This window comes from Castor canadensis, chromosome 13 (assembly GCF_047511655.1).
Source record: "Castor canadensis chromosome 13, mCasCan1.hap1v2, whole genome shotgun sequence".
Lineage (NCBI taxonomy): Eukaryota > Metazoa > Chordata > Mammalia > Rodentia > Castoridae > Castor > Castor canadensis.
The window spans coordinates 115561462-115633550 of NC_133398.1; the positions used below are offsets into that span (position 1 = coordinate 115561462).

The 72089-nt window shown below is 39.0% G+C and overlaps 1 protein-coding gene across 1 annotated transcript; it reads right to left on the reverse strand.

Annotated features, from left to right (window-relative positions):
• Positions 1-11952: 11952 nt before the first annotated feature.
• On the reverse strand, positions 11953-43266 carry LOC141415504 (uncharacterized). Its single transcript, XM_074052212.1, has 4 exons — positions 43228-43266; positions 29974-30519; positions 27995-28154; positions 11953-20707 (listed from the first exon to the last, which is right to left on the reverse strand). The coding sequence occupies exons 1-4, from the start codon at positions 43264-43266 to the stop codon at positions 20700-20702; spliced, it is 753 nt and encodes a 250-aa protein (XP_073908313.1). The 3' UTR covers positions 11953-20699.
• Between the last annotated feature and the right edge of the window lie 28823 nt (positions 43267-72089).

A 72089-nucleotide genomic window follows, 5' to 3' on the forward strand; every position in this document is an offset into this window, starting at 1 on the left:
TGCCCAGGATGGTGATGCTAAGAACAGCAGCAGCCCTAGCAATAGGTAAGGAAACTGGGGAGGTATTCTATCAAAATTACAAACATTTGTTCATCAAAAGGCATTGATAAAGCCAGGCATGGTAGAACAGACCTGCAAGCTCAGCACTCAGGAGACTGAAGTAGGAAGATCCCAAGTTCAAGGTGAGACTGAACTACAAAGGCTACATAGTTAGACCCTGTCTCAAAAGAAAAGAGGCACTGGTAAGATAATAAATAGGCAAGCCACAGAAAATACTTGCAAAGCATGTATTTTGACAAAGGACTTGCATCTAGAATATATAAAGATTTCTTTTGCCTAAGGCAAGCAGTCTTAAGAAAGAAAAACACAGTTAAAAAACTGTCTTAAAAAAGGTTTTTGTTTTAGCAAGGTAACTGTCAGGAAGTTTTGGTGCTATAGGCTAATCCAAAAATTTATCAGACAAGAGTTTATTAAAACACAGAGGGGCAAGAGGCAGCTGAGCACCGGGTGCTACTGCACAGATATGAGGGTTGAAACAGATTTACTTTCGTAAAACTTCAAAAAGGAGCACTACACTGGAGGTCAAGACCTCCAGTTTCTATTGGACTCAACAGAGTGGAGGTGTTAGTCCTACTCCTTCCACATGTCAGGTGGGGGGATTTTTGGCCTGGGGTGGCCAGATTGGGCCTGTTATTTTAGGGGGGCTCCATTGAGTACAGGTTGGTGGGATCCTGCTGTATGTCATGAGCCATAAGCTAATGTCAACAGTCTGGGATGTGATCTCTTATCAACATCTGAGCCATCATTCTTGGCCACTATGTTTCCTAACTCCACACTTAGTCCCCGTAAATATTTACCTGTGTTCTCTGGTGATTTTTGTCAGGGTTTTGACTACTGAGGTAACTGAGTCATAACTGAATAAAAGTTCATTTAAAAGCTGGTTTATGTAAAATTTTCTAGATGACCTCGCAATAATGGCTAAACAACTATTGTCTTGGGTGATTCTAATGCAGTCACTACCTTATATGTGTCTGTGACTGGGCTATTTGGGGTCACTGACACTGTTTTCCTCACTCCCAACTGATGAGAAAATCAAAGGTTTTACTTCAAGAGCAACAACTAAACTAGTATGTATCTATAACCTTTATAGAGCTGTGATGCTGTTGCTGGTTCCTGTATATTAAATATTTTTATTTTCAAGTATATCAAGCCTTCTAAAATACAAAATTTAGATAAACTCTGTAACAAAAAAGTTAGTGGTACTGATATACTATTCTGTTAGTTGCTAAATTGCCCATCAGAATTTTAACCGTGGCTCTTTTAAGTTTTCATCATTATAGTTCTGATCCTTCTGGGGCATTTATAATCAAGTCCATGGAAAATGACCCTAATAAGTACTTATGTGTCAACCATGTTAGCTTTATGGATGTGTTTTTGTTAGATTTTGTTCTGTATTATCCTTGTCTAGAAGCCCACTGCCTAAGAGCCACTCCTTCTAAGCCTCTTTGTTGCTTAAATTTGGACAAAAGGGTCTCGTTGGCACTGACTTCCACCTTATCTGCTTGTTACTTCTCCCCTGACGTGGGCCAAAAGCAAACAAACAAAATCCAGGAAAGAACAAATCCTCATGATGAAAAAAATAACCAATCAAGAAAGATCTTCATACCACCCTGAATGCACCCAATCTCATTCAGTCTCAGAAGCAAAGCAGGGTTGGGTCTGGTTAGTACTTGGCTAGGAGAAAGATCTTCAGAGATGCTCAGAGACAAGCAGTTTGGAGACAAAGGGGGGAAATGCCATCAAAGTTCAAATGGAGTCACTGGTGCCAGACCTCTCCAAAGTAACCAAGGCTGAGAGGTTTTAAAAAATGGTTCTTAGGCATATGTGGCTGTCTGGCATTAAAGCCTTCCAGGCACAAACTCATTTTTTTTTTTAAGACAGGGTCTTTTACTTAGAGACAAAATGATTATTTTTACTGGCTCTAGACATGTCCTTTGATACTTAAAGATGGTGTTTTTTATTTTAAGCAGTGCATTTTCTTGGATATGTATGCTGATAATATACTGTTGCCATGGTAATTCTACTCAGAAAAAAACCCCACAAAAACCCAAAAGATACTGTCTGGGTAAAAGAATAAAATGTTCAACCATTAAAACTTCATTGGAGGGGCCCTTTTGTTGTTATTTTGTCTACCCCCACTACAGTTAAAGTAGCAAAAATTGCTAGCTGGATCCACCACAGCCAAGTACAGCCAGCCTCTCCTGAGTAGGAATGCATCCCTGCCCCAGCCTCACTGTGCAAGATCACCCTCCAAAACGCCTGTGCCCTTCCTTGGCAGGACACCACTTCCCAGGAAACAACAGGGGACCACGAACAATGGGACAACAGCCCTGCTCTAGTCACTTGGAATCTGACTAGTCTACACATGGTGGAAGCTCAAACATGGGATGCACCCCTGCTCTCCTCTACACATTTGGACTCATACCTTTTAGTTCACACTTGCAAGGTTTCCCCCACGTCTGGACCTCCATACAGCTATACTTTGTATCACACACCCACCAATGGGTCAGGTGTTACATCGGCTCATACACTCCCCAGCTTTGCCAGGTTGCTGGTAAGCGATACTGGATGCTCCAGAGTAAAGAAAACAATGCAGGCCATGTTTGTCATGGAAAGTGGGGTGATGGGTCTTGTCTTGGGAGCATGTCTGATGTTACCCTGCCTGGTTCCCTTGGTACTGTCGTCCATGGGGACCATTATAGAGGCCACTACAGAGAAAAAACAGCCGCCCCTGTAATGATGCTATGAAAATACAAACCCCTGAATCAGGATGATGCTCTTTGACCCTAGGTGGGACTCAGCATCAAAGTGGGGAACGATGTAGCAGGGAGGAGGGCCAGAAAAGAAGCAAGCAAGGCTGTGTTCTGATAATGTAGCAGGGGGAGGGGATGGCATAGCAGGGAGAGAAAACTTAAAGAATCTGAACGTGAAGAAGGTCACACGGCACTGGGGGTGAAGTAGCCAATGGACTCACATGCAACCATAGATGGGTTAAACCTTGCTTCTTGCTTCTGTAACCTGCTTGCAAGGGTGTGTAAGGTGAGAGCCCCTTTGTTCTTGGGGCTCAGCCTTTGGATGTGAATCTTCTAAGCCACCAGCACACTAATAAATACTGCTTCCTGAAAAGCCTTGGTGTCCTGTTTCCCTGCACGAATATCCTATAAAAACAGAAAATGACTTCAAAACAATTCTTTAAACACTGTCCTACACAAGGACCAGCAAACCAGAAAAACCTATCCACAAAAAGAAAAAAACTAACCTTTTTTCTAATTAATATAAGGGTACTGCTTTAATGGGGCAATGGTGAAAAACCAATGCCCTAATGCCTCTGTCTCCCTCTCTCTGCCCACCACCCACACCCACACTCCTCTACTCTGGATTTTCTGGAGTGTTAATTTATAAACCTATAGACTCAACATTTGAGACATTTCCAACTTCCTTCCACATTTCCAGCACCTACTCTACTGCCTTGGTGAAAATATTCATTAAACATTTAAGTAAATGGAGCCAGGCACTGGTGCTCATGCCTATAATCCCAGCTACTCAGGAGGCAGAGATCAGGAGGATCGTGGTTCCAAGCCAGCATGAGCAAGTAGTTCTGCAAGACCCTATCTTGAAAAAAACCTTCACAATAAAGGGCTGGTGGAGTGGCTCAAGGTGTAGGCCCTGAGTTCAAGCCATGGTATTTCACACACACACACACACAAAGTTTAAGTAAATGATTTCAAGTAAACAAATACACATATTAAGTATACTGTATCACTTAACTTCCTATTTAACATACAAATGGTACAAAATGTGAAATAGTTCAAATTTTAACACTGCAACTTATTTGTAGCGAGAGAAAGAAACATCTGAAAGACATGTTTGTGTCCATGCTGGGTGGGAAGAGCAGAAGGGAGGAACAGAGTCTGTCTTGTTTTCTACAACCCCAGCACCCAACAGACTCCCAAGCAGGTACTCAGTAAGACACTTGCTCAATAAAATAAAATCAACAAAAACATGAGAAGGGGTATACCATATATACCACCCTCTGGTTTGGTCAATGCCTTCGGCAATGAAGTCTGCAGGAAAAGCATCCTCAAGCTCCCTCATTTCCAAATGGATAAAGAACCTGAGCACAGGGCATGCTGCCACTCTCGAACCAGCAGTCAAACACCTCGGAGATTCTCATCCCCAGTGTGATGGAATGGTCAGGTGGTCAATGCCATCAAACAGAAAGATGGCCACTTCTATTAATTTAAGCACAGGAGAACTCGCAGTTTAACTGCCAAGACAAAACACAAAGCCCTAATGAGATATTGCAGTCAGGTGTCCTACTGATTTGGTCAACAAGGAAGTTCTATGCAAAGTGGCTCCACAGACTTACAGTGTAGCTGGAAAAGTTCATCACTGGCGACTTTATACTGACCACGAGGGTAAAGCACAAAATTGTGTGCCTGTGGCGATGGTGATGCAAACAAACGCACTGTGCTACGAGATGTGTAAGGTGTGGCATAGAACTGATGATGGCCATACCACTGGTTTACATGTTTACTATACTCCTCATTCTTTCCTACTCCAACTTCAAAACAGCTTGCTGCTACACGGCCAGCATGCCATCTGAGTGCAGATCTGAACCTTGCTACAGATTGTGTTCTAACAAGATGTTAGGAGTGAAGTGAATCAAACATTCACAAACTGAGCTCTCTCTTTGGAGATCTGAGACCTTTGCTCCTGGTAGTTCTTCAAGCTCTGCCACTGACCCAATGCAAACTAACAAAGTTAAACAAAGTTAAAAGCAGCACTTTAGAGCCAAAGAGGTCATGCTGAGTTAATGTAAGTGCAGGCATGTTTCATTTTAGAAATCTCTGATATCTTTTAAAAGCTCATTAATGTGCCAATCTGGGCTGAAGGACAGTTATCACCAATATGGATGGCTTACTTCATAAAAGGCCACAAGTTGGTCTCTGAAAAAAAGTGCTACTTGTCTACTTTCAGACATCCTACTATCCTTACTATCAGAGAGTCCCTACATGGAGAGGATTCTAAACATTCATAGCCATCATCTCAACAGCTATCTTCTGGAGGATATGCACAAGTCTTTGCCAAAAACAACCAGCATAAGTGATATACCATAGACTGTGGTTTTAAGGCATCTTAGTTCCTTCCTGGCACCTAAATCTGGCTCTTTAACTAGAATTTTCCCAAGAAGAAATTAGAACTAAATTACTGTGCTTGAACCATACCAAAATAATCAGCCTAAATGACAAGATGTTGGGCTTCTGTCTGGGTAAGGAGTTGAGAAGAGGAGCCAGCTGGGACACCTAGACTGGGATGATCTTCTCACAGGGGTACACCACTAACAGTGACTATGAGTCATCATTCAGGGAACAGGCTTCTGCTACCTACTGGCACCCATGGCCTCTCTCTGCACTTTGTGTTCAGAACTGAAAGGCTCTGACTCAACCTACTTCACGTTGCCTTATACGTCCCTACAGGAAATGTAATTCCCACCGCTCATTAGTGCTGCAAAGTTCTCAGCACTGGACAGAAGGTCCTACAGTGGAAATGTCTGTCTGTCTACCTAAATCTTTACACACACAATTTTAGGTAAATGCTCTACCACTGAGCCACATCTCCAGCCCTCACACACAATTTTAGAAAGTCTGCAATGCTTGGTTGGGTTAACTTTTTTTTTTTTAAGTTTTCCCTATTATCTACAAGGTCAGTTTAACCTTAAGTTAATGCTAAAACTAGATGTGAGGGTGTTGGAAGGAGAGCAGAGCAACACAAGAAGGAAATAATGTGTAGATGTTCCCGAGAAAAATACAAACTATATTCTTCACTTAACAGAGGAAAATTTTAAAGCTACGTTTAAACAAAAATTCATGCCATATTCACACGGCATAAACAAAGTCAACACAGGGATAAATGATCACACCTCACCTCCTCAGGAGGGGGCACTGTTTTCTTGCTCCTGGTTATTACTGAACCGAACAGGGCTTAACAGGGGACAACCATAGACTCATCAAAGACAGGATAGAAGACAGACAGAAAGTGGGGTCAGGTGTGTTGGATGCTCGGGTAGAAATGCCCAACCCTAATGCTTCTTTTCTCTTTCATTCTTTAAGGCCTTACTCCCTGCAGTTCTTTAAAACCTTGCTTAAAACCTCTTTCCTGAGACTCGTACTGTCCCATGTTTTCTCTTAGCTTATCTTCAGCCTAATCGCTCTTAAAGTCTTTTGCCCCAGGCTTGCAGCTTTTCTTTAGCATTCTCTCTTTAGCTTTCTTAAAGCCTCAGTGCTCAGATTCCAAAGTCTCCATTCTCTATCTTGCATGGTCCCATGTTCTCTTTGGCTTTTCTTTAGCTTCTAAAGCCTACATTAAAGTTTTTTCTTTCGCTTAGCTTTCTCAGGCCTATGTTAAAGTTCTCGGTGCAGACTTTCTATCAACCCCCCTTTAGCCATTCTTTTCCCTTCAGAAATTTCTCTTTAGCAATTCTTTCTCCTTCAGTAATTCTTTTCCCTCCAAAAAGCCCCCCACACCCAAAGTCCCAAAGTAAAACCCAAAAAGCCAAAGCCCCTCTTCCTCCTTCAGGGGCCTTTCATGAACAGCAGCAAACAGGGTGGAGCAGAGGCTCTCGGGGAGGGATGTGACATTGTAACAGGAGAAACCTGCATTCCTGCTTCTCTGAACACAAGCTTAGGAGACGTAGCTGTTCTGCTTTTTCTGTTTGTGGCCAGGGACTGGGCCTATCTTGGCCTACAGATGCTGAAAGCAATTAAGCTACTTCTTGCCTTGCTTATGTCCAATTCTCACAGGCCTTCATAATCCGTTCTCCACATTCCTCAGTCTTCACTGACCACAGTGGGATGGGGGTGCCCCAGGATCTGTTTCTGGACATTGCCCAGTCAGGTGCATCCTTCAGCCAATTTCCAAACTGCTTTTCTTGTACAAACTCTGGGACCCTGCCACAAACAGATCACCAATCATGTAAGAACATTAGAAAGACATATTATAACCACATAACTTTTGTGTAATGCTTTGTGAAGTGAATGCTATGGAAACACTGAGCTTACTGCCAGGACATTATCTTCTGATATGAAGCAAGTTACTCAGCATGTAGTTCCTCACTAAACTGCCTCTGCTACGAGGCAGGCCTTCTTCCCTCTGCCATCCCTCCCACTGGTCCTTATCCCTGAAGGTTCAGCTCCACAGAAATCCTTCCCAAGTGCCAGGCTAAATCAGGGTACTCTTCTACCCCCAGGCTCCCAGTTATCCACTTCTTTTGGCACCACACCTACCACCCTTCCTTATGCAGCCAGTTCTGATGTGCACAGCCTCTCCAGGCTATCTTCCTAACATTCTATTCTATGTGGTACCTTAAACTTGTGGGGAACTAAGGAGCTTGATAGCTTTAAAAATGCAAAAACTGCCAGGCCAGTGGCTCATGCCTGTGATCCCAGCTGCTCAGGAGGCAGAGATTAGGAAGATCAAAGTTAGAAGCTAGCATAAGCAAATAGTTTGAGAGCCCCTGTCTCAAAACTAGGGCTGGTGGAGTGGCTCAAGGTGTAGGCCCTGAGCTCAAACCCCAGTACTGCACAAAAGAAAAAAAAAAGCAAAAGGAAATATTAGAAAGTTAGAGTTTATAAGCATAACCTTTACTGCCCTGAGGGTTTCCTGATTCTCTCAACATTGAATGCTGCGTCCTTGAGAGAAGCACAGAGCAAACTCTAAACTCTCAGTGAAAAACATTCTTCTGAAACACATATATTTGAGCCTTGCTTCATTTTGCACACACATTGAAAGAACCCTGCTTGGGCTATCCTAAGTCTGTGCTTTGGCTTCTCTATTAAGCCAAGGGCAGGAGGCATAAACTACTCCAGGAACTGAAGCACCCAAAGTGCTTCAGTATAAATGGATGGACAGATACAGCCCAAAATGATGTTTATCTTGAAGATTATTATTTAAGGTTACTAGATTTGGAGCATAACCAGATTTTTTCCCAAACTCAATCAATCCTTTCACTTAGTTCTTTAACCTTCAGGCATTAATTTTTATGAGTAATATGCTGTAGAATCTAATCTGTATTTTTCCAATTAAAAAATTAAGTTGTATATTAAAAGTCATTCTATCCTGTAAATCATCTAAGTGGCAGCTGCTTATTTCCATTAGGTTTTAAATAAGACAAATGCTTCCTTACATGCTATGTCATAAGAAGATTATTACTAGCCAAGTTGCAGTGGCTCACGCCTGTAATCCCAGCTACTCAGGAGACAGAGATCAGGAGGATTGCAATTTGAAGCCAGCCCAGGCAAATAGTTCATAAGACCCTATCTTGAAAAAAACCACGACAAAACAGGGGTGGTGGAGTGGCTCAAGTGGTAAGAGTGCCTGCCTACCAAGAGTGAAGCCCTGAGTTCAAATCCGAATACCACACAAAAAAAAAGGCAATTACTTCTGTTGGGTAAGATTAAATGCTAGGGTGTATTCCTTAACATACAGAAGAGACAGCTATTACAATAAACGTAAGAGATGGCTATTACTTTGGAGAGAGTATAAATTCCACTTACTAACTACCTGCAAAGGACAGTGTGAAGAAACACAGCTCATGCTCACCAGAAACAAAGGTCGCTGTTGTTCAGAACCTGGTCCACCACATGCTCCACATGCACAAACCAGCTGGGTACTGCTTTGTAAATGAGGGGTGATCTGACATGGGGAGGCAGAAAGGCAGATACAGCTGCTCAGAAGGACACAAGCAGGTGCCCATGCAAGACTGGCTTTTATCAGCTAAACATCGATCTACCATTTGATCCAGCAATACCACCCCTGGGGATATACCCAAAAGACTCTGACACAGGTTACTCCAGGGGCACATGAACACCCATGTTTGCTGCAGTGCTATTCACAATAGCCAAGTTATGGAAACAGCCAAGATGCCCCACCACTGACCAATGGATTAAGAAAATGTGGTGTCTATACACAATGGAATTTTATGCAGCCATGAAGAAGAACGAAATGTTATCATTCGCTGGTAAATGGATGGAACTGGAGAACATCATTCTGAGTGAGGTTAGCCTGGCCCAAAAGACCAAAAATCATATGTTCTCCCTCATATGTGGACATTAGATCAAGGGTAAACACAACAATGGGATTAGACTATGAGCACATGATAAAAGCGAGAGCACACAAGGGAGGGGTGAGGATAGGTAAGACACCTAAAAAAATTAGCTAACATTTGCTGCCCTTAACGCAGAGAAACTAAAGCAGATACCTTAAAGCAACTGAGGCCAATAGGAAAAGGGGAACAGGTACTAGAGAAAAGGGTAGATGAAAAAGAATTAACCTAGAAGGTAACACCCACGCACAGGAAATCAATGTGAGTCAATGCCCTGTATAGCTATCCTTATCTCAACCAGCAAAAACCCTTGTTCCTTCCTATTATTGCTTATACTCTCTCTACAACAAAATTAGCAATAAGGGCAAAATAGTTTCTGCTGAGTATTGTGGGGGTGGGGGGAGAGGGAGGGGGTAGAGTGAGTGGTAAGGGAGGGGGTGGGGGCAGGGGGGAGAAATGACCCAAGCCTTGTATGCACATATGAATAATAAAAAAAAAAAGACTGGCTTTTATCCTCTTAATAACATTACCACCATTACTACTCAGCCTACAAACATCTAAGTCTACAAAATTGTCCATATCTCTTCATGGTATCGAGAAAGTGGTAAAAGCCAATAAAGAACAAGGCTACAAAGAAAAACACAGCTTGGTGGATGACAGTTTCCTCAGGAATAATGTGAACATCAGCACAGAGGAGGAAATGGGGGGACTGAACTTCAGGGTGCTGAATGTTATATTTCCATCTGGGTATTTACACTCGATATACTAACTTCTCAATAAATTCCACTGTAAAATTTCAGAGATGATGCTCATCCTAAAAAAACTTGGCCACGGAACAAAACAGATTTCTGTATGTCTTTTTGTCACACAACTCCTGAGGAAAGAGACAGCTTTACGCATTCATAAAACTCAAAATGTGATAAGAGAGCAATTTCTGACACTAACTGTACAGGACAGCCAAGCGATGGACACCACAAATATGAAGGCATGGCACACACAAGTATATCCACAAACTTGAAGCTCCAGCTACAAAAGTCTCATCTCCTCTCTCCTCCAGCAGGAAGGGCAGCTGTGAGTGAAGGTACTGGCAAGAAGAAGTCGGCCCTGTTCCTCCAAGATCCTGATGAAATTTTTGTCAGCGTCCTGTTAAAAAAATGAAAAATTTAGTCATTAAAACATCCTGCGATACTTAGTAACAATGTAATTTCATTATTAAAATCTGACATTTTGTTTCGGATAGAAGACACAAATAACACATGTCATTTAAAAGTAATGTGTTGAGGCTGCTAGGGCCGTGACCCAGGGGGAGAGGACTGCCCAGCACGCCCAAGGCCCAGGGATCGATCCCCAGCTGCAGGTAAAAATATTGCTGCCCAAGGAAACCCAGAGTAAAAGCACAAAGATCCGTATTATAAAATGGTCACAGCAACTTTATCATAAAAAAACGGACAACTCTATAACGTGTAGCAAAAGATCTGCCTTGTAATCCTAGCTACTCAGGAAGCAGAGATAGGGAGGATTAGTTCAGTTAGCATGACCCTATCTCAAAAACACCCAACACAAAACAGACCTGTCTGAGTGCCTCAAGTGTTAGACTGCCTGCTTGCAAGGGTGAGGCCCTGAGTTCAAACCCCAGAACCACCAAAACATAAAAATAACATTAAGAAAGAATGCAGAAATTGTAGACCATTTGCTGTTTTATAAAAACACTGTATGGAAGGTGGTAAACAAACTCAAGGTTACCCACATCACATGGAGAATCTTTAAGACATGTTCAACACACAAGGTAAGGTACAGAGGAGCAGTGATTTTAAAAACATGCAGAATGTAAATTCTGAGATACTTATGTAGATAATGACAGTATACAAGTAGATGTGGGAATGAACACCAAATTCAACATGGGGATAACTTTCAGGATGTGACACAGGCCACAAATAAGCACATGAACATAGGTAAAACACAGAGGGCAGAGACCACAAGTGATACGGCTCAAGGGCTAACTCTACCAAACTCTGAGCATGGCTCTTCCTTCTACACAACTACTTCTGCTCACCATCCCTAAAGGATCCCAGCTGTCCCCCTCAACAGAGACTCCTGACCTAGGCCTATGCCACATACCAGCATGAAATAGCCAAAGATTCCCCATTTCAAAAAGATTTCAGGGCCTCTAGTCCTTTAAGGGACGTTAGCAGCAGATAACGTGCAGTTAAGTGCTAGTGGTGGGCATATGCACAGAGAACCTAAAATGCATGATTCTTCAGAGTCACCTAGAGAAAAACACTTAAAAGGCCTCTGTTACGATCAAAGTAGCCCTCCGAGCTCATGGGATAATGCAAGATATTTTTGAGTAGAGAAAATACCACAAGACAAAGCCAGTTAAACCAGGCAGTAAGTACTAAGATATAAAAAGTGAGCTGGGCACCGGTGGCTTATGCCTAGCTACTCATGAGGTAGAGATCAGGAGGATCGCAGTTTGAAGCCAGCCCAGGCAAACAGTTCTCAAGACCGTACCTTGAAAAAAACCCAATACAATCAGGGCTGGCATAGTGGCTCAAGTGGTAGAACACCTGTTTAATAAACATGAGTCTCTGAGTTCAAACCCTAGTCCCACCAAAAATAACCAAAAATCATACTGCAAAAGGCACATCAGAAATTCATTGGGGAGAAGCCTACAAGAATAATCTAAAAGAAGAAATGTCCCGTCCTGCAGGACACATCAGCGTGGGTAGCGAACCTAGAAGGGGAAGAATGAAGGGACAAGAGACACGAAGGAGACAGCAAGACAGGAGTTCTGATCAAGCTGCAAAATTTTATTGTTCATACAGGGGTATTTATGTGCTGAGGGAGTGAGGGGTATGAGGAGGTGCAGGCTGGTTGGCTGGTTCTGCTATAGGGTGCCCGTTCGTGCCGGCGGCAAGGTAAACTCCCGGAAGAGAAGCAGGGACGGCGCCATCTTGTGCTGGAGATGGAGAAGTTGGGACAAACAACCGCAAAATGTTCCAGGGCAAGGTCAAGACAGAATGGCTCACAAAGGGAGCCTTGTCTCCGACATTTCCCCCTTATTCTTATACAAACATGACCAGAATATGTCGGCTTATTGAGAGGGGATGACAGAGGCCCAGTTCCTCAGGGTGGAGATCATTTTTGCTTTGTAAGCAAGCGTCCTTGCTAAGTTCTCAAGAGAATCTCCTCGGCATGTTTTTTGAGGAGGCGGATTTTTTAGGAGCATGCCAACCGCCATGCACCAGGGCATGTCATACAGAGGTCTTGGGTCTGGGGATCCTAGGATCCACCCTCCTGCAGTCTTACCTGCACCCTCATTTAGAAAAGCCTTTATGATCACTCTCCCTGGGTGCTGCCTCCCCCAAGCAGAGGGGCCCAGTGGAGGAGGGCCCAATGGGCGATGAGTGGTCAAGAATGTTATATAAGAAGAGGGGGTGGCAGAGAGAAAATTTGGAAACCCAGATGGAGCATTTAGCGAGTTTCTATTGAAAGGAAGGTCTCAGGAGCACGGTCTTCCATATCCAGGCGATGATAATGGACCTGTATAGGCTTAGAGGCTAAAGTGTTAATTTGTTCTTTAATGAATTGTATCAGCCTGTTTATAATGCAGGGCCCTATGATCACAATTAAAAGTAGACCTAGCAAGGGGCCTAATAGTGGAAGAAGGTAGGGTAGAATTCCATTAAGCCCAGTCCAGAGGGGGTTTTCAAATAGCTCCCTTCGTCTCTTTTCTAAATCTTCTTGAAGCTGTTTAATTTTGGTGCGTACTATGCCTGATTTATTGGCATAAAAGCAGCATCTTTCCCCTAAGGCCAAGCAGATACCTCCCTGGTTGGCTGTTAGCAGATCTAAGCCTCGCCTGTTCTGAAGGACCACTTCTGCCAGGGAGTCTATTTGGTCCTGTAAATCCTTAATGGTTCCAGATAGAGTTTGTACATCATTTATAAGTTGTTGAGATAGGCGACGGTAAGAGTGTATAGCCATGCCTAAGCCAGCTGTACCTGTGCCTATAGCTGCTGTTATTCCAAGGCTGGCAAGGAGCGGTAAGGCTTGTATTGCCCGTTTATGTCTTTTAATTAAGGTGTCTAAGCTAGGAATGGGCAGAGGTTCATCTCCTGAGACAACAGTAATATCTGGGAGTAATAAGGCAACAACACAGCCACCAGTCCAATTTGCTGGAAGCCTGGGGAAGGCTGAGTTTCCTCCACACAAAAAAACTGTACCGTTGGGGGGACAAAGAGCTGGGGTGGGTGAGGAATAATTTAGAACTGATGAGCAATTTCTAAAAGAACTAACCCCAACGTCAATATCATAAGAATTATTTTGCATCCTGCCTTGAAGGCATACTGTAGGTGCATCCATAGGCTGTACTTTAAAGGGAAGTCCAGATTGGCAGGTATCCTGATTATTTACGGTGGAGTTAACAGGTATTGCCATGGGCATTATTGCTCCTGTGGTCATGCAAAGCCAGCAATCCTTAGCAAGGGTGGGGTTGGAAGTGTTAAGCAAGGAGAAGGTACTTCCCAAAATATCTAATGTATTGGGATCTAAATCTGGAATCTGAGATTTAGGCAACATTAAGGGGTGATATGTGAGTTCAGGGATTTGGGGTTTTAAAAGCTCGATTATTTGAAGATGTTTGACAGCATCCGTGGGTCCTCCACCGTCAGAGACCCCTGTAGGAGGGCGGGAAGCCGTCTGCATAGCATTTTGCCCAATTTTAACAAGTTTTAAAGTACCATTATCAAAGGGTGCACTTTTGAGAATGTCATTAATCAAGTTCCAATAAGAAAAGGCAGTCACAGGGACCTTTTCGGGGCCAAGAGATTCATAATAGTCTTTTAAACAGTCTCCGACCCGGAGCCATCTTTTACCATCAATGGTTCCTTCGAGAGGAAACCAAGGACATAAATCTCCTATGTAACAAAATAATGACCTCAAGTCTTTTTTCTTAACACGCGCCCCTCGTGTCTTGAGGGCCTCCTTGAGGCCTGAAAGAAACAAATCATGTGACGACACTGCTTGTCCCAGGGTGGGTCACTCACCGTTCGCCGTCCTCACTCTCCTCCTGGATCTGTCTCTCGGTTGCGTTTGCCGAGGCGATCGCGAACTCTGCTTGGGCCCAAGCCTTCCCAGAGGACGGTGTTCTCCCCGCAATCAAAGGAATAGCTACAGCCACATTGGGCGCCAGATGTCCCGTCCTGCAGGACACATCAGCGTGGGTAGCGAACCTAGAAGGGGAAGAATGAAGGGACAAGAGACACAAAGGAGACAGCAAGACAGGAGTTCTGATCAAGCTGCAAAATTTTATTGTTCATACAGGGGTATTTATGTGCTGAGGGAGTGAGGGGTATGAGGAGGTGCAGGCTGGTTGGCTGGTTCTGCTATAGGGTGCCCGTTCGCGCCGGCGGCAAGGTAAACTCCCGGAAGAGAAGCAGGGACGGCGCCATCTTGTGCTGGAGATGGAGAAGTTGGGACAAACAACCGCAAAATGTTCCAGGGCAAGGTCAAGACAGAATGGCTCACAAAGGGAGCCTTGTCTCCGACAAAGAAATACTACAGGTAGTCAATGAGAATTTTATAGAGATGATACTGGATATGGTCAACCAAAATGTACAGGAGACACTCAAGAAATTCCAAGACAACAAAAATAGAAAATTTGAAAAAGCACAAGAAGAAATAAAAGAAACCATAAAAGCACTGTATAAACACCAAAGTGAAACAAAGAACACGATTAATAAAGAGATAAACGAACTCAGGACAAAAATAGAGAACATTAAAGAGGAAACGACCCAGGATATGGAAAACCTCAGAAAAAAGAATGAAACAGAACTGCAAAACAAAATGGAAGGCCAATCGAGCAGAATACAACAAACAGAAGACAGAATGTCAGAACTCGAGATGAAATGGTAATTAAAGGAAAAAAACCGAAGAACTATTAATTAAACAACCCAAGACCTGTGAAAAGAAAATGCAAGAACTCACTGACTCCATCAAAAGACCAAACTTGAGAATCATGGGCATCGAAAAAGGAGAAGAGGTGCACGCAAAGGGAATGCGCAATATATTCAACAAAATAGTAACAGAAAACTTCCCAAATCTAGAGAAATCTATTCCCATGCAGATGCAAGAGGCCACCAGAACACCAAACAGACCAGACCAAAATAGATCTACCCCACGGCATATTATCATTAAAACAACAGATACAAAGAACCGAGAAAGAATACTGAAGGCTGTAAGAGAGAAAAAACAAATAACATGCAAAGGTAAACCCATCAAAATCACAGCACACTTCTCAACAGAAACATTAAAAGCAAGAAGAGCTTGGGGTGAGATATTCCGGGCACTGAATGAAAATAACTGCAACCTCAGGATACTCTACCCAGCAAAACTATCATTCAAAATAGATGGAGCTATAAAAGTCTTCCATGATAAGCAGAAACTAAAACAATATGTGACCACAAAGCCACCACTACAAAAGATTCTTCAAGGGCTTCTGCACACAGAAGGTGAAACCCAACATAACCATGAAAAGACAGGCAGCACCAAACTACAGGAAAAGAAAAAGCAAGAAAGTAGAGAGTAACCTCAACTTAGGTACACACAATCAAACCTTCAAATAACTAAATGACAGGAATCACCACATACCTATCAGTACTAACACTTAATGTTAACAGACTTAATTCACCCATCAAAAGGCACCATTTGAAGAACTGGATTAAAAAGGAAGGAAGATCCAACAATTTGCTGCTTACAGGAGACCCATCTCACCGACAGAAATAAGCATAGCCTCAGGATGAAAGGCTGGCCCCCCAAAACAGGCAGGAGTGGCAATACTTATCTCTGACAAAGTAGCCTTCAAACCTACATTGATCAAACGAGAAAAAGAAGGACATTCCATACTAATAAAAGGGGAAATAGACCAAAACGAAATAACAATTATCAACCTATATGCACCCACTGTCAATGCACCCAATGTCATCAAACATACCCTGAAGGACCTAAAAGCATACGTTAACTCCAACACAGTGGTTGTGGGAGACTTTAACACCACATTATCATCAACAGATAGGTCATCCAAACAAAAAAATCAATAAAGAAATCCTAGATGTAAAATATACCATAGATCACATGGACCTAGTTGATGTCTACAGAACATTTCATCCAACCTCTACACAACATAGATTCTTCTCAGCAGCCCAAAGAACCTTCTCCAAAATAGATCATATCCTAGGGCACAAAGCAGCCTCAGCAAATATAAGAAAATAGAAATTATACCATGCATTCTATCTCATCACAATGCAATAAAACTAGAACTCAACAACAAAAGTAAAGACAAAAAACATGCAAACAGCTGGAAACAGAATAACTCCCTGCTTAATGAACAATGGGTCATTGAGGAAATAAAGAGAGGAAATTTAAAAGTTCCTGGAAGTCAACGAAAATGAAAACACAACCTACTGGAACCTATGGGACACAGAAAAGGCAGTCCTGAGAGGAAAGTTTATAGCCCAAATCAAAGACCTAATGATACATCTCAAACTCCTAGAAAAACAAGAACAAGCAAATCCCAAAACAAATAGAAGGAGAGAAATAATAAAAATAAGAGCTGAAATCAATGAAATAGAAACCAAAAAAACCATGCAAAGAATTAATGAAACAAAAAGTTGGTTCTTTGAAAAATAAACAACATCGACAGACCCCTGGCAAACCTGACTAAAATGAGGAGAAAAAACCCAAATTAGTAGAATCAGGAATGCAAAAGGGGAGATGACAACAAACACCATCAAAGTCCAGGAAATCATCAGAGACTACTTCGAGAACCTATATTCAAGTAAATTCGAAAATCTTAAAGAAATGGACAGATTTCTAGATACTTACGATCATCCAAAACTGAACCAAGAGGATATTAATCACCTGAATAGATATATAACACAAAATGAAATTGAAGCAGCAATGAAGCGTCTCCCCAGAAAGAAAAGTCCAGGACCTGATGGATTCTCTGCTGAATTCTATCAGACCTTTAAAGAAGAACTGACACCAACCCTCCTTAAACTGTTCAACGAAATAGAAAGGGAAGGAAAACCGTCAAACACATTTTATGAAGCCAGTATTACACTTATCCCAAAACCAGGCAAAGACCTCCAAAAAGGAGAACTACAGGCCAATCTCCTTAATGAACATGATGCAAAAATCCTCAACAAAATAATGGCAAACCGAATTCAACAACACATCAAAAAGATCATTCACCAGGACCAAGTAGGTGTCATCCCAGGAATGCAAGGGTAGTTCAACATACGAAAATCAATAAATGTAATACAGCACATCAACAGAAGCAAAGACAAAAACCACTTGATCATCTCAATAGATGCAGAAAAAGCCTTTGATAAGATCCAACACCATTTCATGATAAAAGCTCTAAGAAAACTAGGACTAGTAGGAAAGTACTTCAACATTATAAAAGCTATATATGACAAATCTACAGCCAGCATTACTTAACGGAGAACAACTGAAACCATTCCCTCTAAAATCAGGAACCAGACAAGGATGCCCACTATCTCCACTCCTATTCAACATAGTACTGGAATTCCTAGCCAGAGCAATTAGGCAAGAAGAAGGAATAAAAGGAATACAAATAGGTAAAGAAACTGTCAAAATATCCCTATTTGCAGATGACATGATCCTATACCTTAAAGACCCAAAAAACTCTACTCAGAAGCTTCAAGACACCATCAATACATAGAGCAAGGTAGCAGGATATAAAATCAACATAGAAAAATCATTAGCATTTCTATACACTAATAATGAAAAAACTGAGCAAGAATATATGAAAACAATTCCATTTACAATAGCCTCAAAAAATCAAATAGCTAGGTGTAAACCTAACAAAACATGTGAACAACCTCTACAAGGAAAACTATAAACTTCTGAAGAAAGAGATTGAAGAAAAATACAGAAAGTGGAGAGATCTCCCATGCTCATGGATTGGTAGAATCAACATAGTAAAAATGTCTATACTCCCCAAAGTAATCTACACGTTTAATGCAATTCCCATCAAAACTCCAATGACATTCATAAAAGAGATTGAAAAAATCTACCATTAAATCTATATGGAAACACAAGAGGCCACGAATAGCCAAGGCAATACTCAGTCAAAAGAACAATGCTGGAGGTATCACAATACCTGACTTCAAACTATATTACAAAGCAATAACAATAAAAACTGCATGGTGTTGGCACAAAAACAGACATGAAGACCAGTGGAACAGAATAGAGGACCCAGATATGAAGCCACACAACTATAACCAACTTATCTTTGACAAAGGCGCTAAAAATATACGATGGAGAAAAGACAGCCTCTTCAACAAAAACTGCTGGGAAACTGGTTAGCAGTCTGCAAAAAACTGAAACTAGATCCATGTATATCACCCTATACCAATATTAATTCAAAATGGATCAAGGATCTTAATATCAGACCACAAACTCTAAAGCTGATACAGGAAAGAGTAGGAAATACTCTGAAATTAGTAGGTATAGGTGAGAACTTTCTCAATGGAACCCCAGCAGCACAGCAATTAAGAGACAGCAAAGATAAATGCGACTTCATAAAAAAAAAAAAACAAAAAAAAAAAGCTTCTGCTCAACAAAAGAAATGGTCTCTAAACTGAAAAGAACACCCACAGAGTGGGAGAAAATATTTGCCAGCTACACATCAGACAAAGGACTGATAACCAGAATATATAGAGAACTTAAAAAACTAAATTCTCCCAAAATTAATGAACCAATAAAGAAATGGGCAAGTGAACTAAACAGAACTTTCTCAAAAGAAGAAATTCAAATGGCCGAAAACACATGAAAAAATGCTCACCGTCTCTAGCAATAAAGGAAATGCAAATTAAAACCACACTAAGATTTCACACCTCACCCCTGTTAGAATAGCCATCATCAGCAACACCACCAACAACAGGTGTTGGCGAGGATGCGGGGAAAAAGGAACCCTCTTACACCGTTGGTGGGGATGTAGACTAGTACAACCACTCTGGAAAAAAATTTGGAGGCTACTTAAAAAGCTAGACATCGATCTACCATTTGATCCAGCAATACCACTCTTAGGGATATACCCAAAAGACTGTGACGCAGGTGACTCCAGAGGCACCTGCACACCCATGTTTACTGCGGCACTATTCACAATAGCCAAGTTATGGAAACAGCCAAGATGCCCCACCACTGACCAATGGATTAAGAAAATGTGGTATCTATACACAATGGAATTTTATGCAGCCATGAAGAAGAACGAAATGTTATCATTCGCTGGTAAATGGATGGAACTGGAGAACATCATTCTGAGTGAGGTTACCCTGGCCCAAAAGACCAAAAATCGTATGTTCTCCCTCATATGTGGACATTAGACCAAGGGCAAACACAACAATGGGATTACACTATGAGCACATGATAAAAGCGAGAGCACACAAGGGAGGGGTGAGGATAGGTAAGACACCTAAAAAAATTAGCTAACATTTGCTGCCCTTAACGCAGAGAAACTAAAGCAGATACCTTAAAGCAACTGAGGCCAATAGGAAAAGGGGAACAGGTACTAGAGAAAAGGGTAGATCAAAAAAGAATTAACCTAGAAGGTAACACCCACGCACAGGAAATCAATGTGAGTCAATGCCCTGTATAGCTATCCTTATCTCAACCAGCAAAAACCCTTGTTCCTTCCTATTATTGCTTATACTCTCTCTACAACAAAATTAGCAATAAGGGCAAAATAGTTTCTGCTGAGTATTGTGGGGGTGGGGGGAGAGGGAGGGGGTAGAGTGAGTGGTAAGGGAGGGGGTGGGGGCAGGGGGGAGAAATGACCCAAGCCTTGTATGCACATATGAATAATAAAAAAAAAAGACTGGCTTTTATCCTCTTAATAACATTACCACCATTACTACTCAGCCTACAAACATCTAAGTCTACAAAATTGTCCATATCTCTTCATGGTATCGAGAAAGTGGTAAAAGCCAATAAAGAACAAGGCTACAAAGAAAAACACAGCTTGGTGGATGACAGTTTCCTCAGGAATAATGTGAACATCAGCACAGAGGAGGAAATGGGGGGACTGAACTTCAGGGTGCTGAATGTTATATTTCCATCTGGGTATTTACACTCGATATACTAACTTCTCAATAAATTCCACTGTAAAATTTCAGAGATGATGCTCATCCTAAAAAAACTTGGCCACGGAACAAAACAGATTTCTGTATGTCTTTTTGTCACACAACTCCTGAGGAAAGAGACAGCTTTACGCATTCATAAAACTCAAAATGTGATAAGAGAGCAATTTCTGACACTAACTGTACAGGACAGCCAAGCGATGGACACCACAAATATGAAGGCATGGCACACACAAGTATATCCACAAACTTGAAGCTCCAGCTACAAAAGTCTCATCTCCTCTCTCCTCCAGCAGGAAGGGCAGCTGTGAGTGAAGGTACTGGCAAGAAGAAGTCGGCCCTGTTCCTCCAAGATCCTGATGAAATTTTTGTCAGCGTCCTGTTAAAAAAATGAAAAATTTAGTCATTAAAACATCCTGCGATACTTAGTAACAATGTAATTTCATTATTAAAATCTGACATTTTGTTTCGGATAGAAGACACAAATAACACATGTCATTTAAAAGTAATGTGTTGAGGCTGCTAGGGCCGTGACCCAGGGGGAGAGGACTGCCCAGCACGCCCAAGGCCCAGGGATCGATCCCCAGCTGCAGGTAAAAATATTGCTGCCCAAGGAAACCCAGAGTAAAAGCACAAAGATCCGTATTATAAAATGGTCACAGCAACTTTATCATAAAAAAACGGACAACTCTATAACGTGTAGCAAAAGATCTGCCTTGTAATCCTAGCTACTCAGGAAGCAGAGATAGGGAGGATTAGTTCAGTTAGCATGACCCTATCTCAAAAACACCCAACACAAAACAGATCTGTCTGCGTGCCTCAAGTGTTAGACTGCCTGCTTGCAAGGGTGAGGCCCTGAGTTCAAACCCCAGAACCACCAAAACATAAAAATAACATTAAGAAAGAATGCAGAAATTGTAGACCATTTGCTGTTTTATAAAAACACTGTATGGAAGGTGGTAAACAAACTCAAGGTTACCCACATCACATGGAGAATCTTTAAGACATGTTCAACACACAAGGTAAGGTACAGAGGAGCAGTGATTTTAAAAACATGCAGAATGTAAATTCTGAGATACTTATGTAGATAATGACAGTATACAAGTAGATGTGGGAATGAACACCAAATTCAACATGGGGATAACTTTCAGGATGTGACACAGGCCACAAATAAGCACATGAACATAGGTAAAACACAGAGGGCAGAGACCACAAGTGATACGGCTCAAGGGCTAACTCTACCAAACTCTGAGCATGGCTCTTCCTTCTACACAACTACTTCTGCTCACCATCCCTAAAGGATCCCAGCTGTCCCCCTCAACAGAGACTCCTGACCTAGGCCTATGCCACATACCAGCATGAAATAGCCAAAGATTCCCCATTTCAAAAAAGATTTCAGGGCCTCTAGTCATTTAAGTGACGTTAGCAACAGATAACGTGCAGTTAAGTGCTAGTGGTGGGCATATGCACAGAGAACCTAAAATGCATGATTCTTCAGAGTCACCTAGAGAAAAACACTTAAAAGGCCTCTGTTACGATCAAAGTAGCCCTCCGAGCTCATGGGATAATGCAAGATATTTTTGAGTAGAGAAAATACCACAAGACAAAGCCGGTTAAACCAGGCAGTAAGTACTAAGATATAAAAAGTGAGCTGGGCACCGGTGGCTTATGCCTAGCTACTCATGAGGTAGAGATCAGGAGGATCACAGTTTGAAGCCAGCCCAGGCAAACAGTTCTCAAGACCGTACCTTGAAAAAAACCCAATACAATCAGGGCTGGCATAGTGGCTCAAGTGGTAGAACACCTGTTTAATAAACATGAGGCTCTGAGTTCAAACCCTAGTCCCACCAAAAATAACCAAAAATCATACTGCAAAAGGCACATCAGAAATTCATTGGGGAGAAGCCTACAAGAATAATCTAAAAGAAGAAATACTACAGGTAGTCAATGAGAATTTTATAGAGATGATACTGGATATGGTCAACCAAAATGTACAGGAGACACTCAAGAAATTCCAAGCATTATATGCTTAGACTACACTAAACTGACAAAAAAATACCTTTCTTTATTCAATGAATTATCTTTAACTACTTTAACTGTTTTTACAGTTTTTAAATTTTTTTACATAAAATGAACACATCATTCAGCTACACAAAAAATATTTTCTTTCTTTATATTTTTATTCCATAAGCCATTTTCTATTTTTAATTTTTTGGACCCTTTTGGTTAAAAACTAAGATGAAAGCAGACACATTAGCCTAGCCCCGTGTCAGGACCTCAATATCATTATCCTCCACCTCCACATCTTGTCCCACTGGCAGGACTTTAGGGGCAGTATCAAGCATGTAGCAGTCTCCTAGGACAACAGTGCCTTCTTCTGGAATTCCTTCTAAGGACCTGCCTGAGGCTCATCCTGAGAAGGGGCCAGTCTTCTCAGAAATATGTCCATGGTCATTTGCTTCATTTATTTCTTTTTTCTCATCAATTTGCTAGTAAGGAGATGATGAACCATGAGCATTCATGATTTACCTCTTCCCTTTGTTGTGGGGAAGGGAGGTTATTGGGGTTTGACTGCAGGGTCTCACACTTGCTAGGCCAGTGCTTTACCACTTGAGACACAACCCTGACCCTTTTTTCTTTTAGTTACTTTTGAGATAAGGTCTTGTGCTTTTGCCCAGGGCTGACCTTGGACTACATTCCTTCTACCTCTGCTTCCCATGTAGCTGGGATTACAGGCATACTACACCATTCTCAATTTGTTCTTTGAGATACTGCTAACTTGCCCCGGTAACACTGTGCTGGCCTCAAACCACAATCTTCCTATATCTGCTTTCCTCCCAAATACCAGGGATTATAGGCACAACACCCAGCCATGAACATTCTTTATTAATAACGATCTTTCAGTGATAGCATGCATGTTTTCAAACTTTTTAAAGTTTTTGTTGAGGTTTGCAAACCATTCACTTGAGCTGGGGGTATAACTCAGCAGTAGAGCAGTTGCCCAGGATAAGCAAAGCCCTGGAGGAGAAAGACAAGCAGGAGGTGGGAAGAAGGACAGAGGAAAACGAGAAGGGAGGAGGAGGAGAAGAGGAGCAGCAGCAGCAACAGCAGCAGGAGGAAGAACCCTACTTCTAAACCCTTCATTGTAAATTCTTGGGAGCTCTTCTCTTCTTACTGTGCAATTTCCTTTGCTCTTGCTTCTTCAGCTATGTTCCTCTTCCAGTTCCAGCAAGTCAGGAACCACCTCTAGCAGCTCCTCAATGTCATCCACATCCACCTTAAAGTTGTTTGACATCTCAACCACCACCTGGATTTCTGCATCCTCCTCACCTTTGATAAGTCCGCTGAAGTCATGGACAAATCTCCTTAGTGTCTACTTCAAGAAACAGATGCCATTAATTCACTTCTTGGGGACATGGCCTCAAGCCCAAGCAAGGTTCTTGATGGAGTTATATATGCAATCCTTGGAGAAATGCATCAGTGTTTCCTCAGCTGCAATAGCCTGGACAGAGGTCCTCCTTGGTTAGTAGTCCTTAAAAATTGCTATAACTCCTCAATCTACTGGTTGTCCCAGAGAGAAGGTGTGGAAGAAGAAGCATCATTTTGATATTGAGATGAACATCACCAATAAAAGAAGGGTACATGAGAACATTATCAACAACAAACAACATCTTGAAAGGCATGCTGTTTTCAAAGAGTATTTCTCCATTTAACTGCCACAACAATTCAGGAGATCATTCTGAATCATCCATGGTCTCTTATTGCTCCTGTAGGTCACTGGCAGTGTGTATTTACTCATGCGCTTGAAAGCCATGAGCGTCTCACTGTGACAGATCACAAAGGGTTTCAATTTATAGTCTATAACATTGCCCCAAGCAAGATTGGTATCCTGTCCTTAAAAGCTTTCAGACCTGGCATTGACTTGGTCACTTACAGATCAAAGATCTTTCCAGTATTCATTTCCAGAATCTGGATGTTTCATCCACATTGAAGATTTGCTCTGACAAATAATTTTCCTCCACAATTATCTTACCTACTTTCCAAACATTCTTCAGCAGCCTAACCACTCATTTTCACACATGTAATGAATAATGATTCTTGAATCATTCAAACCACTCACAAGTAACAATAAATTCAACATCACAGTTGGGTCCAAGCTTTTCTTTCAATTTCACAAGCAAATGCTATGCTTTGGCCGTGATTCTCATGCTGTGGTGAAGGATATGCTTCTGTCCCAGGTCATTAGAAGTTTCTCCATACATGATGTAGGCCTTTCTCAAGTTTTTGTCAGTCTCATTGCCTTCAATGAAGCAGAATGTTTAACAGGCTCCCATAACTTGTTCTTATTCTTCAGGAGAATAGACTATGATGTAATGAGACATCCCTGACTAATGTGCAATAATCATCACTAATTTTCCACCTTTGTAGTCCTTAAGTCACTTTTAATCTCATTTCCAAGCCATTTAGTCCATGTGACCTATTACGGTCAAAATTAGCAGTAGATTTTGATGATGTCAGATTAAATCAACACAAGAAAATATGATGCAACCAAGAGACGTGATAAACACAAAATGCATGGAGCCACTACTAGTGTAGCATGACATACTGTTTTACAGTAAACTATTCTTAATACAAATAGAAAGGACACGTTATAACTAAACAAAGTACACTATAGTAAATGCAAAAAGCAGAAACAGATTTGTCTGCTATTGTTATCAGTTATGTGATATACACAAATCTATGTGCTATACTTTTATAAGATAGCATCACCACAAACATGTAATGTGTTGCACATTATAGATACTACAATGTCATTAAGCTATACCAACTTTTAAGCTCCTTTAATCTTATGGGAACACAGTAATATATGTGGTCCATTGTTGATCAAAAGGTCACTATGCAGCATATGACTATTTCAATATTATCTACCATTAACCATTGCTATGTGTTATCAGTGTGAATTAATTCACTAGACTACTTTTCTCATTAACAAGCTTTAGAAACTATAAATAGCACAAAAATGCACTGATTCCTGAAGATGGGGAAAATCTTAAAAAGGAGATGGCAAACAACAAAAGCATATTTAGCTTCCTTTAACATTTTAGCCAGAGCCAGCAGCTTTGTGTGTATAAATCACAATTATATAATCCCCTATTCTAGGCATTTAAGCAAACAAATACACAGTTGTCCTTTTAAGTCAAACAGATTACTTGGTAGAATTCCTGCTACCCAGGAAGTCATTCCACACATCCCCTTCAGTCCTAGGATTCTATATACAACAAACACACATTCATTGATATCCCTCTAAAGTCAAACCAAAAATAACATTCAATCAGAAACAGTAGGGCTGGTACCATGGCTCAAGTGCCTTCCTGGCAAGCATAAGGTCCTGAGTTCAAACCACAGGCCTGTCAAAAAAAAATTGAAGTGAGAAATAATGGAGGACTTGAGAAGTGGCTCAAGTGGTAGAGCACCTGCCTAGCAAATGTGAGTACCTGAGTTCAAGCACCAGTACCACCAAAAAGAAAAAGAAAAGAAATAATGGAAATCATCTGGTACTTTGGAAACAAGGCAGGCTGTGAAACAGCTTGAGTAAATTACTGTATCTATTTGAGCCTGCCTCCAAGTAGCAAAATGGCCTTCTTTTCCATGAAGAGATGCTAAAGGCATTAAAAATATAAAGCAAAAATAAAACTCATAACATTTGGCCTTACCAAACACACACACACTACAGAAGTAGTAGCTAAGTTCAACACAAGAATGAAAGCAAAAACAACATCAATACGCATGGCAGTAAATAATGACTAACATTTCTCTCATTCTGTAAAATGTGTATGAGAAAAACATGCATTTAATGAGTTACAAATTTTCTAACTAAAATCAGCTGGCATAAACCATAATCGAGAAAGTATTAAGTTAATATGAATAAAACAGTTCCACAAATATCAATGAATGATTCTTATAAGCAAATCAAATACCAGGCAGAAGGAATATTCACGTATAGACAATTCAAACACTATATATCAGAAAACTGAATAAATGTAAAGCACATTTTAACATAATCCATACCACAAAACTGATTCTTGGACTCAGGGTATAGCTAATTGGTAGAGCACATGCGTGAGGCCCTGGGCTCAATTCCCAGTAAATACACATATATTTTTCATGTTACATATGAAACAATTTTAAACACTTAAAAAGTCTTACCATACAAGAAAACTGATGCACTTTAGCAAACCTCACATCTACAGCCAGAAATTCATATTGGCTCACCTGCTTAGTAAAATAAACTTTTTAAAGAATTTTAGAAAAATAGGTCTCCAAAACTTGTATCTCAAGCTGGGTCTTCTTCTCAACTCAGATCCATATGTACAACTACCTAAGGATATTTCTTATAAGTCACAGACGCCTCAAATATGACACCTCAAACTGAACTCATCATACTCTGCAGCCTAATGCTCTTCCTATACTCACTGCTGCAGTAAATGTCACCAGAATTCATTCAGTTTCCCAAGGCGGGCATTAGAGAATTCATTTTTATTCATCGCACAAATATTTATTAAATCCTAATGATAGGCATGAACACAACAGTGTCTAGAAATTATGCAGACTTCAATCTCTCTGAAGCCCAGTAAATCTTACCCATTATACCTCCTTTACAACTCCTGAATCCATTTCCATCCCTTATGTCCCATTTACACTACTCTACTACCAGTCCTCATTTCTCAACTGAATTACTACAATAGCTGTAACTGACCACCAGGCTTCCAAGTTCACTCTCCAAATCATCATCCAAACTGCTGCCTATCTGACCACTTCACTTTTCTTTTTCTGTATCCCATAATTTTCTCAAATTAACGAATCAATTTTCCTAACCGCCCATGAAATTTTAAAATTCTGTCACTATCTTTAGATGAAAAAGTTTGCTGAAGTCTATAACACTAGTTTACCATAGTACCTAAAGCAGTAGTACTGGAAATCCCTGATTTATTAATGAAAACAATAAAGATTTATTATAGATAAAATTACCAAATGAGTAGTGCTTGACAGTAGTCTTTGACATAAAGCGAAAAACATCCTTGCATATAAAATCAAGAAAATACATGAGTTCACAAAAGTGTTCGGTTGTTTTTGTGTGTGTGTGGTATTGGGGTTTGAACTCAGGACCTACAACTTGAGCCACTCCACCAATCCTTTTTCGTGACAGGTTTTTTTCTGAGATAGGGTCCTGAAGATATTTGCCCAGGCTGTCTTCAAATGGCAATCCTCCTGATTTCTGCCTCCTGAGTAGCTAGGATTACCACCAGCACGTGGCAGTACTGTCTTCTTAAGAAAGGATTCAATACTGTAGTACTCTCCAGGGTACTACACTTCTCTATTAACAGAAGCTTGAAATAATGCCTGCTATATGGCACTCAGTAAATATTTATTAAAGGAATTAAACTACTTCTTAATCATGTTTAACCACGTCTTTTACTAATCTCCATAGACCTTCATCATAAAAAATACACTTAAAGCCAGATGTGATTGAGCACACCTATAATCCCAACACTTGGGAGACTGAGGTAAGAGGATCACAAGTTCCAGGCCAACCTGAGCTTTAGGGGAAAATAATCTCAAAAACAAAAAGGCTGGTCCAGGGGGTCCCACTTGGAGTCTTACCTACCTGAAAGGCAGTCATTGGGAGGATCACAGTTCAAGACCATCTGGGGCAAAACAATGCTAGACCTCATCTCAACCAATAAAAGCTGGACATGGTGGCAGGCATCTGTCATCACAGAAACACAGGAAGCAGAAAGGGTATATAGGAGGATCACTGTCCACGGCTGCCTAGACAAAATGTGAGAGAACCTATTAAAAAAAAAAGTAAAAATAAATAACTGAATAAATAACAAAAAGGGCTGGGGGTACAACTCAAGTGATAGAGTACCTACTTACCAAGTGTGAGGACCTGATTTCAAACCCCAGTAACTCCTCCACAAAAACATATATATATGTATATTATTCATCTATATAAAATATTGTACAAAGAACAAACGTCAACTGATTTTCTCATTTATTTTTAAAACTCTTTATAAACATTGGCAAACTAAAGAGCAAGCCAAGGAAGAGAAAAAGGCATACTGACACTTGTTAATCAAGCCTAGGGATTCCCTGGTTTTCTCCTGCCCGTGTACAGCCTAAACATGACCTGTCCATCAGATATCAAGAGCCCAAAACTCAGGTACAAGGATGTGTAGGTTACTTTACACCACCCACTACTCCACTGCCATTCCCTCACCACATAGACTGTATGACAAATGAAGCAGATGTCGGCTTTTTTTCTAGAAGAGCTTAAACTCGAAATTAGTTTTTTAAAAAATCGTAGCCAATAATACCAACCAAAGTGTTTTTGGAAGTCCTGAAATGTTCTATTTTTTCTTCCTTTTCACTTCGGAAGACCCTTCTTCATGTTTCATGTTAAATTAAAAAATGACATTTTAACCAATCATACAGGTATTCTGACTTCATAACAGTGTTAACATTTCATATTAAATACTCTGAACATGAACACACAACAGGAAACTATTCTACTTTTACTCCAATATTATATTTCCTTGTTTAAAGTTTAAAAACAAGAAGTAATAAATCCAAGATAGAACCCCAATTTTCAAAGTAAGATCTTACAAAAGTTTCAAAAATCACTGTCCTATGGAAAGAGGATGAGGTGGGAGTCAGAGGACTCAGGAGGAAAAAGTCTATCTTTAAAACATACTCAAAGTGTGGCCTAGAAAAACTTTTTCTATCAAACTGCTGGGTCCTTGCTGGCACGAAGGGTGCCTTACTTTCTTTTCTAGTCCGGGCACTCTGGACACTTTACCAAATAAAACTAGCCTTACAAACTCTTGAGATATTAGAGAAACAGTACAGTATACAGATTAAGGGACTGTAAATGAGTCTAATGGCCTGGCTGAGTCACAGCTCTGACTTTGGACAAGTTACCCTTACTTTTAGAGCTGTGGTCTTTTATTCTCCCATCTGTAAAGTGGGACTATAAAGACTTTACGTAAAAGGTTTTTGATGATTCAATGAGATACCATACGCATACAATCCACATACCACTCAACTTAACACAAGAAAACTATCCTGGTTGATTTGTCTGTACTTAGTTTTGTCTAGGTAAACTACATCAGCTGAAACTTTACTCTTAGACCTTACAAAACCACCATCGCTTTGCAAGAAATCTTGCCTTTAACACTCCTGTCAACAGTAAGTCCAGTGGGGGAGTCAGGACAATTAATGCTCTCCCGAAGGCAATCACTTTTCTTTACCTCTTTTGACCAAAACACAGTTTCCGCTGAGTGTCGCGCACTGGGAGCCATGAGAACCCAAGCAAATCAAGCAAGCTAGGAGACCAGGAAGCTCAAGGCTTCCTTCCCTCCTGAGGTGAAGCGACCCTGCGTGAAGCACCCGCGGGGGCCCCGGGGCTGTGCTCCCAGGCAGCTGACGAGGCTCCTGGCCCAGCTAGCCAACGCCTGGTCCTTCCCGCCAGCCCCGGCCGCGCAGCGCCAGTCCACCTAGCTTCCTCCACGTCCCCACCGGGCCCACTCCACCACCGGGTCCCCTACCGCAGGCGCCGCAGCCCTTCCGGGCCCCCTGACTCACCCGCGATGCAGGTCCGGGGCTCCGCGCGATGCCAGCAAGGGTCGGAAAGGACTCAGGGAGGATTTGGATTCGCCAAGGCAGAGGGCAGCCTAGGAAGAGAAGCCTGTGCGACGCCCGCCTGGGCCCACGCGGCTGCACCCCCAAACCCACCGGGAAAAGGTACCGCCCACCTGGGCCCGGCCTGCGAGGCGGGACCCAGCTCCGAACTCGGCCCAGTGCCAGGCGGCCCAGACCTCTCTGCTGGTCTCGGGAGACCGCGAGTGCCGCCGCCCAACCCGGGCCCCGCAGCTCTGCATGCGCGCATTCCCTCCACCTGCCGCCGCAGTTCAGCTCCTGGCAAGAACCCGCGGTAGCCGAGGAAGCGGAGGAAAGGAGGTGTCCACGCACACGCTGCGGCTCTGCGCCGCGACCGCCGAGCAGGTCACGCGAGGGCGCTGGCGCTTGGGTTGCGTCACTCGAGCCCCGCCCAGAAACCTGCCGAGCCCCGCCCTCCTCCCTCTCCTTGCAGTGGGGGCGGAGCCTGGACCACTGGGTTATAGTAACTGGCTAATTTCAGAATCACCTTGCTTCCTACCAAAAGTGGATGTTAATGGCCTTCCGGATAGCAGGGGACAGATAAGGCCACTTAGGAAAAGGACGCTAACAAAAATGAGACTCAGGTGGGCGACATAAAATGAGTGCACAGAATAGAAGGAAATGCTTTTAATAAAATAAAGGGAACTTGATTGTGTAAAATTCTGACACACTGAATCTCTCAAATAGTATCATTTATTATTGTTGTTGTATTAATGAAAGTGGCTTGACGCTCACGATTTTTAAAAAGAAATGCTCTTAATATTATTCAGCAGGTGCACCAAGGCAGACAGCTTTCTGGAATTAGAGGTTTATCCAAGATACTTCTTTGTGCACTTCTTGTGAACAAACTTCACCAGAAAGAGAAAATTGGGAAACTGCATTAGCTCTGGGGAAGATTTCACGTTGCTTGGAACAGATGTGAAATGCACATAAGACAATTAGTAATGCAAACAGTGATCCACTAATTATAACAGGGACTCATTAATCCTCCCAAACCCATTATTCTCCATTCACAATTTCAATAATTAAAATCTTAAGGCTCAGGAGGTTAAATACTTTACTTAGCTAGAGAGCTAGGATTTGCACAACAGCACTGTGGTGCCAAACTTCTTTCTCGCTTTTTAAAAATTTTTTTTAATTTTTATTCTTTTTAAAACTTCTTTCTCTTAAACATTACTATACACCGTACACTGCCTCTCAAGGTCTAAACCTCCAGTTTTGACTTCCTTCTGCAATTCAGGTACTTAAATCTCTTAACATTTCCATAACAGAGTTCAACTCTTTAAAGGAACAGGTATAAAATCAAATTCCAGATCTAGTAAAAAAACAAAAAACAAAAAACAAAAACACATAAAGTACCATCACTAAGTTTTATTATATAAAAGGAAATTGAGGTCCAGGCAAAATTGATTTATAAAGGAACCAAACGAAACCCCCCCCCAAAAAAAAGCACACCTATGTTGACTATTTCCACCTGCTACCTGGATAATGCCTGCCCTTATTTAACTCTATTTTTTCAACAGCAGAAATTAATTATACAAAGGGGATTCATTGTGATATTTCCATACATACATGTAAAGTACCTTGATTAAATTCACCCCATCTACTACTCTTTTTAACCCCTCCATGTTTAACTCTTCAGAATTTTTTCTGCACTTTATAAAAAAAGATTTCAATATTATTTTCAAAGTCTAGAAAAACCCTAGTCAACCTAGATTTTTATTCAATAGTGCCAGAACCCACAGAAAGATGTAGCTGCAGCCAAACTACCAAAGTTTCCCAATAGAGAAATTGTCCAAGTTCAAGTTCTATGAACTACAAATGACCTAGATATGATTCAGGTTCAAAGCAGAAACTAAAATGAAAGTAAAATGCCCTTAGAGGAAAAGTTAAGAGGGGTAAGAGGAGTAGGGAGAAAGAGGTGAAATTCACTATGGCCATCTTCTAACCATGGGAGAGACTGTAGTAATCCTGAAGTTTCAGATTCTACTTTTCCCTTATCTCTATAACCAAGAGCCATCCTGTAATTACAGATGCATATTGGATGGCATCATAACAATGAATTATTTATTTTAAACCCTTTATACTCTAAAGACAGTTAATCTTGTGTTGTCCTATGTATTTGATTTTTTTGAGGCTATTATAAATGGAATTATTTTCCTATATTCTTTCTCAATTCGTTAATTGTTGGTGTATAAAAAGGCTACTGATTTTTATAAGTTGATTTTGTACCTTGCTACATTGCTGAAGCTGTTTATGGTATCTAGGAGTTTTGGGGTGAGTTTTTTGGGTCTTTGAGGTAAAGGATCATGCTGTCTGCAAATAGGGATACTTTTACTATTTCTTTACCTGTTTGGATTCCTTATATTCCTTCTTCTTGCATTCCTTCTTGCACTGGGTAGGAATTCCAGGTCTACGCTGAATAGGAGTGAGCATCCTTGTCTCATTCCTGACTTAGGGGGAATGGTTTCAGTTTTTCCTCATTAAGTATGATGTTGGCAATAGGTTTGTCATGTACAGCCTTTATAACGTTGAGGCACATTCCTTTTATTCCTAGTTTTCTTAGAGCTTTTATCATGAAGTTGTGTTGAATATTCACAAAGGATTTTTTCTGAATCTATTGAGATAATCAACTGGATTTGTCTTTGCTTCTGTTAATGTGTTATATTACATTGATTGATTTGCATATGTTGAACCATCACTGCATCCCTGGGATGAAGCTGACTTGGTCATGGTGAATGATCTTTCTGATATGTTGTTGGACTTGGTTACCATTATTTTATTGAGGACTTTTGTGTCAATGTTCATTAAGGAGATTGGCCTGTAGTCCTCCTTTTTCAGATGTGTCCTTGTCCAGTTTTGGGATGAGTGTAATGCTGGCTTCATAAAATGAGTTAGGTTTCTATTTTGTGGAAAAGTTGAAGGAGTATTGGTGTTAGTTCTTCTTTGAAGGTCTGGTGGAATTTCGCTGAGATCCCATCAGGTCCTGGAGTTTCTGGTTCAATTTCATTTTGAGTTATAGATCTGTTTAGGAGGTTAATATCCTCTTGGTTCAGTTTTGGATGGTCATAAGTATCTAGAAATTTGTCCATTTCTTCAAGATTTTCAAATTTATTGCAATGTATGTTCTCAAAGTAGTCTCTGATGATTCCCTGGATTTCCATGGTGTTTGTTGTTATCTCCCCTTTTTGTTCCTAATTTTACTAATTTGGGTCTTTTCCCTCCTTGTTTTAGTTAAATTTGCCAGGGGGTTGTTAATCTTGTTTATTTTTTCAAAGAACTACCTTTTTGTTTTGTTCATTCTTTGTATTTTTTGTCTCTATTTCATTAATTTGGGCCCTTTAAAAGTTTTTTCTCTCTTTCTACTTGCTTTGGATTTTGCTTGTTATTGTTTTTCTAGGAGTTTGAGATGTAGCATTAGGTCATTTATTTGAGATCTTTCTGTCCTTTTAATATATGCACTCATGGCTATAAACTTTCCTCTTAGGTCTGCCTTTGTTATGTTCCATAGGTTCTGGTAGGTGGTATTTTCATTTTCATTAGCTTCCAGGGACCTTTTGATTTCCTCTCTTATTTCTTCTTTGACTCACTAATGCTTGAGAATGTGTTATTAAGCCTCTAATTATTTGCATATTTTCTGCTGTTGTTTTTGATGAGTTTTAGTGCATTGTGTTCAGATAGGAGTCAGGGTTTATTTCTATTTTCTTATATTTTCTGAGACTTCCTTGTGCCCTAAGATATGATCAATTCTGGAGAAAATTCCATGGGCTGCTGGGAAGAATGTATATTGTGCTGTTGCTGGATAAAATATTCTGTGGACATCAGTTAAGTCCACTTGATGTACGGTGTCATTAATTTCTAGGATTTTTTTTATGGATTTTTTTGTTTGGATGCCCTACCTATAGGTGATAGAAGGATATTAAAGTCTCCCACTACTCCTGTGTTGGAATCTGTGTGCTTTTAAGTCCTTTAGTGATGAAATTGGGTGCATATAGGTTTATAATTGTTGTTTCCTTTTGTTGTTTTGCCCATTTTATTACTATGAAGTGTCCTTTCTTTATCTCATTTGATCAAATAAGTTTGAAATCTATTTTGTGTGACATAAGTATTGCTACTCCTGCCTGTTTTGGGGGACCATTTGCTTGTAAATCTTCTTCCAGCCTTTCACTATAAGCCAGTGTTCATTTCTGTCAATAAGATGAGTCTCTTGTAAACAACAGATTGTTGGATCTTCCTTTTTAATCCAGTTCACCAAATGGTGTCTTTCAATGGGAGATTTGAGTCCATTGACATTTAGTGTTAATATTGATTTATATGTGGTGATCCCTACCATCTTGTTGTTTTTTTGGTTAAGGATTTGATCGTGTGCAGCCAAATCAATGCTACTCTCTGATTACTTGTCTTTTCTTCTCCTATGGTTTGATGCTTCCCATCCTCTTGTGGTTTCGTTTGCTTTCATCTTCTATGTGCTGAATTTTTTGTAGAAAATATTTTGTAGACTCTTCTATAGTGGTGGCTTGGTGGCCATATATTGTTTTAGTTTCTGTTTATCATGGAAGACTTTTATGGCTCTGTCAATTATGAATGATAATTTTTCTGGGAAGAGTACCAAAGGCTGAAGTTGTTTTCAGTCAGTGCCCAAAATACCTCACTCCATGCCCTTCTTGCTTCTAATGTTTCCACTGAAAAATCTGCTGTTATTTTAATGGGCTTACCTTTATAAGTTATTTGGTTTTTCTCTCTTATAGCTCTCAATGTTCTTTCTCTGTTCTCTGTGCTTGTTGTTTTAATGATAATATGCTGTAGGGAGGTTCTGTTTTGGTCAAGTCTGTTCCTGTACCTGAAAGGGCAAAACTTTGTTGAGATTTGGGAAATTTTCTGTTATTTTATGAATATATTATGTAGCCCTTTGACTTGTACTTCTCCTTCTTCAATGCCCATGATTCTCAGGTTTGGTCTTTTGATGGAGTCGGTGAGTTCTTGCATATTCCTTTCACAGCTCTTGAGTTGTTTGACTAAGATTTCTTTTGTTTTTTTTTTTTTTAACTTCAATTTATCTTTGAGATCTGAGATTTGTCTTCCACTTGTTCTAGTCTGCTGGTGTGGCCTTCCACTGTATTTTTTGTTTGACTTAAGGGACATTTTATTTCCAGGATTTCTGTCTGATTCTTTTTTTCTGAGGTTTTCCATATCTTTTTCCAAATCCTACTTTATATTTTGTGTTGTCATCTTTAATTCATAAATCTCTCTTTCTGTAGTATCCTTTGTTTCATTTAAAGTCCTCTCTGAGTTCATTTATTTGTTTCTATGTCTTCTCATGTACTTTATTTTTGGTGTCTTGAAAATTCTTGAGTGCATCTTGTACATTCTGGTTAACTATGTTTAATATTTTTCTCCATGAATTTCTCAGTGATATCTTCTAAGATTTCTTCTTTGAGGATTTTTTGGTAGGTGTCCTGGGTTCCTTATTGACATTTATCATTGTTTTGTTGGGGTCAGGGATGATATCCATTTTCTACATTTTCCACTGAATCTTGTATTGAATTATTTTTTTGAGGAGAGTGGTTTCTATCCCTTCTTCTGCATCCCATCCCTCCACTTGGTCCTATGCAACTATGTCCTTGATAGGCTCATTGTGGTTTTAATTGCCCATGTTCTTTCCCTTGATTTAATATTTGTGTTGCAACTGACTTGGTTGTTAGCTAGGTTAATGTGCTCTTTCTTTCCCTGGCCTGGGGGTGTAATTTAGCAATAACAAATTCACAGGTTGAATGCCAGACCAGTTTTTTACATATTATATAGAAAACCCCTTGGTGATAATATCTATAAACAATGGGAATTGGGGGGTAATGGTTGTTTGGCTAGTTATTTATTTTGGAGAATTGATAAAGTGGTGCTAAAAGTGGGGCTGGGCAAGAAAAGGGGTGGGTAGGGGAAGATGTTTGGGGGCTGCAGGGTTTTGTAGGCCTTATATGTGTTTGGGTGTACTTCTGTTGTTGTAGTGGTGGGTGCATGTGTCAGGGATTGCAGGGGATTGGGGTGTGTATAGTTGGTACAATAGGCTAGTCAGTGGGTGGTGAGTGTGTAGGAAGGAGGGGTAGTGTGGTGACAGGTTGGGGTAGCATAGAAGGGTGGGTGAATATGGGGGAAAGAGTGGATGAGGATGGGCAGAAAGAGTAGTTGGTAGGGAGAACAATGGATTGCAGCACAGGAGAAGGAGGGAAAGCGAAGAGGGTAAAATTAGGGATATGAGAATAATGATGGTGAAGTTAATAGTACAAGAATAATAATAATAATAATTAGAAAAAAGAAAGAAACACAATAAAAATCTCCAGTTTCAGGAACCACAGAATGTTCAGTCTTTTGGTATAAGTTCGGGAGTTATTTCTTAGGTGTCCAGTCCTGGTATTGGCATACAAGTGGAAGCTCTGATGTGCTCTCACCAGGTTACTGGCTTGTGAGTAGTATTTGGTCCTTCTGTCCACAATGTCAGTTGGATTCGTGAGGTGAGGTAACTCTGACAGTTTATGCAGGATGTTCAGAGCTGTTGTTTTAACCAGGCAGCAGTTGTGTTGTCCTTCACCTGCAGCCCTGTTCGTCAGCTCTTTCCACAGCAAGGTGGGGCAATTTAGTTTTGAATGCTGCCCTTTGTTCCAAAGATCAGCTCTGGGATCCACAACTTGCCCTGTTTGGGAGGTTGGCCTGTTGCCCAATGCCTGTTCTCAGCCTTCATTGCTTTACCCACATTTCCTCACTGAGAGTTTGGCACTGAGAGTTTGGCTCCTTGCTCCATCCCCACCTCTGTTGTCAGTATTAGGTTACAGTTTGCTGTTTATATTTTTCTCTTTTGCTGGGGGGGCATTCAGTCTGCAAGGGACTGCACTGGATGATTTTTGTGGGTGATGGGTAGGGAAGTTGCACATGGTACGTGATGCTCATCTGTTCATTCTACAGTTTTATGCAAGCAGCTTTGGAGCCGGTTGGTGGGGAGAAATGGTGCCGCTTTTTTCAGTGTGGTGTAGCATAGGGAGGAGTTCCACAGGCTAGGAGTCCAGGATATCACAGAGTTTGATTCTGATTGATGCTCTGTCTTTGGCTTGTTGGGAGAAAGAAAGAAAAAAAAAAGAGAAAAAGTCAGAGACCTTTTTTTCCCCAGGGTCAGAATTGCCTTGCTGGCTGTGCCACACAGGATTTTCATGGCTGTTAGGTGCAATTAAAGGTAGACTTAAGGGTCAGTCTTTGAATTTTATCTGCTTCTAATGTGATGGTGGTTACTATCTTGACTAGAAGCTTTCTATATACCAACAATGAACAAAGTGAGAAAGCATATAGGAAAACAATTCCATTTACAATACCCTTAATAAAAATCCAATACCTAGGAAAAACCTTAACAAGGATGTGAATGACCTCTACAAGAAGAACTACAAACCACTGAAAAAAGAGACCAAGGAAGACTACAGAAAGTAGAAAGATCTCCCATGCTCATGGATTGGCAGAAAGAAAAAATGGCTATACTACCAAAAACAATCCCATATTCAACACAATTCCTATCAAAATCCCAATGACATTCATCACAGAGATTGAAAAAAACTACCCTAAAGTTCGTTAGGAAACACAAAAGGCTGCAAATAGTCAAGGCAATACTGAGCAAAAAGAGTAAAGCTGGATGTATCACAATACCTGACTTCAAACTATACTACAGAGCCATAGCAATAAAAACAGCATGGTACTGGCACAAAAATAGATATGAAGACCAGTGGAACAGAATGGAAGACCCAGATATGAATCCATACAGCTACATCCACCTTATATTTTTTTACAAAAGTGCCCAAAACATATGATTATAGAAAGATAGTCTCTTCAACAAATGTTGCTGGAAAAAGTGGTTATCTGCCTGCAGAAAACTGAAACTAGATCCATGCCTGTCAGCCTGTACTAGTATCAACTCAAAGTGGATTAAGGACCATAATATCAGACCAAAACCTTGCAGTTAGTACAGGAAAGAGCAGGGAATACTCTGGAAGCAAGAACTTTTTCAAAGGAAGAAGTCCAAGTGGCCAGAACACATGAAAAAATGTTCACCATCCCTGGCCATAAAGGAAATGCAAATCAAAACCACACTAAAATTCCACCTCACTCTTGTTAGAATAGCTAGCATCAAGAACACCACCAACAAATATTGGTGAGGGTGCAGGAAACAGGAACCCTCATACACTGCTAGTGGGAATGTAAGCTAGTACAACCATTTTGGAAAACAATATGGAGATTTCTTATAAAACTAAACCTAGATCTGCCATATGATCCAGCAATCCCACTCTTCAGGATATACCTAAAGGAATGCAAATCAGGTTATTACAAAGGCACCTGCACACTCATGTTTACTGCAGCACTATTTATAATAGCCAAGCTATGGAAATAGCCAAGGTACCCCACTACTGATGAATGGATTAAGAAAATGTGGTATTTGTACACAATGGGATTTTACTCAGCCTTGAAGAAGAATGCAATTTTGTTATTCAGAAGTACAAATGGATGGAACTGGAAAACATCATCTTAAGAGAAGTTAGCCAGGCTCAGAAGGCCAAAAATTGCATGTTCTCCTTCCTATGCAGATTATAGACCTAAAACAAATACAGTAATATTATTGGACATAGGTCATGCACTAAGAGAAGAACATGCCCAGCAAGAATAGAGAAAGGAAAGGAAACCTAATACTAGAATGTGGTTGATGTGCTCACTGTAGAGGAGTGTATATGGTAATCCTAAACTGGCAGAGGCCACTATGGGAAGGGGACCAGGAAGTAGTGAAGAGTTCTGGAAGAGATGAAACAATGTGGTTTGCAATACAAAAGTGCATGGAAGAATAGACCAAACAGCATGTTCAACACCATAAGTGAAAATAATTTATAGAATAAAATAATGTGCCATCAAAATACACATTCTTCTCAAGCTCACATGGAACATTCATCAAGACAGAGCAAATCTGAACAAATTTAAAAGAATAGAAGTCATATATGTGGTAATTTGTGACCAAATTACTAAGCAATTAAACAAGCAAGCAATAAGATAGCTAGAAAATTCCACAAATATTTGAAAATTAAGTGACACCCATCTAAGTAACACATAGGCAAAGAAGGAGCCTTGAGAGAAATTTCAAGATATTTTAAGTAAATGAAAATTAAAATACAGCTTATCAAACTTGTGGGATGCAGTGAAAGTAGTGACTGGGAAATTTATAGCATATTAGAACATGTTAGTTAATTTTTAAATTTTAAAAATAAATAATAAAATAAAATTTCCTTCAGGAGGCTGTAAAAATGTTATAAAAGAAAAATATCTGGAATCAATAATCTAATTCCCACTAAGACAGTAGATAAAGTTGATCAATTTAATCTGGAAGCAAGCAGAAGTAAAGAAATGTTAAAAAGTAGAGCAGAAATCAGTAAATTGAAAGCAAAATACACTAAAAAATCAACAAAACAAAAACTGTTGTTTTGAAAGATCAGTAGGTTGATAGACACCTAGCCAAACTTATCAAGGAAGAAAAGAAAAGGGACATAGTACGAGAAATGGAAGAAAGCACATTACTACTGATTCAATGGACATTAGGCAAATAATAAAACTCAATAATTAAGCATTGTCTGAGGTCAGCTTACCCAATACAAAACTAGATATAGACATTACAAAAAAGGAAAACTATATGCAAATATTACTCATGAACATATATGCAAGTTTCCACAACAAAATAGGAATCAAATCTAATGATATATGAAAAGAATCAAACATTATGACTGAAATGTATTTCAAGTGTGTAAGACTGGCTCATATTCTAAAATCCTGCAAAATAATTCTCCACATCAATAAGCTAAAGAGACAAAACTGTATGATCATGTCAGTTGATCATACAATTCAGCAGAGAATTTACTTGACAATATACAAGATCTATTAATGATAAAAACGCTCAGCAAACTGTTATTAAGGGTGAGAAATTGGACATATTCCTTTAAGATAGAATAGAAACGATGTCCTCTTTGACCACTCTCACTGAACATTTTTCTAGAAACTGTAGCTAATGCAATAATACAGGAAAGGAAATAGAAGTTATACATATTTTAAAGGAAAAAATAAAACCACAATTATTCACTGATGACATGAGTCAATTCCTATATACATATATTACCAAATAAGTAGAATTTAAAAATGCTATGTCCAAGATTAGCAAAAAATTAAATACAGGTGAAAAAATGAGTGAAATATCCCAGTATCTAATATTAAAAAACTCTAAGAACTGAGGAAGGAAATCCAAGAAGATTTATACAAATTTAAAATATTTCTTATTCAAGAATTGGAAAACACCATGAAGTTAAGATGTCAGTCTTTCACAACTTTATGTACAGATTGTCAGTTCAATCTCAGTGAAGATAACTGTAATCTATTTTCTAAATAACAACAAACTTATAATAAAGTATCTATGACAAGCCAGGTGTGGTGGCTCATGCCTGAAAAATCCTAGCTACTAGGGAGGCATAGATCAGGAGGATCACAGTTTGAGGCCAGCCCAGGCAAATAGCTCAGAAGACACTATCTTAAAAATACACAGCACACAAAAAAGGGGTTGGTGGAATGGCTCAGGTGACAGAGCACCTATCTAGCAAGCATGAAGCCCTGATTTCAAACTCCAGTAGTGCCAAAAAAAAGACTCATTTCATCTTGTGCAGCAAAATTTTGACAGTATTATATCTGCTCCTCTGCCACATACAAATTATCCTAGGGATAGAAAGCAGCCTCAGGTTTCTCCTTACTCATAAGAGTGTGTTCCTCTCTGAATTTAATTCACATTTCTTCATATCTTTAAATAAAATATAGCTTTTCAGTTTACTTGATGTCATTTCATTTTGGTAATCCTATGCATATAGTTGATAAAAAAGACAAAAGAGTGGATTGGATTACCCAGTTATGAAATGGAGTATTGATATTGAAAGGTGAGAGCTGTGCCACCTTTTAAAAATATGTAACAGGGGGATAGACTAAGAGGAGTCTGCCAAAATGGACAAAGTGGCCAGGAAGGTGGGAGGGTAATCACAAAAGAACAATGACAAGGAAGCCAAGAGAGAGGAATGTTTCAAAGTAGAGCTATGTTCCATACTCAAAACTAAAAAATGCAATTGTAAGTAACTTTTTCTTCTGCAACAAGATGACGTAGAGGAAATATGAGTTTGCTTTATTGGTGAAAGAGTGCAAGTCTGGAGGAAGATAGATATTTTGAAGACAGAGCCTAGGAGATAGCTTATCAAGACAAAAATCTATAGTATTGATTCTACGTTTCATGAATTATAACTATGTAATCTAAAGTTATAAATTCCCTAAGTCTGACTTAATTTTCTCATCATTTATACTTAACATAATCAAGATATCTTGAGTAGTAGTAAAGGTGCCTAATCTTCTTTACACTGTAAATGACACAGTAAAAATATTTTTCATTTAGTACACATGAGACCAATTCTATTCTAGAAATAAATATTTTCTTCTGTTCCAACATGGTTCAAATACAGACATCCTACCATTGAATTATTACTATGACTTTTCAGCAATAGATACAATAGTACTATGATATTTTTAGGACATTTATGAGCCTTCAATGACTTTTGACTTTTCATTCCTGGTGTGTCACCTATAAGGGTTGGTGATAATTGCTTTGAGGACTTAATAATAACAATAAAAATAATAATAGTTTTTTTCCAGTTGGGAATTATAATCTATTTAAGCAAATAAAGAAATATGTATTGAAAGTCAAATTACAAAGTAAAGCAGTGCATATTGAAGATACAAAAAGAACACCAAGTACCTTGGGAGATGAAGAAAGAAGGACGTCATGAGCTCTAGTGCTCATTAAAAAGTTCATAGATCAGGCAGGACTTTAGTTGGATCTTTAGACACTGGTAAGATTTCAATTACAAAAAAACAGACAAAAGAGAGCATGCATTTTAGGCAAGAGGACTACCATGTACAATAGAGGGATGTGTTAGGGTAAATAACACTGACTGGTATTAACAGTCTCCAACTCACAGAGGCTTAACACAATAAAAACTTATCATTCACTCACATCCCAATTCGATGTGTGAGAGTGGGGAGAGAATGTGAGATTCGTCTTTACCCAATCATTCCAGGCCTACCTCATTCCCTCTGTTGGTATGGTCTTCTACAGGTGACTTCCAAGGATACTGCAGAAGGAAGGGAGTGAATGGAGGGTGGCACATGGGAGGTTCCAGAGACTGAGCCTCCCAGTGGTGTAAATCACTTCTGCTCACATTCCACCATCTAGAACACAGTCAGTTGCCCCAACCTAACTGCGGGGAAATTGGGGAGTGTAGCTTATCTTGTGCCCAATAGCAACTTTACATTTTTGAACTAAGCATTGGTTTTGTTACCAGGTGTCACATGAGGAATATTTAGGAGAGGATATCAGGGTGGCAAGCTTCAATAGCTATTCCTTAGTATCCATTTTCCCTCCCAATATTACCTCCATTTTTGTACCTTACGAACCTCCTTCACTTCAAGAGATGTTGGTGCTCACTTTAAGTACAGTTGGATTAAAGAGAAGTTAAGTTCAGACTGGTTATCAGAGGCAATAAGTTAGAAGCCATGTTGGTTCGTTTGTGGATGACTAGTATGGTAAGAATGGTGCTAGTCAATGATAGTATGAAGACTGGGAAGAGGGGACAGACCTGAAAGAGATTTTTTGTGGTATATTGAGGCATATTTTTCTCTTTGTAATTTTTCCTACACTCTCTTACTATTACTACATTCTCAATTATTGCTTTAGGAAACACAAAAGAAAATGCCCCCACCTAGGAAGGAGAAAGATGCCAGGATGGTATTTAAGTATCTGAGAACTTCAATGGCCCTTAGGGAGAAGTGCAGGAGAAAGGGAAGGGGAGAATTCATAACAGTCAAACTAAAGACACTGATACTATTATAATTTAGAGAGATTCTTTATAACTTAAAAAACAAAGCTGGATTGTCATGAATGGACTAAATAAGTGCAGAGCGTCAAAATACTTCTCACTTCCACTCCTCAGGTGGATAGATCTGAGGGGAGGAACATTTTATTACCCTGCCCCCATGAACCACACTTATGGGCTGCAAACAAAAAGACCAGCAGGTGCCTCTGGCACTCACATGGAGGTGTCTGAGAAGCTCCAGGGCCTTAAGTGACATATGCTGGGTGCACCATGTGCCACAAGGTAAACCTGTGCAGAACTGAGTGGCTCAGCAAAGGCTGGAACAAAAGGTGAACGAAGGGGCTGGGAGATGTCTGAAGCAGTTGCAATGATCCAGTTTGGGGATGATGAGGACACAGGTAAAGTACTAAAAGAGTTGGTAAAAAGGGAGAGACATCATGCTGCCTCAACCTTTTATCTACAGGTACTTTTAAACAGAGCAATAAGCCCAGTCTTCACAACAAAGCAAGATTTTTCCCATACTCTTAAAAGATATATGCTACTTAAGGAAGCCTCTAAAAAGGAAAAAAATAGGAGTAGGGAAAAAGGCTACCAGCTCCCATTAAAAAAAATATCTCACTGATCAAGAAAGGCAGACCAATTAGGGTGTCATTTTCCCCCTTCCCTCTGCCAATGTAATCACTAAGCCTAGCGTAAATAGTGGCTTCCCAAAGGCTAAGTATCTGATGAATGCATTTCATACACTTTTTATGGAGCCCTGTGATATTTATTTGTCTTTACATAGAAAAAGTAGTTAAAATAGTTATGTTCCATACTGACCTCTTCTACCCTTACCTACTATAAATGAGATGTTTTTGGCTTATACCCACAGTTTGACAAATGCTTTTACCAGGCAACAGCCTCCAGGCACTGGATTTCTTCCTTTAGTGTTTCTCATACAGAAACATTCCATTTTCTTTGCTCCTTTTACTTCTTCAGGTTTTCACTGCTACAGATTTTTTACTTTGCCTTAATCCAGATGGAATCAGACAGTAATATCATAGCTAATAGAGTTACAACTTTACTGCAAATTCCAACAGAAAATCATTTGACATGAAAATGAGGGTAAAGAAATGTCTGGGTGGAATTTTTCTGTTAATCACTGCACTCTTCAATTTTTCTAAGCACAGGATCCATTTTGCTAGTGACACCTCTTTTAAATGACTATGACTTCGGTTACCACAATTTAAAATTTTTCCATGCTGTGTACATAAGACAGAAAATTACAAGTAAGCTATACTTCTATAAATATATTGCTATTCAGTCATTTTTGAAACTTTTCTAATATGGGAAACTTTTAAATCAGTATTAATATGTTCATTCTTTCAATGTTTATTAAGGAGATATTAGGTACTGGGTGCTAGAGATGCAGGTGTAAAGAAGTTCCTAACTTCAAGAAGTTCACAGTCCAGTGAGAAAGACAGAAAGATAAATAATTATACTTCCTGTGGAAAATGCTATGAAAGGAGCATGCATAATGGATGGGTGACAATCCTGAACGCTCCCTCTGGGTGTGGGATGGGAACAGATGGGAAAGAAAAGACTGGTATAAGGCTGAGTCTTGGAGAATGTGTGAAAAATCATCAGAAGAACAAGAGGAAGGCAATTGACAAGGTGTGGCAGTGAAATTGATCATGGCCTATTCAAAGAGCTGCAGGGCAGAGTCACACTGGAGTACAGAATACACCTGGAGAATTGGAAAGAGGGAAAAGCTGTTCATGGAGGGTTCTGATGAGCTGAAACTTTACAATCTCTCTGGGGATTGAAGCTGGAGGGTGGCACAATCACATCTGCATTTTAGAAAGAAAACTGTGTTGGTGTGGTGGGAAATGGATTGATTGATGATGGGCCATTTTGATGTCTAATCAAGAGGCAGTGATGATGGAGTGAAGTAAGGCAGTGGTGATGGAGTGAAGAAAAGGGTTACTGCAGCAGTTGCCATACACAGCAGAGGAGGGGATGGTATGAGAGAGAAAATAGGGTTTGATTGACTGTGTTTGCCCTTTCTCTTCTCACTGTCACCAGTATTCCCCATTACAATTGTTCCTGTTCACCTGCCAATAATTCTCCCAGCATGAACAGATGAGTTGCAGGATAAAAAGCTGTTGTTCAGAACAATAGATGACTTTTTTGGACACACTTAGTACAGTCTTACTTTGTGGCATTTGTCCTTGTATGTGGGATAGTCCATTTTTAAATATCTGGAGGACAATCATGTTTCCAGTAAAATTCAAAAAGAAATAACTGTAGTTTATATAACTCTTTGCAGTTTGTGAAGCAAATTTTCCATTTGTCAACTTGCTCAATGCTCTTGACGGTGCTGTAGCGCATAAAGCCGTTTCTCTCACCATCCCTGTATTGCCAATGAGGCAGCTGTGATGGAGAGAGGATAGGACACTTGCTCAAACTCACACAGTTTTGAGGAACTGATCGAGGATCCCCATAGTATCTTTTCCACTCCATAACTTTTACAATATTCCACATTAGCTGAGCCTTTTGGCTTCCAGCTGAGAATTTCATACATTGCTTTTATTTCTATATTAATGCTTATCATTATTCACCATAATGTTCATAAGGCTAGTAATTGGGTAATATAATTCTTTTCCTTCACTACACACTAATTAGGTAATCAATAACTGTTATTGATAATAGTGATTTCTTTTAACACTAAAACAAATATCTAGGAATTTGGGGCTTCATTTAAAATCAATTATTAATTACTTATACTAAAGAAATGGAATGCATATCAGTAAAGGTCAGCCAGTAACTGTGTTGCTCCCATCAGTTCTTGGAAAGGTAGTACAGTCAGTCCTCCATACTTGTGGGTTCCCATCTGTGGGAGCAATCAAAAATATTTCTTTAATTTCATCTGTGCTGAACATCTACAGACTTTTCTCTTGTAATTGTTTCATAAATAATATGCTATAATAATTATTTACATACAACTAGCTTTGGGTGCAGTGGCTTATGACTGTAGTCCCAACATGAGAGGCTGAGGCAGGGGGATGGTGATTTTGAGGTCAGCATGGGCTACATATTGTGACCCTGAGTCAAAAAAAATCTATACAACATTTACATTGCATTAGGTATCATAAGTAATCTAGATATGATTTAAAGTATACAAAAGAATGTGAATAGGTCATATAAAATACCATGACATTTTATATAAGAGACTTGTATATCCATAGATTTGGGGTTTTGCTAGTGTCCTGAAACCAATCCCCCACAGATACCACAAGACAAGAATACAAAGTCATGCTTAACAGCAAAAACCCTTGTTCCTTCCTATTATGACTTATACTCTGTCTACAACAAAATTAGCACTAAGGGCAAAATAGTTTCTGCTGGGTATTGAGGGGGTAAGGGGGAGAGGGAGGGGGTGGAGTGGGTGGTAAGGGAGGGGGTGGGGGCAGGGGGGATAAATGACCCAAGCCTTGTATGCACATATGAATAAAAAAAAGTCATGCTTAAGAAACAGGCTTTTGTGCTGTTCAGTTATCTGTTCACAATTTAGCTTTGCCATGCATGACCTTAGGCAAGTTATTTAATGTCTGTTCATCTCAGAGGGAAAGTAATGAAAACACACAGAATTATTGTGAGAAATGTATTAGAGAGTATATGTAAACTCTTAGTTCAGGGCCTGGTACAAGCAAATCTTTGAATATATGTTAGTAACTATTGTTATGCTAGTCACTCAGATATTATGCAACCCCATTCCATTTCTTCCCCGGGATTTCTGTGCTGGCCTGGGGCTATAGTTGTAACTCTGAATTCTTGTCCTATAGAATTTTCATCTCACCAACATCTTATCTCCATTTCTCTGATTCACACTACAATCCACTATATGTGGAACTCAAGCTGTTTTCCTTGAACACACTCTTCCTCTAAACAAATAAGTGCCTTTAATGTATAGCAAAATTTTATAAAGATTCATAGGAACAGCAAGAAGTTCACATCACTAATTTCTAGGGCAGACAACTTAAAATATAGTAGCTCCCACTTACCCATAGTTTCACTTTTCTGTGGCTTCAGTTTTCCATGAACAACCACAATCTAAAAATATTAAATGAAAATTTTCATAATTAAAAAATTTGCATTTTAAATTGCATGCAATTTTGAGTAGTGTGATGAAATCCTACACTCTACTGCTCCATCCAGCCTGAGATGAGGATCAGCCCTTTGTCTAATGCATCCATGCTATAATGCTACCTGCCCATTATTCACTTAGTAGTGGTCAAGTTTATCAGAACAACTGTTGTATCACAGTGTTTATTATCAGGGCATGGTACTATCCATAGTTTCAGGCACCCCATGTGGGTCTGGGAGCATCTCCCCTTAGATGAGGGAAGACTACTTATAGCTAAGCTCTCTTCTGAATACCCTTGGCCTTTTTACCTGCTGTAGATTCCCACCAAGTCACCCAGCTTTTGCTCTGCCTTCAACTTTGGCACCCCAACAATTAAAACAGTAACAACTGTTCTTCCTACTGGTGATGGGGTTGGAGAGAATACATCTACTCTTTCTAACCACTATCTCCCAATTCAGTATCCTTAATGGCCAAAGACTCTAGAAACAATGGGTCTTTGCTCCAGGTCTCAACTCCCCTCCTCTACAGTCTCTGTGAAGAAAAAGGAGCAGTGTAGAGATTTAGTTCTTTACTTATATGAATTATGCTACTTCTTCCTTATAAGGAAAAACCATCTGCAGTCAATTTAGGTCTCACATAGTATTTCTCTTAGTAACATTATGCATTGTGATGATGGATTCTGCCTGCTTGATAGCATGTAAAAAGATGATATTGAGTGACTTAGATTTTTTTAGATGTCTTCATTTGATCAACACCTTCACTCCCATTCCAGGATTTCCCATAGCATTGACTATAACATTGTATAACTCATCTGGTGATAACTTAAAAAGGAATTTGGACTGAGGCACAAGAAACCTTCTCCTTGCAAAGCCATGCCATAATTTTGACTCAGATAAACCTCCTCTTAAATAACTAATTTTTCTTCAGCCTTTAGAATAACATAGTGTCTTACAATTACATAGTATCTATAAATTACCTCAATGTTTTCAAGGTACCTCTATTAATGTCTTGTTATTTTGGAACAAGAAACTAATGTCTTTGTCTTTATGCCAAGGAAAATGAGGCAATCTCGAATTCATGCAGCTCTGGAGAGCTGACCTTAAAAAAAGAGAATCCCTGAACTTACATTAAATACAAAGTTTAGAAGTTGGAACTTGCCTTCCCTTTTACAGGGAGCACCTTTTTGGAATTTTGCCTGTATCAGTGTGTATAAGGTCTTATAACTTGAAGATTTTAATACAAGCTGATAGGATAAAGGATGAAGCTTGCTGTTGCCTTTTGATCCATGATGTCACTCTATAAATTGTCTTTTCTGATGAGCAGTCAGAAATGTTGGTATGAACACAATCAAAGTGATGTGATTTTACAATGGACCTTTTAATTGCCGCTTGGATGGAGCATAATAGATAGTTTCACCCAGGAATCTTGCTTTGTTACTCTAATGTGTCGTCCTTTTGATTGGGTAATACACACAATGTCTCTAGTTTCAATTACATTCCTTTTTCTATTTACATTTGAAGTTTAGACATGTGTGAATTCTTAAGCTAGAAATAGAATTAGTTTTTTGAATGATTAGACAAAAGATTAAAATCTTAACCCAATTCTCAAAATTCAATGACTACATTAAGAAAAAAAATCTTTACTTCAAAGTAAATAACCATTGGATTCAATATTCTTTGACTTTTGAATAACATTTGCCTTTCCCAGAATCACTTGCTATTGATAATCTAAAATTTCAACTCTAATTCTTTGCACAATAGTTGTAATATTTAGTTGCTTTTATTTGTAATATAGTAGTCACTTTTTACTTGTGCCTACTCTGAATCTTGTTCCTCTTCCTGAGACAAAACCCATATTCTCCTTGAGAGTGGCTTTTGCTCTGTCTAGGTGACTGGGGTTGATGAACTACTTCTGGTGCCAGGATGGGACATTTAAGGAGACCTGACCAACAAGAATAATGTATCTGTAAGAGATGGACAGAGCCAAGAGACAGAGAAGGAAAATCCTTAATTACTTTGAGACTGGATCCAGCTGGCCCAGAATCCAGTCTCCCTTGCAGTCACTGATAATGTAAGCTTAAGTCAACTTGAATTACTTTTCCTATTACTTACAATAGACACAGTCCTGACCATAAAAATAGTTTTAGAACATATCTGTTTGGCAAAATCACAAGAAAGGATGTGTTTATTTCTATTTTGCTACTATATTCTAGAAGCTAGATATAAGTTGATTACAGCAGTCATTTCAAAGATGAACCCAAAAAAGCACATCCAAGGGCTCATTGTTTCTACTTCTCGTTTGGTAGCCCTTACTCACACGTTACCATCAGGAACCCTTTATAAGCCAAATTTTCTATTGTTAGAACTTTCTGGAATCTGAGTTTGCTTATCATTTAATATGTTTTATTACTTCCCTTGCTGTTTCTAAAATTTCCTTATATCATGATAGGGAGCAAGAAAGTGAACAGTATGTGATAGGCCTCTTTCTTTAAGAGGGAAAAAATTCCTTCAGGAAACCTGACCCAGGACTGGTAGAATGGCTCAAGTGGTAGAGCACCTGCCTAGCAAGTGTGAGGCCCTGAGTTTAAACCCCAGTACCTTCAAAAATAATTAAAAAAAAAAACAAAAGGAAGCCTGGCCCTCCTGTGCTGCTCCACACTTTGCATTACTGACTGTTCATCCTTCCTCAGTTGTATGTAAGAAATTTATTTTTAAGAATTTCTTTTCTTCATGTTAAGTGAAATAAGCCACACTGAGAAATACAAATATTTTATGTTCTCATTCATATGCAGAATATAGACAAAAATTTTTTTGAAAGTATGTAAGTAAAAAAAATTCTTTGACTACAAAGGTTTATTAATAGAGCTGCTTTTGGCTATAAGTTAAAGAAAACCACCTGATTGGTTTAAATAATAAGAAACATTTACTATTTCACATTCTAAGAACTGTCAGTAGGAGGGCTTCATGGCTATTTAATTCAACAACTCATTGATGGGTCCTTCTCTCTTTCTACTCTTCTGTCTTTAAGAGAGTGGCGTTCGCAGTGCCAGGCACCAGTGCATGGATAATAATATCTAGAGGAAATAGAAATGTTTCTTCTCATGGGTCTCTCTTCATAAAAGGTGAAGCAGACCCCTTGTTCAGAACTGTAGCATGTGTTCATGAATAATCCAGTTGTTGACAAAGGCAATAGGGACCCTCTCTTGGTTTAATCCACCCTCCTGGCCTTGGAGATAAGGTGCCTCCTCTAACAGCATGGCAAGTGACAAAGAAGGAATGTTTGAGGAGAACAGTGAGGAAGGAAGCCAAGAGTTCTGCCCAGGATGTTGGTCTTGTGCAGTTGCAGAGAGCCCAGCCCCAGAAGGGCCCCATCCTTTGTTTAATGTATTGCTCACATGAAATTCTTAATAGATTTTGCACAAAGGGCCCTGGAAATAATGCAACCTGTATTTAGTTCTGCAAGCCAAGTTAAACATCAAATATGCCAGGGACTTAGGAAGAGTGTCTTCTTCATCTTTTCCATTTCATCTCTCCTTGGAGGAATGTGAAATAAAAATTTGCTGTGCCCAGGTGAAGCAAGAGTAGGTAGAAGACAGTAGCTACTGATGTAAAGAGGCTACTGTAAGCACAGAGGTGAGCAGTCAACCAGAAAGCAGAAGGAATGGAAGACAGGAAGTGGAAAGCAGGAAAAGACAAGAAAAAGGGGTCCCCTGGGGAGGAGCGAAAGCATATCAGCTGCTTATTCTCAGAGGGCCACACCAAAGGAGATTGCTTCCATAGGACCTGATTCTTTCTCTTGGTCAAGAATAGGTTCTACTGTTAGGTCAAAAGGGATCCACTTTAACCCATGTGCAAGGGTTTGGTGAGAAAGTGCAACTTGAGCTGACCCATAATAAACCCTTCACCCTAACACAGGATTGTAGCACACTTGTTAGTGCTACTGTCCATGTGGCTGACCTCACAGTTAGCCCACTTCCAGGAGTAGGCACCCTGGGTAAGCCTGGTCTGTCAACATGATTCAGTCTCTTAGACTCAGTGGTTGTATTAGGGATGAACACCTTCCTCAGACACCTTAAATAAAATTTAGCTGTAAGGAATTTTCCAGAAAAATTACAAAGCAATACTCACTATTTTCTGAACTTCAGAAACTGATAGAAACCTGGTACTTTGGCATTTTCATGGCATGCCAGGAATGAAGCAACACAGAAGAAAGTGGAGCTGAGACGTGGAGAGACATGGCTTTCATGACAGCATTGAAGCACCAACCTCAGACTTTCAGTTATGAGGACCAAGAAATTCTCATTTTCACTTAAAGTGGTTTGACCTAATTACTTTTAAAGAGATCTGACAGATATCATGGCCAACACTAGACAATATCAATGTGATTTTTAGTCTTTATTCTTTTTAGGAAAAGATGTATTTTCAAGGAAATTTCATTTCTCTTTGCAACTCTCTAAGACTTAGAAAAATAAGGAATAACAAACAGGACTACTCCTGGGAATGTGCCCTCTGACTTGCCAGAACTAATCAGACCAGTGGATTCAAGCTATCAGAAACGAACAAGGTCTGACCATCAGCTGCTGGGAGGAAAAGATCATTTGCAGAACTTGGGGAAACAGTGCAATTGAAATCAATATGGCAATCAATTTTTTAAGATAAAGTATGCACAAAGATCATTTGCTTGCTAAAATTAGAACACACATTTGAAATGCTGAGATCTGGGATTTGGGGTGATAAGCAAAATAAATATACTTTATAAATATGTTTAAATAAAATACAAACATAGACTAATTGAAAAGGTGACTACACCCAAAGTCACCAGTGTCTATACCTGGCAGAAATGACTTTAAGCAATGGAAATAACTAAAAAGAGAGATTTTTTACCAGGTTATGAAAAATCTAAGGCAGTAACTTCAGAATGCTTAAACTTTCTCCTCAGACGTCTTGCACATAGCCCTCCATTTCACACCACTCTTGAGGTCCTTTAGCCTTTCCCCATAGAAATAAAACTAAAAATAAGAGAGAGGTAAAAAGTTATTATTTTTTAATCACCTTTGAGGCTAAAATATGTTTTCTAGCAATTAGTCCAATTAATGACAGACTTTATGAAGAACAAATGTTATACTTGTTATGTTAGTGTCACAATTCTAGCATTTTAAATGTGAAATGAGTCCTAAATTTAAGAAGCAAATCATCTTAGGCATACTTTGTTTTACAAAAACTCCAAGGTAAACAAATGCTTATTTTTTTTTCTTTCATGACAAATTTCTCTAAAGTCACTTTACAATTTCTTCACTTTACTATTGTGCCCTGGCCAGCCTGACTCACCCACAAGACCATAAAGGAGAAATGGAAATTATCCTAGAGCTCTACTAAATCCTCTAACTTCTCTCTTTGCATTGCAGTCTGCTGCCTCTCTACTCCAGTCATCTCAACCCCACATCTTCAGTCTGTAGCTCTAGCTTGAACTCCTTTGGAATTTGGGCTTGACTTTTGGCTGTATTTAAACAACTATAATGTAATTCCTTTCCTCTTTCAGTTTTCCTACACATCCAGCTCTTTTTTCTGCTTTGAGATGGAAGCACCTTAGTGTTAAGAAACCCACTCTAGACAACACAGTAGAAGTGTGGAGTGAGTCAGGATGGCTTAGAAGGCCTGACAAGGTGGAGGGGGAAGGGAAAGGAATTTGAATCGAATGCACTTCTTCAATACCCTGGAGAAGGTTCCTTTGTGGCCAAGCTATACCAATAGTAGGTTGGCCTTCTAATTTGTCAAATCCAGTTGAAAAACTTTCAGAATTTAATTATGCCGCTCTTCCCTCTATCGTCTGCTATTGTTGACATTTTCTCTTCCCCAAAACATTATTCTCCTTTGGTGCATTTGCTCCTTAGAGTTCTGAGGACTTACATTTTCCTGCTTGGCTTTCCCTTTAAGCTTTTCTTCCTTCTCAACCTCCCATAGTTCTGCTTTTGCTCCTCTTTTTCACTCACTGATCTTCCTGAGCCATCTCATACATCTGCATGGTTACCACAACAAGTGGCAATTTTTTTTAATTTTAAGATTCATTTTATTGTTTTTATTATTATTGTTGTACTGAGGGTACATTGTGGCATTTATAAACATTCTTACAATATATCATAGTTGAATTCACCTCCTCCAATATTCTCCTTTTCCCCTCTCCCCTATTCCTAAATAGTTTCTGTCCTGTACTTTTTTCTTGGCTCCAGATCTTCATATCCAATCCCTATACGGAAAACTCCACCTGGATCTTCATAGGATGACTGTGCTGTAACTCAACATCTTTACTCCTAAATCCATTCCACTTCCTTTGCCATCAACTTACCCTTCATCCTGTCTTCCCTATCAGGAAAGCCCACCACTGTACAATTCAGAAACCTGTGAGTTCCACTATCACCATGACCTCCCAAATAATTCTCCATTTCTTCCCCCACATTATGTTCCTATCATTTTTCTTGCCTTAACTACTTCATTAACTCTTTAGTGGGATTCTGTGTCTCTAATTAATTTTTTTCCAAACTCATCTCCTAGATGACTCTCAGAGTTCTTAATAAAACTAAACCTTACTTCCTTACTGCAATCCAGTTGATGATGCTCTATCACAATAAGTGTCTGGATTGGAATGGAATAGAACCCAGGGCCTGGCCATGCTAGGCAAGTCTCTACCACTGAGCCACACCCCCAGCCCAGCATCGTCTTTGCTTTTCTTCTCCCATATTTTCTTTGTGTGTTATCAGGGTTTGAACTCAGGGCCTTCACATTGAGCCACTTCACCAGCCCTTTTTTGTGAAGGGTTTTACAGTACAGGGTCTCATGAACTATTTGCCCGTGCTGGCTTCAAACCACCATCCTTCTGATCTTAGCCTCCTGAGTAGCTGAGATTACAGGTGTGGGCCACCAGTGCTTAGCTCTCCCATATCTTCTTGATAACCTTCTCACTTAGACACAGCTAGCATTAAAGACTATTTCTTTCTATTTCCATTTTTTAGTCAAAACTTTAAGATGACATTGCTATAAAGGAAATTGAGATTTATGAAAATTGCAATTCCATTTGTTTTCTATGAAAATCCCCAGGAGGACCCTGTACTACAACAGTGTTGATATGTATATGACTCATTATTTATCACTTGTTAGATGTATGTGACATGTTATTTCAGGAAATTTTTTCCACAATTTTGCCCTTTCTACCTATAGAATGTCATTTCCTCCTACTCTTTCTCTTCATTCTATATTTTCCAAGATAATTCACCTCAGGATTTTTTTTAATGCAAACTTCCCTTAGTGCACTTGACTATGACTTAATTTATAAAAATCTAATATGCATAAAATGCAGAGAAACACGCTTGCATAAAGCTGGGTATTCTGTAACAAATACATAGAGACATTTAGATTTCACTTTGAAAAGGTCTATATGTTCTGTAAGCAGAAAAAAATGTAAGTTTTATATTAAGATTAACTTAACTATGGTTACCAAGTTTTTTTCAGGACTGGGGATTAAATTCAGCACCTCCCACTTACTACACAAGTGTTCTACCACGAGCCACACCCCAGTCCTATTAGTTTGTTTTTCAGGCAGGGTCTTGCACTTTTACATGGGACTGATTCCAACCACCATCCTCCTAGCTCTGCACCCTAAAGAGCTGGGAGGATGGCATGTACCACCATACCGGCCTTGTTTTGAAACAGTGTCTTGCTGCTAACTTTGGTTCAGGCTCACCTCAAACCACAATCCTCTTATCTCTGCTTCCCTAGCAGCTGGGATTACAGATATACACCAACACACCTGGCATTAAGTTGTTGTTAAGGTGATTAGGTGTTTGCTTATTTGAAAGCTAAAGAAAAGTAGAGGTGAGCTTCCTAGAGGAAGAGCTTCCTGAACTCTATGCAGAGAAATCACTGTCTGATCTCCCCACAGAGAACAGAGCAGAGATGTCATCTCTGATTCAGAGGGAGGAGCATTTCTTAAGATAAACCCAATGTTGTGTGTAATATGAGCCATATTCTTCAAAGATTCTGAGTTAAGAGAAGACAGGTGATAGGGAAGTTTTCAGCTACCAAATGACACCAAGTGGCATCAACATCCAAGATGAGGCATTCGCAATCAGACATGTCTGCATCTCACTCCTTCACTGGCACCAAATGGAATGCATAATGCAGCAGCTTCATCAAAAGATTGTCATGTGAGAAATTTCACACTTTACACACGGAGTCCCTGGAGATGGAGCAATGGCTCCATAGAAGAAAGAGTCTCTAGAATCATGATAAGTGATGAAAGACTGAGCTACTGGGTAAATTGAGTACATATGGAAATATTTGAACTAAGACATCTTGAATTTTAACTTTTGAAAGGGGTATTCTAAAACACGAATAATTTGCTGCATATTCAGTATCTAGGCAAATAAATTATTAAATTCAATCTAGCTATTCCTTCACTTATCTTGGACTTAGAGAAATTTTTACTGTAATTTTTAAAAAAGAACATGCTGTATAATAGACTTTAGTTTGATCACTTTGTCACATAAACTGATCTGTTTTCAATTTGTGAATTGTTGAGATTGAGTCAAAGATGATGCCTTTAAAGTGAAAATATTGAATACATTCATTAATCTAATAATTATATTAATTTACCTAGTAAATAAAACACAAAGCTTATGTTCTACTAGAAAAGAAATGGCGATTTAAAAAACAAGATAATTTTTGATGATGGTAAGTGGTCTAATGGAAATAAATGAGATGTGACTAATAATAATTAACATTTATTTATGCTTTTGATACACTATTCTTCACATGTAATTCTGTAATATAGGTACTATATTATCCCCACTTAATGGACAAGAAAATTGAGGCACATGGAGTTTAAACAACTCGTCCAAAGTCACACAGCTACCAAATAAAAGAATGAGGATTTGAAATAGTTTTTGTATTTCAATAAATCATCTTGCTAAAACCAACCAAAACACATAAAAGAAACATCTTTCTACATCAACAATGAGATACCAAGACAGTTTGAAAAGGCCAAAGGTGAAGGGAAGATGAGAACTCTGGAAGGTGAATGGGAACACAGAGGGGACATGGGTGGAGAAAGTGTTTTTCCCTGAATGCATTCGCTAATCTGGGTAAAGTCATGTTTTGTTTTAATGGTCTTGCTGCACAAGGGAGATGGTATCAAGTGAAAAATCTCACAGAAGCCTCTCCCCAGAGTATTTTGGAAGCTCCCCTCTACAGGGCTGCCTGCTCTGAAAAGAAATAGTCGGAAGAAAATTAATGTCTGTGATGTACTTGCTACCCAAAGATTTAAGCTTGCTTTAAGGAGGAAGCTCAGCAGAAGCAAATAAAAATTCTCTCTGTAGTTTAGTGGGCTTTCATCCATGGGCCTTAAATTGTTTCCACAAATATTTTCTCAAATATAAACATGCTATATACAAAGAGAAGCACGAATATAAGGAAACTAGACCCCCAGGTAAGAACCAGCAGAAACAATGAACAAATGGACCCACAAAGATATCAAAGCAGGCAATGAAGAACTATGCCGAGTCAGGCGCAGTGGTTCACTTCTGTAGTCCTGGATACTAAGAGACTGAGGCAGGAAGATTGCTGAGCCCAGGAGTTCACGGCCAACCTGGGCAACATGGCAAGATCTGGTCTCAAAAAAAATAGGAAAGACAAAGAAAGAAATGAAAGAACTCTGCTGACTTTGTTACAGTAAATAAACAATGAGGTTGAAGAGACCTGTAGGAAACAGGAAGCTATAAAACATTGCAAAGTTGATTTGTTAAAAACAAAAAAACTAAAAATATGATAGCTGAAATTTTAAAAAATCAGTGAATAAATTGATTAAGCTGAAATTGCATTAAGCTGAAAACTGCATTAGTGAAATAGAATACAGTTGGGAGAAATTATCCTGAGTGTTGTATGGGAACACACAGGACTGGAAAATAAAGAGGGAAATGAAGGTAATTAGAGAAAAGTGTGAGAAAAACTAATCTGACATAAATTTAATTCTGGAAAGCACAGAGGAAATACTTGAAAACATAAAGGCTGAGAATTTTCTAGAACTAATGAAAGACCCAAACCTACAGAGTCAAGGAACCCAATCAATCTCAAACAATACAAATACCAAGAAATATACCTCGAAAAATCAGAGTAAAATATCAGAAAATCAAAAACAAAGAAATCTTTAAGAGCTAAGTGTTGTGGCCATGCCTATAATCCCAGCACTCAGGAGACTTAGGCAGGGGCATCATTAGTTCCAGCCCAGCTTGGACTACATTGCGAGATCCTGTAAGAAAGAAAGGAAAAGAAGGAAGGAAGGAAGGGAGGGAGGGAGGGAGGGAGGGAGGAAGGAAGAAATTTTAAACACTTCCTTCCAAAACCAACAGATTACCTTCAAAAGAATCACAATGAAATGACAATCTTCAGTGTGCTGAGAGGTGTGCAGAGGCCTAATGGTGTAGAAGCTTGTGGACCATGGTAAGAAATTTGTATTCTAAAAAATCCAAAGCCATTAAAAAGTTGTGAGGAAAGGGGTGTCAATCTGATTCAAGTTTTACATAGGACACTCTGGCTGCTTTGTGAGGGAGGCCCCCAAAATAGATTTTCCTTTGCATATCTTACTGACAGTACTGAAAGTGTAAGTATAATTACAAAAATAATTCTATTGGTTCTGTAGGTAATGTGCAGTTAGGAGCAAGGGAGACTACTTTAGATGATAAAATTAGTACCCAAGAAGACTTCAGCTTCATGGTCTGGTAGAACACATGGAACAAGCTGAAATTCAGCAGGGTAAATGTGATAAAAGAGCAATAAGACTTGGCACAATTCATATCAAGAAGAAACAAGAAGAGTTTTCATTGACAGTGAACTCAAAATGAGTGATCAGGTATTTCAATCTTGTGCTTACCAGTTACTCTAAGAAACAGTGTCACACTCCTTTTACTACTTAAACCAATCGTTAAGTGTCACTTACAGAAACCTTGGCAAGAAAGCAGGGACAAGGATGATGAGGGAGGTCATATGACCGTATTGGGTACAGGGTTTTTGAAGAACTAAGAATATGCAACATTGATAACTCAATTTTATTTCACCAGCATTTGTTAAACATTTCCTTTCTGTCGGTGGCTGTCACAGTCAGGGCACAGGATATAAAAAGAATATAGGGCTGGCTCCTATTTTCACAGTGTTCATGGCTTCAGTATAGTGAATAAGAATAGAAGATTCAGGATTAATAGGATAACTATCTTCAAATAATTTCAGGTTTATTATGTGGAAGAAGTAGGCATGATATCTAGGTAAAGATATGACCTCTGGATAAAATATTTAATTTATTGAAATAGATGCCTTCCTGAAAATTATAATTTATGAAACATGAACTGCTCTTTATGTTAGTGACTTTTATAATTTGAGACTTTTTTTACAGTACTGGAGTTTAAACTTAGGGCCTTGTGCTTTCATTTCAGACACTTAAACATAAGCTAGATAGGCACTTTGAAGAGATTCACATGAGAGTAGAAGGTTGAACTGGATGGAGTTTTTTAGGTTCTTCACATCCTGAGAATCTATGATTCAATGTACATTACTTACCTATTACTGGATAACAGATTACCACAAGATTAATGGCCCCAAACAATGCACATTGTTTACCCCAGTTTCTGAGGGTCAGTAATCCAGTTGTAATATAGCTGGGTCCTTTGGATTCTGCAAGTAAAATTTAGAGAGTCTATTAAGAAGACAGAAGTCACTTGTAACCTAATCATGGAAGTGACATCCCGTCATCTTGTGATATCCTATTGGTCATAAACAGTCCTTCTATATCTTAATACTATTTTTCAAGGTGCAGATAGAATTAAAAGAATAACTCTATCAAATCTATAGATAATGTGTCTCCTCCAATCAAGAGGTAGGGTCACATTCAAGGTGAGGGAATTACCCAAGGGCATAAAAAAGCAACAAAGTGGGGGTCAGTGGGGGTTACTTAAGAAACTGTTTGCCACAAATTTTTAAAAGATATGTTTGGAGTCTTGAAGAAGTTTGAAAACTTGGAGGAACCAGAGTAGGTCACTCAGTAAGTAATAAAGGGATTGTAGAATTTAAATCCATAGAGACTTTAGCAATGTGCAGAAAAATGTTCTTTGGAATAACGTTCTGTTATAATGGAAGTTTCACTCTAACAGACAGTTATAACTCTAACACCAAAGTCTACCAAATGTAGCACAAAAAAGGAAAGTACCAACCATTTATAAAGAGATAAAATCTTAATACTAGCAAAGAATAATCAATACAAAAAGAACAATAACTACAATCAGGTGAAGCTCTTTCCAGACAAACAGGAAATGTTTGATATTGGAAAAAATATTAAGATAATCTACCACATGACTCAGGAGAAAAACTGCAACCCATGAGCAAATCAAAACATGTCAAAAAAAGACAGTTAATGAAATTCAATAATCATTCCTGAATAAAATATCTGGGTGAAATAGAAAATTTTAAATAGAAAATTCTTCAATAAAAGTGCTGCAAGTGCTAGAAGAGTTTTTAGTGAGGTAGATTGATCACGTTATGGTTGTAATTAACAGTCTCCCCTCTATCCAAGCCTTTTAATGCAACTTTGCATCTTCTCAATTAAGAGGTAGAGTCCACTCCCCCACATCTTGAATCTCAGCTGGTCTTATTGTTGCTGTGGCTAACAAAGTGCAGCAGATGTGAACTTGTGCCAGTTTTAGGCCTAGACCTCAAGCATCCTTGCACGCTTCCACTTTCCCTCTTGCAGCCCTGCCTCCACCATAAGCTCAAGCTCTGGCTCTCTTGCTGATGGATGGGGAATTACACACAGGAGAGCCAAGAGGACCGGCCAAGCCTTGGAAGTAGAGCTAACTACAAATCAATACACGAGCCCAGGTTAGATCAGCCTCAGCTGCCAACTTATTGGCTGCATCATGAGCTAAATAAGTGGTTGTCCTAAACCATTAAATTTGGAGGCTGTTATGCATAATAACAAATGAATACAGCTAGCAAGTCCATGAATCCTGCCAATTGAATTCTTTGGCTATGGAAATAGTAGTTTCCAAATACAGGAAACATTTCCAATTCACTATTAAGTTTCTGAGTGTTAACAAGGGACAAGTAATGATTATCCTATATAGAGAAGAGTATTTATTATTGTCTTAAAAGCAGACTTAGGATCTAGTGATACTTTCTTCTTCTTCTCATGATGAAGTTATTTCTAAGACTATCTAGTTCCATTTAAAAGACAATTAGTCAGGCACAGTGGTGGGTGCCAATAATCCCAGCACTTGGGAGGCTGAAGCAGGAGGATTGGTTGAGCTCAAGAGTTCGAGGCTATCCTGGGCAACATGGTGAGACCCTGTGTCAACTAATAATAAGAAATAAATATATTATATTATAATATAATCTATAGTAGTTCTGAATAAGAATTTTAGTTAAAGTCTTTTCCTTGCTGACATCTTGAAATACTGATTCATAATCATTACTTGGGCATTTTTGAATTTGCGAACACATTTGGTATGGACTACAACACTTTTACTTATTTATTTATTTTGCAATACTGGGGCTTGAACTCAGGGCCTCCCACTTGCTAGGCAGACACTATACCACTTGACATACTCCACCAGCCCCTAGGCTGCAACACATTAAATCATAGGGGAGACATCAAATTTCTAGAAGCATAGTTTTACCTTTATCTTCTTTGGCTTAAAATCCATCTTTGCAACTTCTCCAACATACCTCTGTGGTAGCTGACTAGTTGTCTCCCTTGTTATCAATAAAAAATAGGATTCTTGTATTTCTATTTCCTTTTGGAAATCTCCATCATTCCCTATATAATCAAATAATGCTATTGTATGGATGATTTGGACACACCATGTCATTATTATTTAAAACTTTTCATTTTTATTAAGTGCTGTTAGTTGCATTGCATCAAATGCTCTTTTTCCTTTGCAGGGGCTATAAAGTAAAATACAATTCAGACATTCCTGATTATCTTTTGAGAATTAATGAATTGTTCTAATTACTGTCTGCCATAAAAACCAGACCTCTGATCTAGTTTACACAAAACAATGTAAATCTGGAAAAATAAGCCACTTGTTAAATAGCCAAAGTCACAATTAAGAAGTCATTTGGAGCTCTAGACTCTTCATGAGGAAGAATTTATGCATCTTGGAGATCCTTTGTACATCTCCAAAGATGTCCTTGAACCCAACATCACTGAAGTTGATAAAGAATTTAGAACATATTTAGAATCTCTAGAACTGATATTTTTCTCTAACCCTATTCCCAACTCTAGTCAAATCTTAAATGAGTAAATCAAATAACTCTCAGAAGTGAATATTCTGTCGTTTGGATGTTTTTCTCTGAAGGTCTATTGACTTTTCAGGTAGCAGAGAGTCCGCTGGGCTCCCCCTGCACAACAGCCTTAGAGTTACATTGCTTCTTGAAATCGTTCCCATCTTAGGCCTTTTCTTCCTTTTTTAAATAATTAATTTTTTAATCTTTTTGTTATTGTTGTACTGGGGATATGTTGTGACAGTCTACAAATTTCTTACAATATATCATAGTTGAATTCACCCTTCCATCATTTCTCCTATCCTCCCTCCTCCCATTCCTGGAATAGTTGCAACAGGTCTCATTTTTTCCATTTTCATACATGAGTACATAATATTTTCAACATATTCACCCTTCCACCTTCTTTCCCTACATTCCCCCCACTGGTGCCAACTCCCAGACGGGACCTGTCTTACCTTCCTTTTCTCCATTTTTGAAAAAAGACATTTTTGTTTGTATAAGATAGCTATATAGTTACATTGTGACATTTCCATATCTATATCTATATCTATATCTATATCTATATCTATATCTATATCTATATCTATATATTATAACCAGAATTGATTCATCCTCTGTATTTTTCTCCTTTCTACCTTAGTCCCCTTCTTATGGTGGTTTCAACAGGTTTAAAAATTCTATATTCATTCTTGTACAGAAAGTACATCAACCATATTCACCTTATTAACTTTCTTATTTTACCTTCCATCTCCTGTTAGTGACCTTCCCTTAGCATGACTTGTTTTTCATATTGCTTGTTCCACATATGAGAGGAAAGATGCAGTCCTTTTCTTTTTTTTAGAATCTTTTCCTGATATCTTATAGATATTTATGGAGTACTAACACGATCATAGCACTTCCCTATGAGAAAGAGTCTATGGTTATCCTTCTAGGAAGAAAAGACATTGAAGTTATTCTTTTTAAATCACTACACAAAACCACTATATAAAAATGTATTTACCTCTATTACCAAGGAAGCTTTTGACATCCATTTCTTAAGGAACACATTCACAATTCCTTCTCTTGAATAATAAAGAGAATTAAGTTCTAGAGTCAAGGTCCAAGCTTAATTTTATTGCTTAGAAAATGAATGTCTTCTAGTAAAGAAACCAATTCAGGAAAATTAAAAAAACCATATAAAGAATTACAAAGAATGAACATAGAATTTTTAAACCTGTTGAAATCACTGTAAGAGGGGGACTAAGGTAGAAAGGAGAACTATAGAGCTCATGAACCAATTCAAGTTATAATACATATATACAGAGAAATGGCACAAGGAAACTCCCTGTAGAGCTATCTTAAACAAACAAAAAAATGCCCCTTTTTTCCCCAAACCGGAGAACAGGAAGGTAAAACAAGTCCTGTCTGGGGGATGGTACAAATGGGAGGGGGAAGATAAATGAAAGGTGTGAAAGAGGCTGAATGTAGTGGAAATATTTTGTACTCATTTATGAAAATGGAAAATTGAGACATGTTGAAACTATTTCAGGAATAGGGGAACAGGGAATAAAGGAGAATGATGGAAGGGGTGAATCCAACTAAGATATATTGCAAGAACGTTTGTAAATATCACAATGTACCCCCCAGTACAACAATAAAAAACATTTTAAAAAATGAGTTGATGTTTAAAAAAACCAACCAACCTGAGTTTCATGGCTCTGACTCAGCCTTAGCAGGCTCTTAGAGTGGGTTGGGAGGAAGTTAAGGCAAAGAGAGCTCCAAACATGACTGGCTTTTCATAGCCATCTCCTGGATGCACAACTTTCCCTGGTCAAAAGCAGTACTATTATTTTCCCCAGGAGAGAGAGGAGTCTTTTTCAAGCAAAGCCTTTTCACTTGGAACATTAATTTTGGTTTGCTTCATTTTGGTACAAATATATTCCCAGAGTAGCCTGCAAATTAGGAATTATTTCTCTAGCAAGATGGTTATGTGGAAAATGTAATATGATGTGAAAAAAATAACCTCAGGGACCAGATTTTGTGACAATGATATAGTTCCTCTTAATCACACTGGACTCACACCCAATCTGATATCATCTCTGCATCAGGCTCAGTACCAAAGCATCTCTATTTTTCTTCAGTCTATCACCACATCCCTACATCAGGCCCTTACTTCCTGCCTTCTGTTTTACCGCTTTGGGCTCTGACTTGATCTTCCCATTTCCTGTCTTTCCCTATTCTAATAATCCTGATTTCAATCATTTTGAGGCCAACTTCCATTTTATCACGGCATTTTTCAAATCATTTCATTGTTCCATCACCTAGAGGCTAAGAGTCAAACCTCTTCCTAGGTATTTGCAACACTTCTCTGTCTAGACACACCTCTTCTCCAATTTTGCTAACCTCTCCCCTTCTCACAAATCCTGTGGCTGTCAAACTGATCTACTCATTTTTTCCTATACCCACTCCACACTTCCCAGCCCTTCTACCTCTATTCACTTCATTCCCTTTAATGGCAATATAATTCCCGTCAGTTCAGAAATAAATTCTGTCTTTCCCTCACAGGTCAACTCTGATGTCATCTATGTGCAGTCTCCCTGCTATCTCTCTGTAAATGTAACTGATCTGCCCCACTTCTCCAGCTTGGGTGGCAGAAGGAACTATTTTCTCTCTAAATTCATCGTAAATCCCTCTTGGCTCTGCCTCACATAACTGCCGAATGTTCTTCTACTGGAGTGTCCTCAATTAGTGGCATCTCTAGTGTATTCTCAGTCCTAGTGGGCAATATAACTGCTCTTTTCTGGGAAGAGAAAGGAAGAAAGAAAGAAGGGGGAGATAGAGGGAGGGAGAGAGGGAGAGACAGACAGAGAAAGAGAGAGAGAGAGAGAGAGAGAGAGAGAGAGAAGGAAGGAAGGAAGGAAGGGAAAGAAAGAAAGAAGGAAGGAAGGAAGGAAGGAAGGAAGGAAGGAAGAAGAAAGAGAATATCTGATTCACAGGGGGCCCTTTCCTGTCACTATTTCCTATTTCATTATCACTATAGTTTTGGGAAATACCTGGAGTTTGAAATACGTGGAGTTTGGTTATCACTGTGCAGTGTTTCAAGTCCCTCATGTGAGAACATTTGTCATCCTGCTCCTACATTACCACAAAAATTGGGCAATTTGCCATCCAGTGTCAGCCCTGTCCTCTGAGGAAATGCTCTCGGAGCATCCAAGGGTATACCACTTTTGTGACCAGCATCATCCTTTCGTCCGTGGGTGGGTGGAAGGCAAGTCTCTGGTTACTGCACAGGCTACTGTGTGACACCACTTCGGACGATCTGTTCTTCTTTTACTTGGTTCTCTGAGTCAATAATAATGTACATGAAAGCCTTTGTAACCCAAGGTATTGTGAAGATCACCCAGTACTTCTGGGGCCCTGGTGCAGACTCTCCCTGCAGTATGTCATGGAGAATCCAATCTCTTTGGGGCCCGACTTACCTCACCTGTACAGTGAAGTGCTCACTCTGGTTACTTCCAAGGTCTCCTCTCATTCCTATGAGACTCTATGCTATAATTAGGGTGCAAATCCTTCATCCAGAGATTAAGTGAAAAACTGTTTTTACCATACTTCATTTATAAATTCTTCATCATAATTTATGTTCTGCTTTTATTATTTTTAAAAATAAAAGGAGGATAGGCTTTCTGAGCTTTGTTTTTAGATTTTACAGGAAACTAAGTATTAGTTTAATAGCAGTTAGGGATAGAGAGGCCTTGTAAAGCCAGGCCTTTCTAGATTAAAAGGCACTAATATTACTACTTTTCATTAAATGTCAGTAAAAAAAATCTCCCATACTTAACAGAAAAACTTTCTATAAAACTTAAACATGATATATTACTATTTTTGTTCATCAGAGTCACTATTAATCACTTACTCTTTCCTAATCGCTATGAACCCCACAAACTCCTTCTATCAGAATCTATTCCAATGCAAAATTATATTAGCATATTCATTATCATAGTACTTGGTACTGCATGTGGGATGTGGTTGTTTGTTTTACTACTGGTGATGTCAAATGAATATTCAATAATAGAAAAAAAAACAGACTTCATTTGACCTGATTTTTTTCTCTCTGGTAAAGGAAATGGCACTGTGACCTCATAGCTCCATCTGTATCAACATCTTGCTCCATGTTTGAATGACACGTGAGGAGGAAGTGGTAGTGTGGGAAAGGTAGAGTGAAAAGGTTCCTTCACTTTTTCTTGAAATCTTTTGGTATTGTTAGAAATCTTTTTATGCTTAAAATGTTTTCATACCTTATATTGTGATTTTTGAACAAAGAATACAAATTTCATACCTTTAAAATTCTTAAGAACTGAGCCATTCTGAAAATTCGTGCAGCTCAATAGTGATCATATTTAATGGAATCTTGTAATTATATATAATTATAGATTATAACATCATCTTTACCATAAAAACTTTTAGGCTGACAATTCTATTTTGTAAAAGTTTAAATACCATTGACAGAGGGCTGTGATAAAGGAAACAACTCTACTACATTATGCTCTGCAAGTGTGAGGGACATAAAACATCCACAAAGCTCTCACATCTAAAGCCAAGAAATCTTCACTGGATAATAATAGCAATTTCCAAGACCAGTGAATGCCTAAGAGGAGGAATTGGGAGTTAGGCAACTAGAACCTCAATCACGACTCCCACAATTATGTTCAGTTCCCAGATGATGTGATGATTGGCCACACTTGTGCATTAGGGACACACAGATGGAGGAGATCTGGTCCTGTAATGCCAAGTTGGCAGGAACCCCAGTCATGTACTGTGATATCTGGGTTAATTATACCAGCATAAAGGAGAGCGTAATTAATTCTGCCCTGGTAGAAGTGAGAAATAGTGGTTAGGGAAGGTTTTCAGAGCACTTGACTTTAATCATGGATTAAAGAACAGGATTTCTCTGGGCAGAAAAGAAAGTGGGAAGTTCATTTCTTGGGAGTGGAGGAGGGTGACTGTAAAGACTACAACCCAAAAGAATATGGGCACCAAGTGTGGCAATGCAAGTTGACCAGATTCGGAGGTGGGAGTGTGGTGAGCGGAAGGATATGGAATTAGAAGAAGCAGTACAATAATTGGAAAGGTAACCTAGGGCTGAGTTCAATTCCAGAAGTATGGCAGACAAGGTACTATGGTACCCCCACTTCCTCAATAAGTTACAAAAAGAATGCTTTTTAAAGAATTGCTCAGCTCACCAGAGCCACGAGAAATGGCTGACACCTAAAGTCTTTCCCCTTGAAACTAAAGCAAAGGATTGATATGGAAAGGGTGAGAAGTAAACCCTCATTATTCTGAGGTTACTATTGGAGCAAATGTGGGTACCAGTGTTGGGGTCAGATACTAAGCCCAATTCTCACTCCAACTCCAACTTCCTGGTAACCTCCAGTCTCCTTGAAATTTCAATATTTAAACCTGAGTGCTCAGACAACCTAATATCATCTTAGATCTGCAGAGCCTCCTGGCCCCCAACACAAAGAAATCCAAATCTTCTCTAGGGAAAACTCATCCCAATTTAGGCCTTTAGAATTTTTTTTTAATTTATTGGAGGTACTGGGGCTTGAACTCAGGCCTTCACTCTTGCTAGGCAGTCACTCTACTACTTGAGCCATGTCTCCATCTAGGCCTTTAGAATTTTTAAGGGGTATGTTAAATTTAATAAAAGCTTCCAATAAAGATAAATTACGAAGCACACAAAGGAATATGTGTGAGTAAACAGAAATAATAAAGCTACAAGTATAGAAATCCTTAAAACTTTAACATGGTAGGTACTAAATACAGAATATAAAATAACTATTCATGAGATAATTTTAGCAGTAAAACACAGAAATTTTTTTGAAGTGTGCACATTTTCAGTTTTTTTAAATTTCTTTTATTCATATGTGTGTACAATGTTTGGGTCATTTCTCCCCCCTTTGCCCCACCCCCTCCCTTTTCTCCCACCCCTTCCCTTTCCCCTACCCCTTCCCTCTACCCGCATCCCCTCGCTACCGGGCAGAAAAAATACAGAATTTTTTAAATGAACAAGAAGCAGACTTTTAAAAATGACCACATAGTTCTGAAAATATTCAAATAGAACATTTAGATATATAAAAATTATATAGTTTAGAATAAAAACCTAATTGATAGGTCAAATGGCAAATAAAAACAGAGAAGGAATTACTTACTCTCTTTTTTGACATTTACCACTTTCCACATTCTACACATTGTGTATGTGTGTGTGTTATTGCGAATGGAACCATTTGAGCTGACCCATCCCCCCACCCAGTCCCTTTTGATTTTAGTTTGTTTTTCTGATAGGCTGTTGTGCTAACTTTGCTTGGGCCAGCCTCAGACTATGATCTTTCTGCCTCTGTCTCTCAAATAGCTGAGATCACAGGCAGGCACCACCACACCCAGATCATTTATTGTTTATCGTTTGCCTCCCCATTTTGTCTCTTTAAACGCATACTCCTCTTAGGCAGGGATGTATTTGTTTTGTTCAATGAGGCATACAAGTTCTTGAAAGAGTAATTACCATGTAGTATGTGTTAAATAAATATGTATTGAAGAGTGGTGAAACTGCCCAGTATGTAGCAAAAAAATATAAAGAGATGAAACTATATGAAAGCAGGATTGGGAACACAGAGAAGACTGAGAAGAACAAACATCTAAACTGGAATTACAGAAAAAGAGAAAGTGAAGAATGGAGAAGGTGTTCTCTAAGAGAACACAGCTGATGAATTTTCATCGCTGATGAAAGACATGGAAAAACAAATATAAGAATGCATATTTGCTTTACTCTCACAAGATTCTTCCTCAGGACCAACACACTCTTGGACAATTTTCAGAGAATGAAGAATCCAAGGTTGTTAAACATAAATTGTACTCATTCAAATCATGTCATCTAGATGAACTTAGGCAGAAATAGTGAAAGATGGGGAAAGGTCTGATGCCCACTGATGGTTTGCAGTGTTTTAATTAGAGAAATTTTTTCACCAAATTTTTATGTTGTGTAGTGTCATTGTAATTATGAAGGTTTTTATCATTTTGCGAGGTGACTTAAAGTGAGATTCAGGATGGGTGACAAACTCAGCTCTTTTGTAAAATGTAAAAAGTACAGTTTTGATGGGAATGGAGAATGATTTGACGACTGGACAGCAGGTACCCTCTTAACCAGACCAGTTTTAAGAAAAAGTACACAAAGATGAGGATATACAAGTGAATTCCCTTAAAACTACCTGTTCTTCCTTAAAACTACCTATCCTGGGGGAACAACTACCCTTGATCCCCGAGGTGTCCTTTGACCATTTAGAAAGCTGCTACTTTAGACCTGCATACATAGGAAGGAAGAAAGGAAGGAAGGAGATGAACTGTTCTACCAGGTTTCCTAGTTTCAAGTCTGCAGATAGCAGACAGTAGGATTCTTGGCCTCCATACTTGCATGAGCCAATGTCTCAAAATAAATTAGAAATAAATATCTCAAAATAAATAAATTTCTCTTATCTATACATGTAATTGCATACATATCTGTTACTGGTTCTGTTTCTCTAAGGAACCCTGACTAATACAAGTGGATTCATGAGGTTTTTTTTATGTTGATAACATATATTGCATTATGTAAGCCCACTTTTACATAAACTATTAAACAGAAGGAAAAAAATCCCTTAATTTTTGCATATACTGGGTATACAGAAGCACATGTAAAACTCAAATTGAATGATAAATGTGAAATCATTTCAACTATCATAAGGATTATTTTTCTTTTTTAATATATGCAATTTTTCTTAATAAAGCTGTAAGCTCCTTCAGAAATGAAACTTGGGGCAACAGGCATTCGTTACTGGGTTACTAGAGAGTGGAGTCTGATCTGGGTGTAAAAGATGACTGGCAACAGAAAGTGACATAAAGTAGGCTTGGAGCACTGGAGAACAACTCAGGAACTATGGCAATAACATGGACCAGAGATGATGAATACCTGAACTGGGAAGAAGGCAGAGGGAGTAGAAAGAAGAGGCCAGAGCTGAGACAGTTCAGAGGCACAGTGATGGGAGCTGGGAGTGAATGAAGGTGAGGCAGAGAGTCATGGTGACCTGCTCTCTCATTCAGGCTACTAGAAGATCATGAAGGAGAAGAAAGAGAAGAGGGCAGGTTTATGAGGGAGTTAGCCAACCATGTGACCTTGGGAAGTCTGTTGGCTCATTTATAGCTCCTCTTCCTCACATGTGAAATGAAGGTGTTGCATAAGGAGCTCTCCAAGACCCCAGCTGACTGTTCTGACTGCCCAACATTAGAGTGCTTTTCCTGCTAAGCCCTTCAAACTCCCCATCACACTTACTTCTCTTCTCATGGCTGTGAGAGGCAGGAAGGACCCTTGGAACAATCTTGGAACTTCTTTTTCTTTTCTTGAAATTATTCAGCACTTTAAGTTTTTCAGGTAACAAAATTTAAACCATTAAGAATATTCAGTTGACTAAAAGTAGCAGAGAACAAACAACTGCCATTCACTTCCAAATATTCTGAATTCAGCACATATTATATAGTAACTTCTAAGGAGGGAGGAAGGAGAGTTATTTCATGGAATGCTTATATTTATTCCATCAATAAATTCATGAGCAGAATTACTAGCTTCAGATATATAAATATTATATCATGTAAGTGACAATATATTCATTTAGATAAAGGACTTGTGTGCTTTAAAAGCTTATAATTATGTAAGTGGGTATGATGTTACGAAGTCATCCTTTCATAAATATTTTTATTTCAGAGTAATGGAGGGGGTGAATATAATCAAAGTACATTATGGAAATGTATGGAGATATCACAGTGAAGCTCTTTTTTACAATTAATGCACACTAACTTAAAGAAGACTTGATATCCAATTTTAAAAATATTTTTATTTCAGATAAATAAGTTTACAATATTATGGGGAAAACATGCTCTGAATATTTTTTACACAAAATATGTTACTTGAGTAAAAGCATTCATTGGTTAGAACATCCTGATTTTTGTGCCAAACAAGTTAATTTTATTAGTTAAAAGAGCTGTTAAAGAGTTCTCTTTCACTCCCTATGTAGATACCTTTATCTCAAACAAGCAAAAATGTCATGTTTTTCTTTGTATCTTCTTTTTTCTTCTACAAAATCAGAGAACAGGAGGGCAGAACAGGTCCTGCAGGTGGCAGGGGTGGGGTGTGGGGGTGGGGTGATGAGGGGGTGGTACCAGTGGGAGGAGGGAGGTGGTGGGGAAAGAGGGTTAGGAGGGTGAATAGGGTGCAAAAAATGTATGCACAAGTATGTAAATGGAAAAATGATACCAATTGAAACTATTCCAAGAAAGAGGGGAAAAGGGAGTGGGAGTTGAATTCAAGTGTGACATATTTGATACATTGTAAGAACCTTTGTAAATGCCATAATGTACCCCCACCTAGCACAGCAATAAAGAGAAAAAAAAGAATTCTTTTTCAGGACTGGGCATGTAGCTCAGTGGTAGAGCAATTGCCTGGCATGTTCAAAGCCCTGAGTTCAATTCCCAAAATGACAAAAATGTCCTGTAAGGAATTAACTAATGTTTCTCTTTGAGCAATCATATTTGTTTTGTTCACAGAAAGCATGATTTATAAACTTTTTTGTTAAATCAATGAGAAAAGACATTCACATTGTAGCACTCTTTGTTGAAATCTAATTTCTTTTATGTGTATGCAATTTATTGGAAGAAAGAATGATTTTAAAAATAAGGAAAAATTAAAATTTCATTACAAATTAATCATTTCCATAGCACTTGTGAATTATATTTATCTAATTCACAGTTCTATGGGGGAATATTTATCCCTACATCATTCTCACTTATCAGGCCTGAAGAAATTACATAAAGACCTTGTTATCACTTTTATTGTAACAATTTGTAAATTTATCCTGTGCTTGAGTCACCTCTAGGGGAAAATCAATTCTCATTTGTGGTTTTGAAAATCATTCTGGGTGAAAATCTGTATAGTGTAACAGAATATATTTCAACAATTATTTGTGTTATCTTATCTCATATATAATATTCAGAGAAATTTTAAAGCATCATTTTCTGATACTATAGGTTAAAAACTTTTTTATTGGTGCTAAGAAATGTATTGCTTTCCTGTGGGAAGAATCAACAAACTTGGCTAAATATTGAGAGAGTCAGCAACCAAAGTTAGGGTTCTTATTTGAAATTTAAGTACTCTCCATTCAACCCTTTTTAGTTTGCCACTTTACTGACTAGCATAAAGAATTGTGCTCTCAAGAAATACCTATTGGCTAAATGAGTATTTAGCTTACCCTACCCTCTTCTTCTATAGCCAAGAAAATATGTCAAGAGCGCTACAGCACAAAGATATGTCATTTCTCAGTCCCATCTTTTAACTCTAGGGAAAGAAGGAAGTTTTATAATCTATAGCTAAATAAAAACCTCAGACAAAGAATAGAGATCGAAATGATAACTGTACATGGTAAAGCTCTTGCATGTTAGTAAGTGGCTGGCAATCAAGGAACTAGCAGGCTTCAAAATGGTTCTTTATTAAATGCCAGTGCAGTTGAACTCAGGAATGGGACTATTCACAGATGAGGAGTTCATTCAGGTTTTAGTACACATAGGCAAGGAAAATGTATG

Excerpts from the sequence above, each read along its gene's own strand:
- LOC141415504 (XM_074052212.1), bottom strand. The coding sequence starts at position 43,266 with ATGTCACTTAAGGCCCTGGAGCTTCTCAGACACCTCCAT. Across the intron at positions 30,520-43,227 it reads AGCTTCTCAGACACCTCCAT|CCAGTTACTATAACCCAGTG; the intron begins GTGAGTGCCAGA and ends TTCTGAAATTAG. Across the intron at positions 28,155-29,973 it reads GCCCCGGACCTGCATCGCGG|CCGTGGACAGTGATCCTCCT; the intron begins GTGAGTCAGGGG and ends TTGTCTAGGCAG.